The sequence below is a fragment of the Zosterops lateralis genome (genome assembly GCF_965231275.1).
Source record: "Zosterops lateralis genome assembly, chromosome: 6".
NCBI classification, from domain to species: Eukaryota; Metazoa; Chordata; class Aves; order Passeriformes; family Zosteropidae; genus Zosterops; species Zosterops lateralis.
Genome location: NC_139761.1, coordinates 13,737,981 through 13,810,069, shown reverse-complemented (window position 1 = coordinate 13,810,069; position 72,089 = coordinate 13,737,981).

Genomic DNA, 72,089 nt, shown 5'->3' with positions numbered 1-72,089 from the left:
ATGAGAAAAAGGTACCTGAAGGCTGGGAAGGGCTGTGGTCCATTATGCGGGGCTGGGCTGAGTGTGGGCACTGCCAGCTGGATCAGTCATCTGGAAATAGAGTTTCAGAGGCCCCGAGCCTGGGAGAGTAACCAGTGGCTCATCACCCCCACCCTGCTGTCGCCCTGTCCGTGGGGTGAAGCATTTGAGGGGTGTGGGTTGGGTTCAGCAGTGAGCGGGCTGAGCAAGTGCCATGGGAGGGCAGCATTGCTCAGACACACAGCCCCGCGCCTTTCAGCCCTGTCCTGCACACATCCGTGGAAGGGTTCTCCTCTGAGAGCCCCTGCACATCCCGATCCATGGGAGCTGCTGCCCGGCCGCCAGCCCGGGACACTGCAGAGAGCCAGGCTCATGGGGACCATGGCCAGCCTTGGCTGCTCACCTGTCCCTCGGCTGTTCTTGAGCTAGTTTGGTGAGTTTTTTCCTTTTGTCTTCCAGTGTCTTCAAAAGATAATTACATGGAGCTGGGGCCATTCGCTCAAGTTACTTTTAATTCCCATGGTGGTCGTAATGAAGTGTGTACTGCACATCCATTTTACTAAAGTAGTGTATAAGGACACACTTGACTTGCTTTTCCTCTGCAGTTGAGAAAGGACAGATCATTAAGGAAACAGGACCACTACGTTATTGGAGCCTTCAAAGAGACTCCCTGCCTGACTCCTTTGGAAGAGGTGCAGACTGGGTCTGAGACACACGGAGGCTTTGGTGAAGGGCTTTAAAATGCTTCCTCTCCCCCAGGCTGGTGCTGCTCCCGGCATCACTGCAGGTTTTATATGAAAGCAGATAGGCTTGCTAGTGAACAGAAGTGTCCATTAGAGAAAACAAGGGAGAAACACCCTGCACCAGTGAACAAAACCATTTCTGAAGATTTCCACTTTGTAGTAATGCTGGCAGGTGCCCGTCCCACATATTTCAGTTGGGGGCTGGAGATTTGTGTGTTTAGGTGCTGGCTGGTCTGCCTCATGCTGAGTGCCCAAGGTGGTGTCAGAGAACAGATATTTTCACAATCAAATCCTCCTTTCCCAGTTCTTTACTTCACAGAAGTTGCAGCACATACACAGATGCATGTTCATTTATTATTTCCTGAAAAATTGTCTCCTTGGGGCTGCTCTCTGTAGAAGTGCTATCCTATAGTCTCTCACAGAGGAACTGATGACAGGGATTTAAATCAAGCCCTTCCTGTATGTCAAAAGAGTACATAACTCCCCAGTCAGAGTGCATTTTGAAGCTGAGATTACATTGGATCTTTCAAGCTAGATATATTTTATATATAAAGTAATTGCACAGTCTTGTGTTTAAGATATGCACTCAAGTTTCTGTCTTTGATCTAAGAAATGCTTATTTCCCAAAGTGGAACAGTGTCAATAGGAAATATTCATAATTCAAATATTGCTTCAGGGCTGGGGTGCTGTCCTGGGAGACTGAAAATAGGGCTGTTCTGTTCCAAACGATCTCCCTAAACACTGAAATTTGTGAATAAAAGTCAGAGGTGAAAAAAGGGAAAGTTGATATCAGCAGCTTTGAAACTATTTTGGCTTGCATTTTCTGTAAAAAAAATAAAAATAGAAGTTACACAAATAATTCTTTTCAATCCAAATAAAATGAAAGGGTTTTATTTTTGTCACAGAAAACACAAAAATATTTTTGGACTGGATCAATTTTATATTCTTCTTTTATTTTAGTGCATAATATTCTTAAATTTGCTTGTAAGGGTCTATGCAGAGATTCACTGAGCAGAAACCTGATCATACTTTTACAGTGCTTTGATCACTGGACTTGGGATTGTCTGTCAAAGCTTTGATTAACAGGACAAGATAATGATGAATTTTTGTCCATGGTGAATAATCCAACATCCTTTGCTAGTACAAATGGGGATTATATATATATTTTTTCCTATCTACAGGCAGACAGAGACACCAGGAAAGGATAAAGTAAAATTCCTAATACTTGTTAATAATTTGCCTTTGTATTATCCTGCCATCCTTCATTTCTTCCACCAAGTTTCCTAATGTCAGGATATACTGGAATGAAAGTTTTAGTTTAGAGGTAACTGAGACTGAAGCTCTTGCTTCTAGGATCAGGGACATCACTTTAACATGATGGTGTCCCACCACTGATAAGGTTTTTTTCACTGTTCTGCAATTCAACAGAACTTTGGGTTCCACCTATGTAAAGAACCAATGTAAACTCTGAATGATCACTAAAAAAAATTCATTTGCTATTTATTATTTTATAGCTGAATATTGGTAGCTACTTCAGAGTTGAGAAAAGAGAAGACATCCCTAACTGTCTGTGCAGAGCATTTGCAGACTAAGGGGTCAGGAAGCACTGGTAGGATATTTATAATCATGCAGTGCTCTGCCACATTTTCATAGTAAGGAAAATATATTCTCCTGTAGGAATTACTGTATTCAGTCCTTTGCCCTATGTTAAGCTGATAGTAGATTTTAGGGGTCCTTCATCCCTTAAAAAAATTTAGCTAAATCTACCACTCTGAGTTAAAACATGTCATTTTTGTATTAAAGCATTGGACTGTTTAACAAAAATCCCAAACAACACCTTTTGAACTCTAGATTATAACAAAGACATCCTATAGAAAAGAGAAAACCAGTAATTTTGCAGTGAGAGTAAAACATATTCTTTGAACTCCCCAAGGCAGGTTTTCCTCTGGTGAGGCCTCAGGAGGAATAGTAAGCAGAAAATAATTCCTGTGATTTTTAGGCTTGTGGTTTTGCTGCTTTGCAATGTGACACATACATTGGTGGACAAAAATATTTATTTTCTATTAAGTGTTGCTAATGAAGCACCCATTCTTCTTTGAGAACTTAAAGTGAACTCCAATCCTGCATTGTTATGTGCAGGAGTCAGTGCTGGTTTCTTTGCATTCGTCTAAGGCAGCCTTAAGTATCTTTATTTTGCCATGATGCAAGAATTGGTATTAGTCTATTTTCTTCCCTTTCTCACTGTATCTCAACTTGAATTGAGCTTTTGGTGGGCTCACCCCATGCTTCCCTTAGTATCACATTTAAGGCGTCCAGATGGGGTGACAGAATGGAATAAGACACCAGCCCTCCATCTGTTAAAAAAAAAAGAAGAAAGAGAAAAAAAAGAAATTAAATACAAGGTTTTATTGTTCTTTAAGTAAGAACAGATACAGTCTGTATGTCAAGGCCAAACTATATGCTATTAAATCTATCCTTTGAAGTCTTCCATTGGGCTGACCAAGGACAGATGGTAAACTGTTATCAGCTGATATGGGATTAGGTCAAGTCGAAGTTCAAGATTGAGGGTAACAGTGAGAGTCTCGGTTCAGTTGTGAAATGTATTAGTTTATTTAACAAATACCACATAGTCAGCATCTTTGCTACCATTCTGCTAGTTTAAAAATTGGGAGATTTATTTACCCAAGGATCTCCACACTCTTTAGAAGTTTAATATGGCAAGTGTATCTGTTGTAACTTAGTAGATGAATAGCAGTAAAATCTTTATTCTTTTGGAGGAGAAAAGAGTTTAAGATGTACCAGCCTGAAATATACTGCAATCCTTTTTACTTTTTAGTTTTATTTTTACCTGGCTCATATATTTACATAATTTGCCTTTGTGTTTCTATTTTATTTGCGTATGCACCAACCCCAAAATATTCTTATTGGAGAAACTAGTTACTAGTATCAGATGTAGGGAAGCCTGTAGCAGCATTTCATTTCTTACACTTTATTTTCACACCCAAATAATGAATGAAGACTATTGACCGTGAAGCTGAAATGCTGCATACATGTCAGGCTGTCTATTTTTCAAATTTGGCAGAGGAAATGAACTTGCTTTAAAAACAATCTAACCAAACATGTTTAGAAACAGCTTTTGCAGAACTGGCTGATGTTTGCCATATGACACATGCAATGGACATTCGACATAATTTGGAAGCAAGAAAAGCAGTTAAGCGTATGCCAGTGAACAAGCTGAGACAAAATGAACTTTCAAGATCTGGTCATAATCTTACACAATAATTCTGTGTCATCCTCATGGTTTAGTAATGGGCATGGTTTATATAAGTTAAGGACTGATGGGATGAGCCTTTGCTAGCAAAGCTAGAGCTAAAATCGCTCAAAATAACTTCCTAAAGAACAGCTCTTTATAGTTCTATTTTTTTTTTCTTCCTCATAACTCCTTTAGAAATTCAGTGAAAAGGAAACTCTTCTCTATAAGGTGTGTTCAGGCAGAAAGGAGGAGCAGTAGTCATGAACCTGGATAGTGCTAAGTTCTCTACAGTCACAGGAGGAAAGGTGGCTTATTGCCGCATATTTTTCAGGTATATAAATAATGAAATTAAAACAATCTAAGGTTTTCCTAATACTGTTCAGTATATTGTGGGTACACATTGACTTCTCCATATGACATTTGTTCTTTTATGTACTTATTACATATGTTAATGTGTCATGTGAATAAGTAAATATTGCCAGAGAAACAGGACTTTTGAAGTTGTGACACTTTGTGCTTCATCACTTGACATTCAACAGCTCTTCTTAATTTTTACAGTTGGGATGATGTGTAGCTGACTGTAGCGTTATACTGTGTTAGTAACACATCCAAACTAAAAAAAGAGACAACCCTAGAACTGTTTCTGGTTCACTCTCAGCTCAAAGAGGTTTCTGTCTGAAGGCTCAGGACTCAATTCCCATTTAAACAAAATTTTAAGCTTGGCTGGAGGTGCTGGGAAAATCACTTCATACCATTTTTCCTGTTCCCTGGACTTGGCCTGGCTGAAACTACTGTTGTAATAAGGCTTTGAGCTTCCTCCTGTCAGTCACAAGGAATGCTCCCCAAGTACTGCTCCACTTCAGGGCTCAAATGTGGCTGGTCTGCAGATTCCTTTGCTATGCTCCCTTCTCCCCTTGCTGCCTGCTGTTCCATGCTGAGCTAGCAACCCTTGGGCAGAGTGACAGGCATGTTCCAGTGGCTGGGTGGACAAGGCACAGCACAGCCCTATAGGCCTCCTTCTTCAGAGATCCACAATGTTCTGCAGTGTAGTAGTACATAAATGTTTTAGCTTCAAACTTCAGCTACAAGACTGGTAAATCTGGAAAAAATCATCTATGCAGACTGGACTTTTCCTTACCCACTCTCCCAGGTAGCTGTATCTGATTCAGGGAGCAGGGATGGAGTGAGTGCAGAAAATAGCCATTAGAAACTTATTGAGCATTTCTGTGAGCCTTTGCTCAACTCAGTGTAAGCTTTACACAATTACCATAGACTACAAAGGAAAACTATAACCACCAGGTGGAAAGAGTCTTGGATCTACTTTCCAGACATGTTTCAAAGTCACTCAGGAGAAGAAAAACATTTTCATTTCAGAATGTTGGCCTTTTCCACTTTCTTTTTGATTAGCCATTTGTAGCACTTACCTTAACTAAGACCCATGTCTGTACTTGCTACTTGAACAGGAAAAAGCTTTCCTTAAACTTGGCAACATAAAAGAATGTAAATAATCAAAACCAAACTTCATTTGCTCAGTATATTTTGGTATCCAAACGTGTTCAAAATATGATAGTGTATACATGGGTAGAGGTTCTACAGGTTCCTGCTGCAATTTCATTTTCCCTTTTCCCTATGTTTTCCTCTCTGCTCATTCTTTTGAGAAGGGATTCACACCTTCCTTGGTTTCAAAATTCCCTGGCTACTGCAGCTTCATTTATTTGAGTCCAGTTAGCTCTCCGAGGCTTTGGTTAGTATTGGGTTTTTTGAAGCAAATAGTGAGCAGATTGGACCTCTAGAAGCACTTGGCTTCCCACTTCTATTGTTAATGTTTCTCTTTGAGAATCCACCAGGTCCTACATTCCTGAAGCTGGAAAGTTCTTAGGAGATCTTACCCTTCACTTCTGAGCCCAAGCTGACCAACCCCCGGGTCTGCATATTTGGGCATGTTTCCTGTATCCACTCTGCCTACAACATTTTTCTTGGACATTAATGTGTCTTAAGGACCTGGGCAATTCCTAGAGCCTGATGCACTTCCTGTGATGCAGAGGAAGATATTGTTCCTGTAGGGAGAGGTGTGCAGGTCAGAAAGATGTAGCACAGTTGTGAGTGTCTTTGGGGTGTGTCCCCATACTCTGTTGTACTCACCATGGACTGCTCCTTGTGTGTTTGCTCTGGGACAGGCCTCATGCAAACAACAATGTCAATATATTAAAGCAGATTAGAGTTCATGGGCGCATATTGAAAATTAGGCTTGTTGTAATTTTTCTCCATAAATAGCAGCAGCAATTGCATTATTTTGTAAAAGGCTAGGATATAATAAGTATAAATGGCACACTCTAAAAAATAAAAAAAATCTGTTCTGCAATATCCAGAGGCCATGGCTGTCAAGGGCCAACACAGCCATCAAGAAAGTCTAAAATTAAAACAGACAAGTTGCCAATGCATAAAACTGCCATCATCATGTTCACTTCCCAGTTTGTTTCAATGACCATCCCATCTGTGAAACATATTTCTGTGGGACAGTTAAGGGTTGCAAGCATAAACCAGCCCATTCCAGTGAATGCTACAACCCAGGTGTCGCTCTTGTTTGAAAAATGCCTGGGTGGCCCCACTGCCAAGGATATAACCACAGAAAACACAATCCAGAAATCCCTTTCCAAAGCAGTGAGTAATTGAAATTTATGTACTTGCATAACTCATTTATTGCCACGAGAGCAACGAATCCAAGGTTGTCAGCTCCAGCCATAGGGGTTGTTCCCTGATCCAAGAGGCTTGTGACTTTATTGTTTGAATGGGAGAGCTGAGGCTGGTGACTGGCATTGCTGTTTAGAGGCTGAAATGTATAGCTGGGGACATGCTGGATGAGACGTAAGGGCACAAACTGCTCTCCTTGGCAGGAGGAAGAATACCTCAGCAGGAGTGATTTAAGTGGGTAGGGGTTTGAATCCAAGGCCTGAGGCCAATCTGATAGGCTCTGTTTTCTCAAATGGAAAGTCTCTGATTTGCCTCATTCCTAGCAATGCAGTAGCACCCACAGATTCTCTTCTATTTCAAATCCAAACTTAAAGGCTTTAAGGTCAGCTCTGGTTTTATGCATTATTGTAACTGAGATCTGGGAAGCAAGTTTGGGATATCCAGAGGAATATCATGCTGGAAAAATTCCTTACATCTGGGAGATCTGTTTTCCCTCTTGCTGCTCTCATGGATTCAGCTGAGTTCATAACTACCCTACAACTTCTAGAGGCATATCTGGTAGCAAAATTGAAAGAGTTTTTCTCTGAAGGGCTTGTGAAGCTCTTAAGTGACTGATGCTAAAGAAATACTAAGTATTACTGTGACTAACTAAATGATTTGACACAAAGGTTTGTTTTAACCAGCCTTTGCTGTTGTGTGAGGCATCCAAGTCAGGGACACAATCTCAGTGCCTGGACTCCGGGGCTGATTTTGTTTTCTCTCTTCCAAAGCAGTTGCCTTTTCTTCCATTTTACTGTCTGTCATGATAATTTTTTCCTTTCTTTCAGAGAGATGAAGGAGTTCTGTTTAGAATAAGATGCTCCTAGTGTTGCATAGATGGGACAAAAGGTACAACATATTATCATCAACTTGCTTACTTCAGTGGTAAAATCCGAGCGTAACATTTCAGTTTTGTAAATATTGAGACATCTGACATGTATCCACAAAGTTGCTGGTGTCTCTTCATTTTTTGAAACAAAATGAGACAGCATAGTCTTTTTAGGGGAGAATGGGATGAGACTTTGGTTTTCACATTTAGACAAAAATTAGATTTTTTTTCCTCTTGAGTGGGAGAAAATCACTGAGTGCTATTGCTTATGGTGACAAACTTCTCATACATACATTTGCAATCTGAATTGGGGCTATTCTTAGTCCCAAAAGCTCCGTGTGCTGTACAGATGGTAGACAAATTAAATTTCATGGCAGCCTTTTTTAATCAAGGAAAATGGTGCATGGAAAGGTCAGTAAACCTGCTCTTGACTGTAGGGGGACCATAAGTACTACATACTTCTTGTTATCTGACTTTTTTTTTTCTTTCTGCACAAACAACTGTCCTACATCTTGCCCTGAATCCTGAGTCAAACAGATCTATAGCATGAGGGTTGCAATAAACCCTATAACCACATCTTCTCATCTTCCTTCTCTGGTGGTGAGAAACACTGACCAAGCTGAATATATGACTTCCTATGTCCTTTAAACCACAGGCCTGACCTTCTTCATAAAAGTTTCTATGTTATGATAGTCTTGTCAGGATTTACTGGTTGTGCTTATTATTAATTAAGAGGTACTAAGTTTAAAAAGTCATTAGAAATCAAATCACAAAGGATAAGTAAAAAACCTTTCCGTAAACTTTGACATGCCCCTGTACTACATCTAAACCCACACCAACAAAAAGAGACATTAATAAAATCATTATATATTTGAAGAGCAACACCTAGCCCATGTAAAGTTTATGGCTACAAATGAATATGTGTCAGGGAGCACCATCAAGTCCATTAGGCCAAAGATTTCACTGTTGCTATTCATTTAGAGGGGATAGAACTTGTATGTTGCCATGATGGACAGTAACATAAAAAATTTAAAAGAGGGATAAAAGACCCTTTCTCCTTTTTCAACCTAGCTTTATAAACCATATACACGTCTAGGGAAGTATGAATAAAAACAAAACTTGCTGCCATGATTTACTCATTCATAATTTTTTTTTTCTCTTTTAATCACTGGAAATCTATTCCAGTGCATGTAAAGTCTTAATGAGACCTAGCAACATTATGAGTGCTGGGAGCAATCGCCCTTCAGCCTCATGCCTGCAAACGCTCTCAAGGCATGCATATATCTCATTATGGCCGAACGCCCTGTCATGTGTTATTCCTTACTTAGTGACAATTTGTCATTGTCACCCTTGACATGTCACTCTGCTGCAGAAGGATTTGACTTCAGCGTAAAATGTGACAATCAGATGAGAGGATTTTGTAATCTAAACTGAAATATGGGGCTGAGAGAGACTAATTTTATTCAAAAACAATCCTAATATAACATAAATGGGAAGAAATGTTTGCATTTAAGGATTTTTGTTAAGGTTTCCTTCCTTTGCCTTTTCCCAGCCCCTGCTCCCCCACTTCAATTATTCCTTAGAATAATGCTTTTATTTTTGAAGGATGGAGCCTTATGTTTTAATACCATGCATTTTCAATTAAGTGCACTAAGATCTGTGGATATAACTATTACTTACACTATAAGTGATGGTTACATGTAAAAATTAGGGAAACATATTGTGCTTTAGATAAATTACATTCAGATTACTTCTTATTATAAATGGGGTAGAAAATGGATTTTTAGCTCTGGCTGGCCGAAGAGCCAGCATTTGTATCTACTTCATTTGTTTAAATATATTTCAAGCCAGATTGAAATCCATATTGCCTGACATTAATTGAGTACTGAAGCATCAGTGTACTCAAGTTTCATAAACCACTGATGAGTGAGTTTCTACAGGCTTGATTTAAAAATATACTGTCCCTTTTATATGAAAATTATATTCCATTTATAGTGTAATTCTTAAAGCCCAGCATTAAATGGTATAAATCTTAATAAGATGAATGTAAATATGACATTTGTGCTGTTGAGTTGACATCTTGTTTGCTAAGAAACTTATATTCTGTACTCACTATTTATTAATGTCTTCTTCTGTATAATATTGTAGGCAAACTGGTTTTCTTTTGAAAAACAGGATGGAGGTAAGAATGGGGCGGGCTGCGAGATGGACTGATCCTGAAGGTCACTTACAGGGTTTTGCTTAGGCACCTCATCCTGGACAGGATATTCCATTCCTGGGCATCTTTTGACAATCAATCCTATCAGGTTGCCCAGTAATTTATTGGCTTTGTGGCACTGACAAATAGTCAATCATTCCGGTGGTAGCCTATAGGAAGTAAGGTTTGAGCTCATGTTTCCAGAGGTGAAAGTCTAGGGCAATTTAACCCATTTTTCACACTTGTAATTTTCAGAGAAGCAGACACTATTTGAACAAGATTCTGGATTCTGAATTTCACAAAGAAGGTGCAAGGCTATGATTTTTTCTTCAAGTTTCATCAGATTTTTCTGCATAAGATGAATGAATGAATAAGTTACTAACTAACTAACTAAAGACACCCTCATCAAGCAGCTTTTACTGGCTGAACCAAGTGTCCTATGGCCCTCATCAAGCTGCGCTCTCTCTGAGGTAGGGAGTGACTGCTTTTAAGTGAGCGCATTATGAAGTGCCATCTGCAATGTGCCGTCCTCCTGGATATTTTTATCAGGACTAACATAGCTGTCAGGATGTCATGGAATGAATGTCGGATAATTTGTACACTTGATTTTTTTCTTTTTCATAAAGCTCTTCCATACTATTATTATAATGATAAAGGCAGCTTTCTGCTTGAAGTGCATTTGCAGCTTTCTCAATGCACTTAGCTGAAGTTTTTTTTTCTTTAAAATCTTTAACATTACAAATTTTGTTTAATAATACAAACTTGGTGAAGGAACACAGCATGCATTGAAAAATCAAGACTTCTGAGAGGAGTGTGGTAAGTGTGGATTTTTAATGTAAGTTCTATCATTTATCTCCTTCATTTATTACCTTCAAAACCAGGAACAACTTGTCCTTATTTGTTAAAACCAGAAAACATGGCAGATCTTTATTTCACATTCCAGGAAGACCTGCATTTTTTATTTGAGTACTCTTTGTTTCGATTCACCATCTGCAAGACATGGGAAATCTTAGCTACCTGACAGAGAAGTTAATGGAAATGCACTGAGGTGGCTGCAGGCATTCAGATAAGAGGTGGGTGAGCATGAAAGCACCAGGTGAATCTCTAAACCATGACCAGCAACTTCTGCTTTTTTTGTCACCTCTTTTTTTCATGCTGAGCTGTATACTCCGGTCCTCTCCCATGGACTAGCTTGACAATTGTTCCATATTTTGTTGTGCTAAGTCATCTCTTTATGCAAGGTAAAACCATTTTTCTTCTCATGGTTTGCCCTCTGTTGATTCATCAATTTAGTTGGCTTAGTGGGACCTCCTCCTTTCAATAATTGTGAAGTATAACTTCACCAAAATTTTCACTGGAATTACCTTGAAGTCATTAGAGTTTTTTGTGTCACAAGACTTATCCTCAAGACAATCTGAGCCAAAATATTAGATCAGCATGGTCAAGGAGTGGAGCTTAACTCTCCTGTACCCTAACTCCTAATCTAGCTCAGAACTGCACATGTGTTACTTAGTTTGGGATGGGTTTGGCTCGAGTGTTTGGGTGTTTGAGTTAGTCAGTTTAGCTCACTCAAATACAGAAACTGGGCCAGAAATGAAAACAACAACAAAAAGTAGGTATTTCTCTGCTGAATTGGTGCTCCTCTGGACTCACTCCAACAGGTCCACCTCCTTCTTATGTTGGGGCTCCAGAGATGGAGACAGTACTGCAGAAGAAACCTCAAAAGAGGAGTAGGGGGGGAGAATCAGCTGCTTTGACCTGCTGGTCATGTTTATGTTGCTGCAGCCCAGGATACAACTGGCTTTCTGGGCTCCAAGCACACATTTCTGGGTCATGTCCAGCCTCTCATCCACCAGCACTCTAAAGTCCTTCTCCTCAGGGCTGCTCTCAGTTCCCTGCTGCCCAACCTGTATTTGTGCTTGGGATTGCCCTGACCCAGGTTCAAGACCTTGCACTTGGCCTTGTTGAAGTTCATGAGCTTTGCATGGGCCCAGCTCTCAAAGCCTGTCCTGACACCACACAGCTTGGTGTCATTGGGAAACTTGCTAAAGGTGCATTTGATCCCACTGTCCATGTCACCAACAAAGATGGTAAACAGCATATCTCCTTGCTGGGTTGATGACTTAAATCAGAAAGCTGTAAACATATAGAAAAATGCTACATGACTTGTAGTAGAAGGAGTGGCAAAAGAGAAAGGGCAGTGTTTGTATGTTTGGGCTGCTGTTTTTTAGTTGGGCTTATTTTGAGCAGTGCTCAAACAACAGTTTAGGAAGCAGAACAAAAGTTTAAGAACCAGAACAACATATTCTTAAGATCTTGGAGATGTTGATAACCTTTATCTGGACACTGCTTGTCATGAGGAGGCACTTTCCTGCCATTGGTGATGAGTAACAGTCCATTCTTTATGGTCAGCCTTTCCTTCTCTACAGCAAATTGTACCTCTCTGTGCTCAGCTGGACCTTATTTTTGGAGAAGGACATCAAATTAGCCTTATCATTTATTATAGTTTGGGATGATGAATCAGAACCTGAAAGCTATTGGCTCTAGGGAATTATTTAGTGGAATGTATTTCAGAGATAATCGATTCATAGAAATGTACTAAATCACAGCCCAGAACTAATGTCATTTCTGCTCCCTCTCACCCCCTCCAATATCCACTTCCCTTATCATACTCCTTTAAATTTATACTTTTGTAACAAGAACTACATTTAGATATTTAAGGAAATCAAAGTCTCTGATCCTCATGTTCTTCTAGTAGCTGGTGTTCTTGACATTGGGCTCACACAAAAAACCTGTTTCTCTGAACTGGTATCTCCAGAGACTTAATTCAGTGCCAAGATCACTATGCCTGTCTCTCCCTTGGCAGAGTAGTTGTTTTCTTTTTGCTAAAAGCTTTCTTTCTGGAAACAAATTGCATTCTCAAAGAATAATTTTCACAGATTTTTTTTTGGGTTCTGTTTGTTTGGGTTGGTTTTTATTTAAACTTTCAGTTTTTAAAATTTTACTTTGATTTTTTGAAAGCTCGGGAGAAATTTTTCAGCAGAGGGTAGAGAGAAATCTCATGTGCTGCTGAATGATGGGGTTGTGGATGAAGAATAGACACGCAGTTTGCTTTCATGTCTTTGTTTTGTTCTTTGTAGGTTTTTTCCTCTTCCTCTTTCTTGCAAGAAACCAGATTCTCATTGATATGATTTTCCAGTTGAAATAGAGAATCAGTCACCAAGGAACCATAGTAGGAGAGCCTAAATTTAGGAGCCTAAATCTCAGAAATTCAGGTAAGCAACAAGGGAAAGCTTTCAATTTCCTGTACTAGACATGCAAATATATATCTGTTGCTGAGCCATTTACTTTGTGCCTGCAGACTTTATGTGTTTTATCTCTACTTGCTTCAGTAAATTCAGAGGACCAGCAGCTAAATACACTTCTTTGTGGCTATGTCATCACACCTTTTTGAAACTGAAGTTGGAGGAAGTGTACTAGGAAGCTCAGAAAATATTTTTGAGCATGTAGAAATAATAACTGCTTGCATAAGCTTCCTTACTTAAAACCTACTTTTACCTTGGAAAGTTGGCTTTTTAACATAGTTGTCTGTATTTTTGTGGTTAAATAATTGGTCTTTTGTACGATTTGGCTTGTCACAGGTGTTTCAGAAAGTAGAACTCACTTTCCTCAGAAAAGAATCTTTTCAGCTCCGTCTTTTCACACTGCTGCTGAAATTAGTGAATTTATCATCTTCTTTTTTAAATCCACCCTCCCAATCTCCCAGAAAGAGCTGTTACACAATTTTGTAGTGGCTTAAACTTCACAGGAACTTGTGGTTACTCTTTAAACCTGCAGCTACTTTGAACTCTGAGATACAATCAAGGTTAATTTCAGTATCCTAATGCCTTGAAACTGATACTCATGGATACAGAAATTGGTTCTCCTGGTCACAACAGAGCACAAAGTCAACTATTAGTGTCGCACGCAAGCTGGTCTTTGCATATGGACAGAATTGCATTAGGGGAAAATTAAATACTATCAGTTTAGACCAGGGGCTTTGCAAAGCAGATAGCCTTTAGAGCTATTGTGGTTTTTAAACGGCAGGTTAATTGAGAACTGCTGTATATTTAATAGGGGGGCCTTTGGGATATGACTACAAGGACTCTTTGTTGTTCAGCAGTACATTAGGCAGAAACTGCACTTCTGAAATGGTCATAAAAATCCCAGGAGGCATAACCATTAATGGGACACTAAGCTCCAATTAAGGGCATGGCCCAAAAGACCAAGGTGAAAAACCTGGTCTTCAGCATCTGTCTCAGAGGATCTCTGATCCAGCTGCTTGCTTTCAGCTGCAGAAACACAATTGCAAATAACAAAATATTTACTCTGATAACCACCCCCCCCCTCCCCTTCACCCCCCCATTCTTGTTGCCCGGACTGCAAATAGGAAAAAAAAAAGAGAGAAAAACCGAAGGGTCTTTCAAATTAAATTCTCCAAATTCCCTAAAACAAAACTAGAACTGCATATCACAGTTGTGATCCCTTTTATCTTCATAGGATTTCATAACAGTTGCAGTCCAACCCTCTAGACTTCATCTTAAACATTTTTAATAACAATTTGAGCACCTCCACAAGTTTATATTCATACTTTCCTCTCTGACCCTGTTTAAGTTGTTTAAGTTTTGTTTCTGTTTTGGGTGGGATTTTTTCTTTGCTTGTTTGTTGTGTTTGTTTGTTTTTAATTCTCTGAGTTCCATGAAACACAGCTACCCAGCTAGTCAGTCTGCTGGTAACTTTACAAATGAATTAGTGGGTTTTATGGCCTTCTTCTGGTCAAAGACTGTGTTTCTGCCTCAGATAGGCATGGATTTTCTGGAATGTCATAAATATACATTTTCAGAAAACACTGGGTCCTTAGAGTCCAGCTGAAAATGACTGGCATCTTCTGGAAATTTTAACCTTGGCAATTACATTAGTAAGTAAATTATTTGTGTCTCCATGTGAATATCTTCCACTGTTTTATTCTGCTTATGATACATTTTTTCACTGAAATTGTCCAGAGATAACCTATTCATTTTCCATCTAGACAGACCATCTGAGTGGGATGTTAATTAATATGACACTATGGAATTCAGTTTAGTGAAGTACCACAAAAAAGGAAATTAATTTCAATCATTGACAAACCTGTCAATTTAGCTGTATTGATTTTTTGATACCTCTACAGCACATGGCAAAGTTCATACATTGTAAAATACATCATTATTATTGGCTCACTCTGCTGGATGTAAGTGGACTGCTATTTTTTTTTTTTTTTCCAATAAATTGACATTCTTTAAGTGTATAAAAATGCAAAATTATGTAAGGGGCTTTTATTACTACTTTTGATATAATATCAATTTACTATCTTTAATGATGAACTCTCAGTCAGAGAGAAATTTCCCAGTGCCTAAAAGATATTTGGTCTCAAAGCAACCTGAAAACAACAGTTTCCTGGGTTGGCAAAGTTTAGCAGAAAAAAAAGCTGATGAATTTGGTCATTAGCAACTGTTGACCATGAGCCTCCTGGTGGGATGTGGTATTCTCCAGAGGCTCTGGGTCCTCCTGAGGTTGCAGTGACTGTGGGCCCCTGGGATTAAAGGTGCTGAAGCAGAGAGTGTGAATCCCTCCCCAGTTGTCTCTCCCAGAGCTGTGGTGTCAAAGCCCTCTCTAAAAGAGGGCAGAATAAAAGAGATCAATTGCAGAATTCTCAGTCTCTACGATGTTTTAGAAGTCAGTGTCCAACGCTGTATTTTGCTTTTGTCAGACTTCTGTAATGGAAAATCAAAAAAGCAATTGTTGTTCTGCTGACTCCAGCTCTAGCAAAAATAAGTTGAAGGTGTTCTGATTAAGTTTCTGATTTTGGTCTGTCTCTTCAGAGCACACAGAACTGCAGGAAACCTATGTTTGGCTTGTGCCTGTAAGTTTCCTGGTTTTTAAATGCAATACTCTCATATTCCCACCTGAGGTCATTAGCCACAAGGTAGGTTAAAAAAAAGTTTGAAGGATGGATGTAGCTGCATACAAACCCAGGCAATCTGCACTCATATTTATGCTGATGCTTCTGAAATTCATCGTGTTACTCTGTTAAAACTCAGCTCTACAGAATGTAGTGCTTGTCTAGATTTTCAAATAGAATTTTTATACTGAGAAGTGCCTGTAATAGAGGAGGGAAAGCATGCATTTCTGATGGAATGCAATTGCTTTGCATTTCAGCCTATGAGGCAGATAGTAATATCTGAGGTTTGGTTTTGTTTTGGTGGGTGATTTTTTTATTCCTTAGTGTCCCTAAACATTGTTTCAAAGTCAGTAAAAGACACATGAACTTCTGAGACAGTAATAATATGTGGGGGAGGAAGGAGAAATAATTAAAAAGGCTAAATCCTAAACACTTGAGGCTGAAAAGATTTTTTTCCAGCATTAAGTGTATAGTAATGGAATCAATCTTCCCTATAGGAGAATGTATTTAGTTATTGTCAAGAACTATTTGGTGAATTTTAGTCCTTCAGGCAATTGCAATCTTTCTCCACACAACACAATAATACAAAAAAAAAATTAAAATACACAATTCTGTGGACTTCAATTTCAGAACCTTCTTATTTGGTCAAAATTTAAATTTGTTGACATTTGCCACAGAAATATTAAAGGTTTTCCATTAATAAACTAGGTATTTTTAGCTAAAAATATCAGCAAAGAAATAAACTGTGACAGAATCCCTAAATTAAAATTTGCTTGTCTCAGCTGAAATTATTTTGACCAGTTTTCACAGTAGTAAGTCTGAGGCATGATAATGGAGTTTTCCTTTCCTCCCCAAACATTTATTGACTTCAAGGCTGGAATTTCCAAGCTTCTCTGTGTGACCAGCTTCTCTGTGTTCAGTCCACCAACTCAGGATGGGGTTGAACATTTATTTACTCATTTAAGTCCTATTTTAACAATTCCTTCAATAAAGAGAGAAACTGAGGCAAGAAAGGGCAGTGAATTCCTTCCATCTTCTTGCACATAATGAAAATAGCCTATTACCCATTTTCAGTCACTTACAGTGTTTTTCCAAGATAATGTGCAATGCTATATTTTGTCCTTAATAAGGGAGGATATTTGCTGTCTCATTCCTTAGCGGGGATGTTCAGACTTAGCTGTGACAGGAGGAGCAGCCGTTTCTTTAGTTGGCACAGTTAAATCTGACAGGGATCATGAATCAGAGCCCTGGGGTGACGTAATTTTCCAAGAGGGAAGGACTGCTGGGTGAACACTTCTTTGCCACTGTGTGAATCACTGCTTTTGTGTTAATACAATTAGGTACCTACAATTAGTCAGTCTAAGGACATAATCTATTTATTGACCCAGATAGCAGATTGGGCTGCAGGTCTCAGATGTTACTTCATTACAAGTCTCTAATTACCTCCCTTAGTTTTCCCTTCAGGACAATACAGGTAGGGATATCTGTCAGGAATGTTGTGAGGAGTTTGCAAGGAGCCTTGAAGACAAAATGTGTGAGTATATGGGCCTGGACTGCTGCTGTCTGAGTGCCTGACTGCCACTGAAATGGCTGCTGAGCACACGTATGTCTCTGGGGCTCTCAGCATTAGTATTAGTCACCAGCTGAGGATGGAAAAAGAGAACAATTGGTTCAGCCTGCTCCCCTGGGTCTCTTATATCAGACCTTCAGGTATGATGCAGCTTTCTAGAGAGTCTAGAAGACTAAGGCTTTGTTCCTTTTCTTCAAGAATAGCAGAGGGAGGAGAGAAGAGGACAGCCAGATGAGTTCTCTTCTGTGGTTGCTGATGTGAGACCAGGGCAGAGTTTGGCCTGGAGGATTGAGACACTACTTTTAAAATCTGCCCAACAATTTCATTAGCTAGTTCTGGGGCCATTGTGCTGCAGTGGATATTTAAGCCTGAGAAGGCACCCTGGCAAGCTTTCCAGCTGAAATCCTCATTACTGGATTAGGGACTCATGCAGAGCCAGGGTGAAGTTTATTGTCAGGATCATGGCCAAGACATTATTTAAAAAAACAAGAAAAAAGAGTGTGTGTGAGGGTACAATCAGCTGTTCATGACTGAGATGTATTTCATGATGTGAAGCTGTACTCAGTACTAAGGCATATTTAAAGTGAATGCCAGGTACTGCATTTGGCCTTCCAGCTATTAAACATCACCACAAAACAGTCAGCAGAGCAATGTCATCTAGATCACTTTGACACAATTGCAATCCACAATTAACAGGCAATGAAGGACTTCCTAAAAGCACATGTTTGACACCCTGCTTTGTCATGGGTTTTTGTACTGTTGCAGGGATTAAAAAAAATTAAATTAACTTTGTGCCAGTGCATATCATATTTGGACAAGGGACTAGATGAAATGATTAGAATAATAGCCTTAGAAAAGATCACATTTCCCTACTGTGCCAATGTATTTGACTGCATACGGCAACCCTTTTAGGCCACTGTTCACAGTGAATTGTAACAACTTCCTGCAAAGATCTAAGTTCTGCATCTTTTGAATGGCAAATTATTAGAACTAGGTCAGGTCTAAGAAGAAATAACCATCTTTATTAACCAGAAATAACCAGCTTTATTAATATGAACTTCACTTTTAGGGTAGTTCACATGAATAAAGCTCTGCTAATAAAAAAAATACAAAAGCACCTGATTTTAATTACCATCCCTCAGCAAAGAAGGGATGCATCCTGTATCATTGCTGAGCACTACAGGTAAACTGTCACCTGGCTTAAGGAAATCTCTGAGACATTCTCTGTGAGGTTCATCATTAGTTCTCTACTTTTAAATCAACTGAGCAATGGAAAGTAGAAAATCTTGTACAAAAAGACATTTACCAGTATTTACATAATTTACATTTTCCTAAAAAAGTATTTTGTAGAGTGAGAAGTATCTTTATGACATTCAGAAAAACTAAAGCAGCCAGTAGTATACAAAATATGTAGCTACATTTGCTAGCAAACATCTTTCTTGTTTGACTAACGTATACCTGCATCTCTCCAATGTTTTTTGTAATCTTAAGAATAATGTGCTGTATTTTTGGTCAGAGCTGTTTTATAGGGCAGGATCTCAATGTAAAACTCACATCAGACCATAGAGGCCTATGGTCATCTCATCCTTATTCCCTTTATTACTCCCTTTGCCCCAGCAAATCTTTTCTTTAACTTCCTTTTCATTTGAGCTCCCTGTATGTGCATGTCTTTGTTGAGGCTTTCGTGTCATTTTACTTCAGCTGTACAATGTTTCTGAGCGTCTTGATTTGTTAAAACAGAATGAGTTTTTCAAAAGAACATGAGAAAAATTATAAATTTAGTTGTAGTTTTTTAGGATTAGACTTTCCTTAGAATTCTTTGAAAATTTGGCCCATAGAACTAAACTCATATGATTGGTGTGTTCTGTCTGGAACTCAGATGACTGTGACAAGCCACCCATCACAGACTGATTCCTAGTTAGAGAAATATTTTCTGATACTACTGTTCACTGTTAATTATCTATGTGGTGCATTAGAAGCTCACAGCAGCTTCCATCAGAAAGGTAAGATAAAACACAGGGTACATACATGGGGTGCTTTGGGAAGGCAGTATCATGTCATACTCTAAGACTGACCAAGCTGAACATTTCTGTTAAGACTGCCCATTTCTCCAAGCTGTATGTTCAGGGCATTTAGTCAAAGCATCTGTATAGATAATCTTGAATATATTTTCCAACCTTAATGATTCTATGATATTTTAAAAGAAATCAACTGAAACCAGCAGAATGGTTAGAAAATACTGTTGTATTTGTATAGAATTTCCAGCCAAGGAGAATTTTGAGATTGTACTTGGGTCCAGTAAATGCACACACACTCACAGGCACACACAACAAAAAAGATTTTTGTTTCAAAATAATCTTCATTACATGAGAATTATCATAATTGTCATTTCAATTGACTGATTTTAGTCTTTAAAAGAGGGTATAATAGCATTCACTGTCTGAGACTGAATTACTGTCATTATGTTAAAGGTGCACTTTATCACTTAGCTTTTCTCCATTATAAATGCTCACAGACACACTCCACTTTCTGCTGCTACAAAATCTTCAAAACATAATATGACAAAGTTTTGTATCCAGACACTTTGTTACTAAAACTTCAGAACAAAGGGTTACCAAAGGCAATCTGCCATTGTTAATGCAACCACAATATCAAAAGATAGAGAGGATATTTTAGCAATACAAGTTTCTGAATTTCTGTAGAAGAATGCAAACTGCTCATTGAGACAAAAAAGCATTTTGTGTATCTTTTGCCAGGAGGGAAGATGGAGAGTTGCTCTTCTGCTCAGAGCAAACTTATTAAGGTAAAAGCAGATCAAGCAAATATCAGCCCAAATGAGAGAAATGGCCATGCCATACTATCTCAGACTTGTCAAATTTTTCTCGGTGATGTTTAGATGAAAATCCAGACATTGCCATGATATTAACCTGCCAGTGTATAAATGACATTTATCATTTCTGCAATCTCTTTTGATCTGATATCTTAAGATTCTTCATATGTAGAAGTTTTCAACACATTGCCCTGTCATCTTAATACATATGGGACATCTTTTACTTCTGCAGGCACAGAAGAACCAAGTCTGGATATGTCACTACGGCACAACACATGGGCAGAGCTCTGTTGAAGTAAATGTCACTATGCCTGGAGTGAGAGGCTATAGAGAGGCATGAAGGTATTAACATCAGATCTAGACAGATCAAGGGGGAGAATTTGCCTGAGGAGCAAAGCTTTTTCTTTAGGGGAAGAAGGTAGCCTAAATTCTGAGATGCTCAGAAAGGGACGATTTAAAGAATCTGATTTTCAGAGGCTGTGGTCAGGGTAAGATGGGCTAATTATACAGCGCTACTTGAACAATTAAGTTCCCAAAAATATTTTTAAAAGCTTGGGCTAAGTGCCAGAGCACTAAAGAATCTTGTAAATTTTCTTGTAAGTGGCAGCACTTCAACAGTTCGTCTGACCTGCCCTGGACTGTACAACTCAGGGCTCTGTTTGCTTTATTCAAGCACCCGAGCTTTGGGAACTACATGCCTTTCTCTTGAAAATCAGAATATTGGGGGGTGGGGGGGTAGTTTGAAACTTGTCACCCTAATCACTTCTGAACATTTCAGCCTACATTCTCCCACCCCTTTATGTTTTTTGTTTTTTGTTTTTTTTTCAGTTGTAATGTTTTCTTCCTCCTTCAAAGTGATTATTAACAGATTTTTCTAAAATGCCCAGAGCAGCATACTTAGGTCAGAAAACAGAAGCTAGAGTGTTTTTGTCTGCCAGCTTCCTCCCTTACTTATCTTATAACATTTCCCTTATGTATCCCCGGGTCATGCACAGGTCTGGTTCCAACATTGCTTTGTGAGGCAATGATTAGGTTCTTGCCTAGAAACAGATTTACAGTACAAAGGTTTGAGAGATAGATATTCCCTTATTTAATTTTTTTTTTAATCAAAAGACCTATATAGAAAAAAAATCATGGGCATTTAGAAATATTTATGTCATAAAAAGAGTTTGTGACACTATATGAAATATTCTCTAGTAATTTTTTAAAACGTTGAATAATGGCACTATAAAATATCAACAACAACAAAAATTGGATACCTTAATTGTATTTAAGACACTTAGAGAAATAATATTGGAGTTATTTTGTGTATAAGAAGTTATTTTTCTTTAAATTATATGAATGAAATGAGCAAAAAACAATAAAAAAGCTACCCTTACTTTTTCAAGGTGTTTTATTGTGTGTCACATTTAACTCAGCTTACCTGGTGGCTAAATGAACATTGCATGGTTAAGGGTTTGAATGAAGTCAGAGAAGTGTTCAAATGTTGGCACACTGAACCACACTATGTTGTCTGCACCTGAAAATTTGGGCTGGAAACCTTGCAAGAGGATTTTCCCAGTGAGAGATGCTGCTTATAGACTTTTTTTCACAACCTTTTCAGGTTGTGTGGGCTTTATATATATATTTTAAAAAATAAAAAATTATATATATATTTATTTATTTTAATTGGGAGTAGTGAGAGGATGCATTCCAGGAAATCAGTTACAGGACAGGCAGGTATGGGCAAGACTCAGCTAAGATAAGGCTTGTATGGCTTCAGAAAGACACTAGAATCAAATGTTGTTGCAGGATTTCCAGAGGGAATTTTCCTTTTATCTAAATCATCTACCAAACTACCAATTTTCTGACAACAAATGAATCTTTCTTTCTAGAGGAACAGCCAGACATTCTTGCTTCTGTTTTTCAGAAGTTACTTATTTCTATAATACTGGAACTGACCCTCAAATTTTCTGTAGTTAGCCAGGGAAAAATCACTTAATCTTCAATGACTAATGAGCTGGGACTTTTACTCTAAATGTAGATCTCAGTCTAGTAGGAAAAGTAAGGGAATGCAAAAGCACATCTGGTAATTGGAGAGATGAAAAAAGTAATAATAAAGTGCTCATTTTGAGGCAACAATGATGAAGATAATGGATGATAGCCAAGCAGGCCATATGCACTTGGCTAACAGAATTAATCATGGACTATGCAATGCAAAGCAAGAAAGACAAGTACAATAAAACACTTAAAGACAAGAATGGATTTTAATTTTAGGAGCAGTATAAAACAATATGATAATAGTGATAGCCAAGTTAGTCCTGTGATTGTACAATCCAAACAGGACAAAAATTAAAGCTATAAATAATATTTAATCTGCTATACCAATGTATGTTAAAAAATAATAATGACTAAAAATGATTTGAATTAATGAAATGAGGAGTTCTCTTTCTAGTATATTCAGAAGGGCTAAGGCAATTCTAAAATTGTCAGATATGAAGTCGTGTTTGGAAATGGAAAAGGAATATTACAAGTTTCCAAGACAGTTTAGCAAAAGCAATATCTGAAAATGCAAGCTACTGCTTAAATTTCTATTAGTAAGGGAAGACTTATTATTAGAGCCTTGTGATTAGCAGTGTAAAATTCTCATAAAGCAATTTTGTAAATATCTCATCTTGAAGCCATTTTGCAGCATCATCTGCCACTAAGCCTCCAGCTATGGCACCTAAGGGATCATGTTTTCTGTCGCTTGCTGTTACATTTTTCTGTTACATTTCTATATACTTGTATTTCAAATTGTCCAGACAGTTTGTGTATTACAAGACCTCACCCAAGTACAGGCACTGTCGGTTTAGGAATTTTAGGGGACAGTTTAAGGCTTTCTGGGGGCCAGAAGAGACTGTAATGAGAGGTGGCCTTTCCTCCCACAGAATCACAGTATCCTTTGGCCTTTACTGAGAAGAAACAATAGTCTTACTGATACTAATAAAAAGTACAACAAAATAACCAGTACTCTCTGTTGGTAACACTAAAATAAGAGACTGCTGTACGGTTTTTTTTGAATTGCATGGCAATATTTCTTACGTCTTCAATACAAGCTGCAAAAAATCCCCTTATGGTCACAAATTAGTGGTTATTAATTTGAACAAAATCAGGTATGATTTTTGCTGTGCTCTAAGCAGACAGATGAGTTTAAAAAGGAGAATGAGTAGCTGAATGTAAGAACAAAAAATAGAATAGAATAGAATAGAATAGAATAGAATAGAGTGGAATCATTTAGGTTGGACCCTTCACCAGCTCCATTGCCCTTCTCTGGACACGCTCCAGCACCTAGATTTCCTTCTTGTCCTGTCCTGAGGGGACTAGAGCTGAACACCGGATTCAAGGTGTGGGCTCACCAGTGCCAAGTACAGCAGTATAATCCCTGCCCTGGTCCTGCTGGCCACGCTATTGTTGATCCAGGCCAGGATGCCTTTGACCTTCTTGGCCACCTGGGCAGACCTGGCTCATGTTCAGCTGCTGTCACCAGCACCCCCAGGTCCTTTTCCATCAGGAAGTTTTCCAGCCACTCTGCCCCCAGCCTGTAGATGTGTAGAGGTTTGTTGTTGACCCATGGGCAGGGCGTGGCATTTGTCCTTGTTGAAAAGCACACCATTGGCTTTGGCCCATTGATCCAGCCTGTATAGATCCCTCTGCAGAGCCTTCCTACCCTCCAGCAGAGCAACATTACAGCCCAAGTTGGTGCCATCTGCAAACTGATTGAGGGTGCTCTCAATCTCCTTGTCCAGATTATCAGTAAAGATATGAAGCAGGACTGGGTCCTTGGGAACACCGGTGGTAAGCAGTAACCTTCTGGCCCCATGGACTTGTGTGTGTCTAAGTAGTGTAGCAAGTTACTGACTATTTTTCCTTGCATTTAGGTGCCTCATTCTGCTCCGTATCCCTGTCTTCCAGCTCAGAGAGCTTGGTACCCTCATAACTGGCCTTACCATTAAAGACCAAGACAAAGACTTCATAAAGTACCTGAGCCTTCCCCTCACCTTCACACTTCCCCCCACATTCAATAAAGGATAGTGATTCTTTTTAGCCTTCCTTTTGTTGCTGAGGTATTTATAGAAACATTTTTCATTGTCTTTTATGGCAGTAGCCAGACTAAGGTCTACCTGGGCTTTAGTTCTAATTTTCACTCTGTACAGCTTCACAAGATCCCTGTAGTCCTCCTGAATGGCCTGCCCCTTCTAAAGGAAATAAACTCTCCTGTTTTTCCTGAGCTCCAGACATATCTCTCTGTTCGTTCAGGTTGGTTTTCTCCCCTGCTAGCTGGTCTTTTGGCACAAAGAGGATGGCCTGACCCTGTGCCTTTAGCATTTCCTTCTTGAAGAATGTACAGCCTTTCTGGAGCCTCTGCCCTTCAAGACTGACTCCTAAGGGACTCCCTCAACCAGCCTCCTAAACAGATCAAAGTCTGCCCTCTGGAAGTCCAAGGTAGCAGCTCTGCTGGCCCCCTTCCCTTCTTCTCCAAGAACGAAAAATTCCTTTAATTTTGTGATTGTTACACGCTTCAATCACCACATCACCCACCAGCCCTTCTCTGTTGACAATCCACAGGTCCAGCCAGGAGCCTTCCATAGATGGCAAAGAAAGCCATCCATGAGAATCCTGGAACTTGGGAGTAATTGATGATTTGAATTAAAATAATAGTAAAAAAAAGAAATTACCACAAATGATGAAAGGTGAGGTTGACAGTCAAGTTACATCAATGTGCTGGCATGACAGGCTAACACCATTTCAGATGTAAATAAAAGGATGGAACACAAATGCTTCCAGAAATATTATTTATGTCTCTACAAACAGCATAATTCTTTATCAAATACGATGGTGGAATCCAACAGTACAAAAGGTATTTCTTGGGGCTTTTTATTACTTTCCAATGTTTTGTCTCATCATATTGTGCATGCATTTCTCTAAGACCTAAATTTTTTAGGAGTATAAGTTTTGCAAACATGAAGGCCCATGCTAAACAAAAGTGAGTTCTTACTTCTAACCTAAAGAATCATAATCTGAATTTTGTATGTAATGGTAATACCTTTTTTTTGAATGAAATTTATGTTAGAAGTATGTGTGTTCATGTTTATGCAAGTTTGTGCTTATTCAACTGGTCAAATTGCTTTTTACATCCCTGACTATCTCCTTTGCTTGCTGTGGGCTCTACAGATTATGGTGAGGGCAAAGATGATCAGCTGGAGACAGCTCATAGTTGAACTTGGGCAGGAAGCCAACCATGTTGTCAGCAGATGTTTTGCTGTATGTGGGTCACTAGGAATAATCTAAGTATATTTTCCCCCCTTTTCATCACTGTAAAGACCCTCAAGCTGACAACTAGAAGCACAGCTCTTCTACCCTAAAATATTTGTTATTTAAATACGGTAAATTCTTAGTCTCCTTTGGGATTTGTGTAGCAAGCTGAACAACTGTTGTGTCAGAAAGGTGCACATGGTGTATGTGCAGCTCTGCCACAGTAGCATGCTGACCTGGGTTGAAAACATTTACATTTTGTTGAGAGGCTTGGAGCTGTATAAACCTGAGTGGACCTGGAATCTTTGCTTGCCTTTTTACAATGTCAGTCTCTTCTAGAGGAAAGTAATTTCTCTGATATTTTAGCCAGGTCCTGTTGCAATAGCTTGCAAAAAGCATTTTGAGAAGCCCTCTTCTATCTTGCATGCTCTCCCTTCTTTATGTACACATATCTGTCAGGAACATACATACATATTTACATAAATACACGCATACACAGATATACACACCCCCCCATATATATATATGTATATATATAGATATTTTTCTGGTGTGCTCCGTAGATGTGGCAATTATGGGAAAGAGGATGGGAGTTCTGTGTAAATGGTGCCCCAGCCTCTGCAGAGGATATTTCATAGCCCTTTCCAGTTCACTAAGACTGAAGATTGTAAAGAATCTAAACTGCGCAGTTTTTGTCCACTGATAACAATAATAATAATTTCTATCTTGCACACTTGGATCTCTTCCCCATGCATGTGTATGAAAGTGGAGAAGAGACTGATTTGTACTGAAGTGTTCTGGTAAAACAAGAAACCAGTCTTGAAGGAAATTTTATTTCTTGAAGGCTTTTTCAAAAACTGATACCATATGGGATTATTACTCCTGAGGTTTCATCACCATGAAATGCTGAAACTTACACTGTGGCCATTAGCTGAGAAGAAGGTTTTAGTGTCAACCTGTGCATGATCCTGCTTATCCTATGATCTGAAATAGATGGCAGTTACTTTCATAGCACCATATCTTCAGCTGATGGGATCTGGGTCACTGCCCCAGGGGGCACATGGCTCAGCCCAGAGTGTTAACAATCATCATGAGGGCTGTGACACCACTACTCCTAACTGAGGAATGCTTTGTAGGAACCTTGTCTGGGCACTAGAAGGACTGGAACATCAAACTCCCTCATCCATAGGAGAAAAAGGAAAGTTTTTATTGGTAAGAACTTTAGCAGCTGTCCTGCTTGCTGAGCAGCATGGAGGTAGGCAACCATGTCAGACACAATTACTGCTCGTTTTGTAATAACCCCTTTTTACAGAAAACCAGTGATGTGAATTATCAGTCTGCTAAGCCAGATGTAACTTACTCAGACCAAGGCAACACTTTGCTTTCTGGGTTCCTTCCAGCTCTTGCACCAGGGAGAAACTGCTGGAGAAGTTAGCATTCCATGCTGATGTGCCAGTCACCTCTCTGTAGAGAGAGGCTGAGGAAGAAGACAGAAGGAATATGTGGGGAAAATTCACTTCTCTTACCCACGGTAATGTGAAGGGTGACAGGATGGCAGAAGATATTGGAAGGACCTTTTTGTACTCTCTGTTCATGCCCCTCTTCTCACTCTGAAGTTCCATTCCTCCCCAGGCAAGCTGATCTTCCAGCTGATTAAAAAAATATAGCCAAGTGGTCAGGAGGGGTGTCCTTTCTGTCAGTTGTGAGGCAGTTGTCACCCCATCCTTCCCCTTTCTGAATGTAATGCAGGCTGTGAGAATGAAATTTCAAACATTACAGTGCTGTAGCCACTCTGTATGTGTAGAGAGATTGGAGGATTAAGTGCAAGAATGACTCAGTGGAAGACCCTTGTATAAAAATGACAGATGCCCTGGTTTAAAAGGTGACAATTTGCCTATGCAGTGAAATCGTTCTGTCAAGACATCAGGAAATTTGGGGACTTGAGTGTAGAGAAGGAAGCATTTGAAATGCAGTCTGCCTTGAGCTTCTGAAGTAGCCTCCGAGCTCCAGAACTGATGTTTTGTAATTTTGCCTTATCATCTGCTTGGGTTTATCATGGTGGTAATAGGGATAATGACAGAGAGTCAGTCATTTCCACTTAGATGCCAGTTTTTAAGTAATAATAAGCTCACAGCGGGTTCGATTTGGTCTGTGCTGAGAGTACCTGGGGTTATTTTCCCTTTGCTTTCTCATGGTAAATTATCTCAGCCCACCAGGGCCAAACTGATTTTCTTGCTGTAAAAACAGAGAAGACGAACATGCAGCACTGCACCGTGCTGTACACTTAGCTGCTTCCTCCTTTGTTGTTTTCTTTACGTTATTTAGGAAGCGAAAATTCTCTGAGCCACCCATTATGGTTCAAATCCAGGTCATAAAAAATAGTGTAAACTAATAGTGGACTGTCTCCCCTAGCCCTCTCGCCCCATGCATCTCTCCCCTGTATTGCAATCCCTAATGGGAACATTTAAAACCAGTGCTTATGATAATGCCCTTGTTCCCATGGACACCACAGCGCTGCAGAACCAAGATTAATGGAGGACCATTGAGACTGGTCCTAAAAGATTGTCCCTCTTGTGTATTATGGTCTGTCATGCTGCATCCATTAACAGAGGAGCAGAGGGTCCTCATCGTGTTGGTATCACTGGGACCAAATCGAGCTACTGCAAGATGGCATTTCCATAGCACATCAACAGATCATTTCACCACTGCTTAAGGCATCGTAAATTGGACTTATAGCTCAGCTGCTGGCATAAATAAGTCCCTTTGATAGTTAGTGGAAGACGTTATGACACTCCAGGGTACAGGAGGGGACATTGGCACTGTCATTTTTTTCTCTAGCCCTGGCACCCTGGTGCCTCTGATCTTTCTGAAGATTCAGGGCACGCGCTCTTCATTACGGTTTGGGCACCAGGGACTTGTTTTTTTTGCAAGATTAATGAGCGCCACGGAAATTCTCCAGCGCATCTCGATAATTAAGTCTTTGTTTATCAAAAAACAAGTTATATTAGGAGCAGAAAATTCGCAGTAATTATTCATAATTCTAACAATTCAAGTATAGCTACCTCATTTGCCTGGGTAATTCTGCTTTTTAATTTCTTGCATACATTTGCATATTAATTTTGCCCGTCGGCTGCAGCAGGCTTTGACAGTTTGTTACTATGTGATGGTTTTCACAGGGGTGCGACTCAGTTGGGTGGCATTTCGACTGGGTGCAATGATAAATTATGAATTTTCTAATTTGCTGCATAATGAAGTAACCCCTTCCAACCCAATTAAAAAAAAAAAAAAAAGCAAAGATGGTGTCTTTTAAATAATATTTCCCAGGTATTTCATCTCTCCAGTTTTGTTGTTGTTTTGCAAGCTTTTTTTTTTTTTTTTTCACTTAAAAAGCAGATGACTGCATTTGCAGCCTTTCAGAGTGACTGTGCCTTTCCATACATCAAACATGATTCATGATTCATGTATCCCCAGACTATATTCATGCTGTAAATTGGCCACTCCTCAACCCTCAGGGCAATCACGGATGATAGCAAAGAAGTCCTAGTTTCTTCTCTGATGTCCAATTTGGGCTGTAGTGATCTGTGTGTATGAGTCTGTCTGTCTGTTTGTCAGGGAGCAGGGATTTCAAATGAGGGAAATAAATGATGTGTGTTTGTTTTACATACTTGCTCGAGAGGCTGAACTGTTGTAAATTAACTGCTAAACTACTGTGTGGGTTTCCTTCTAATTTCTTAAAATGGTTGTAGAAATAAATATATATGTATTTATTACTTCAGCATTGTAAAAAAGCATCTGTGGAGTCTTAATTTGTGGGTGAGAGATAAGGGATTTTAGTTCAGTGTTGGTAAGTGTGTTCAGTACATTTGGTAATTTTATGCTCATAATGCAGCACTTAGAAAGCACAAGTATTGCTGGGTAAAATTTGTGGTGTTTCATTATACAACTGCAGACGGGCAAAACAGTTTAGAAATACTGTAGGCCTGATGCCATCCCGACTTTAAAGAATCTGAAATAACCCAGCCAATCTGTTTAGCATGATGCAAATATTGTAATTATACAATTATGCTGCATTTTTAATATAGAACAATTCCTACACATTTTGTTGTCTCTTAAAATTCTGCATTATTAAGAAAAGCCATGATTTTATCCGAGTTCCCACCACAACCACACGGCAGTAGATCATGGAAGATTACGACATTAATACCCCGCAATCAAGCAGCAGAGAACACACAACATTAATGCAAAAAAACACCTCACCAAGTGCAGATTACATAACGAATTCTGCACATCCCCACGAGGCAAGCGAGGAGCCATCCGCGCTGCCCTCGCCCAGCCTGGCACTGCACAAAGCCCCCGCTCCATCCTGCAGGAGCATGACACAACTGCAGAGTGCCCAGTGCTGCCACCCAGCCCTGCCAACATCACTGGGACACGCAGCACACAACGTGAGCCTGGCACAACTGGGCAGCCCAGAGCCCAGTGATATTATAGCACAATCACACTGCTAGATTCATGCCTACGGTACAGAGCGAGCAGCAGTAGTGCTGAGCACAATGCAGCGCTGTCATAACAGATATTAAAAGGCATTTGGCACAGCCACAAAGTGCGGTGGCATGTTCTGTGTTTGTACATAAAAGCAGAGTAGGCTGCACTCAGCACACAGACAGTGCAGTGCTTTCACCACAGCTGTATGCCCACCCTAAACCAGGCATGAGCACCTACAGCCAAACAACCACCGTGCAGGAAGGAGCACCAAAACACAGCTTTCACTCCTCTGGTACAAAACCGACAGCACAAGTTCATAGAAGACCTCAAAGAAGTGCCTGACGTGTACATTCATTTCTTCATGATTTAATTGTGGTGTACACACAGCTGCAAAACACTTTGCCTCATACAGTCCTAAAAGTAATACAACTTTCTTCAAATCTACCAAAGTAATTTGAAAGAGAACACCTTGTTACTTATTTGTATTAATCGTGAGAAAAATTTCTTACATGATCTTTTACTAGTGGAAAGTGCAGCTTTGTCAAAATCAAGCTTTTCCATAGTAATGTCTTGGTTTAATGACATTTTGACAGATGAGGGGGTAGGTTTCTTGTGGTTTTTTCAATGTTAACCAATCAATTAGACTTTTTTTTTTTGCATTTTTGCATACCTTCTTTTCTTTGAATTTTTGTATAAATAAGGTTTTTTAGCACATCAAAATCATCCAAATCAGTATTATTTTAACATTGATGGTTAACCTCTAATTTCCCCCAAATTTAACTTTGTGGTGAATGCAGTTGTTTGATTCTGAATAAGAGCATCATTTTTATTAATACTTTTTATTTAATATGGGAGAGAAGAAGTCCTGCCTCTGTCTTTTTATGAAGGTGAGTGCAAATCCTTGCAAGTGTCTAGGTGAAGCTAATAGTGGTCCAATAAATCATAGAGTTCCTCAACACCACAATTAGTGCAGCAAGGACAAAATGCCAAATACCACACTGTGCTAGCAATGAAATGGTATGGTACATCCTCAATAACAAGTTCCCCCCTCACAGTCTTTGATGGAGAAGTGTCAGTCTGCAGGCTGTCTGTAGCTTGGGCTGCCCCAAGTGGAAGCAGAATGGTGCCCCACAGTGTGAGGCTGGCAGGGTGCAGCACGGGGGAGAGCCAGTGTGAATCCATATGTTGCTGTAAGGTGGTGTCACTGTGCACCAACACTGCCTTGTTTTCTGGTGTCTGCTCGGCAAAACATTACAACTGCGTAAAGGGAAGTGACTGATCATTAAATGTATGCTAATAACATGAGTCTTTGACTGAAAACATCAATATACTCCAGTAAAGTGCACAGTTAGTACACGGCAATTAATATTTATCTAATCTGATTTATACTGGGGCTTTCTATAATGCCCACTGCTGTATCATCTATGCTGTGATCAAATGCACCAGACATACATAAGCGAAGCATCTTCCCAGACTTCAGTCTCCTCCCTTCCCTCGTTCTCTTTCACTTTGTTATTTATTATTATTCAAATTTATACATCACTAAACAAAAGAGCACTCATCCCAAGCCACTGATAAACTCTTAAAAATACATCTCATAAAATGAGCAGACTCCATAATTATCCATGGATAAAAATGCAACAGCAACCATGTGACTACACTAAATTTAATCAAAATTATTAACAAATCACCACCAGAGTTCCTTCCAACCATTTCTTTGCTCATCTTTTGCCAATGAGCTACACAGAAAAGAGTGGTTTTGCACTGACACCTGAAGGTTGTTTTGAATCAAAAATCAGATGTATTCAAAGTGATAGATCCTATCTGGGAAATGCCCTTTCCTTTTAGTACCTGCACTGATTTCTTTGCGAGACAGAAGCAATAGAACAGGTGTATTGAAATAGTTCATGTATCAGTTTGGGTGTAACTTGGCAGTATGGCAATGCTACTCTGTGAGTATGGGTGACTCAAGAAGAACAAATGGAATTTAAAACATTTTAACTCTTGAGTGAAGCCATAGCCTTCAATGGTGATGTAAGATAAGAGAGAAATTTAAAGCCAGCCTCATACACCTTCTTCAGCTGGAGAGTAGAACCTTTCTGATGAAGACTCTGTGTCTGCCCTGCTTTGGTGCTTGGTTGTTTCAACAGCTACAGTAACCCAGGGCTTTCTGGTGACGGAGACATGGAAAGATCAGGGACATTCTGGTCTGGAGAGGGGCACTTGCACAGGCAGACTGACCCCCAAACTGTTGTGGCGGAGATTGTGATTTCTCTTCTATTGAGTATCTTCAGAAGAGACTGATGGACCAGCAAGGACAGGTCTGTATGTGCTTCTGGAGGAGGAGGAACAGTACAACTAACCTGTGTAAAGAGGCTTTTGAGGCAGGAACCTTCCCACAGTGGTTCTGGTGGACTTTGTAGGATAGGAAATGCTGATCTTGAGGAGGTTTTGGACATACTACTCTTTGGGAATGGTCCATTAGGGGATTATCCTGAGATCCAGGCAATGGTTGCTTCCTAAACAGAGAGATGAGGGTCGAAAGCAAAACCCAAAGGTGAAATAATTATCAGTGGATGTGGACTACCAGTTCTTGGGTTCCAGTGCCCAAGAGGACATTCTGAACTTTTCTGAGCTTTTCTTTAGCATTGTAGAGGTACTTGAATTGCCTTAATCCTTTGCTGATTTCATGAATTACTTTTTCTTTTCTTGTGGAGAAGGGTTAGCGGGTTTGACATTCACTTAAACTCATTCCCTACCACTTCCTGACCTGAAATCTGTTTTCAAAATTGGCTGTGAGGTGAGCCTAGTTTAGGGATTTAACTCTGTAGACCAGCCTTTCATGGACCATTTCCTTTCCCTATACCTTAAGCCTCTGTGTTTGACTATTACAAATGCTTCACTGTGTGGCTCACTGTAGGTATTCCCAATAAGCCAGGCTTTTTATAGAAAGTTAAATACATTATATTCCCTTTATATATTCCCATTATTTGGGGAGTGACAGAGATTGTTCTGCTAGTGTTTCTTCCTTCAAGATTCTGTGTTGCACTGCCCTGTTTTTGAGGGGTTGAAGACCAACACCAGGGCACCAGGGCTGCTGGCTTGCAGGCAGTGAGACAGGGATTCTTGTGTATCCTTTCAAGGAAGTCATCTGTTACTCATCTACAAGGTTTTCTTAGTAGTGGGGAATATTTTGCCTGGAAAAAAAATATCCATACAGTATTAATGTAAAAAAAGATTTAGAATGATTTATTACAGAAAACTGACTCTGACTCCTGAATTGTTAATAATAATAAAGAAGATCAGCAGGATGTGTAACCCATCCACTTGTCTTGTTATATTGTTCCTGTATTCAGCTGCAGAGATGTACATATAAAAATTGTTTCCCTAAACAATTTCCCTAAAACCAGCTAGAGAAACTTGTCTCTCCATTATGGAAAGTAGAAGATAATGTATTTAGTACTGCAAGATATAGATTACTGAAAACTTGATGCCTAAATGTATTTCTATAACAATACTGCTTCTTTAAGATAGTTTTTAAACTATTTTATAGTTACTGATTAACTATTCTAATCTAGATTCTAAAAGAAATGTAGATGAGGGATAAAGCCAAGATTTTTTGTTGTTGTAGAAAACCTCAAATTTATTTATTATATCCTTCCTAGTGTCAAAAGTCAGTGACATTTCAAAGAGTTGTTGCCCAAAGAAATGAAACCTTGTATGTTATTCCCCAGGTATTGTCATATCTGTAAAGTTTCAGCCTTGCTTATCACTTCCTTTTGTGTAGGCAACTATTGCTTACTGGTTTTAACTGCTATTCTTCTGGCTATATTAGGCAGGGTGAGTACACAAATGATAGAATGGCCTGGGTTGTAAGGGATATTAAAAATCATCTAGTTCCAACTCCCCGACCCTCCACTAGACCAGTTGCTTGAAGCTCCATCCAGCCTGGCCTTGAACACTTCCAGGGACAAGGCAATTGCAACTTCTCTGAAAAACCTGTTCCAGTGCCTTATCACTCTCAGAGTAAAAAAATTCTTCCTATTATCTGATCTAAACTGTCTTATTTCAGTTTGAAGCCATTTGCTCTTGTCCTGTATTTAGATGCTCTCATAAAGTCTCTGTCTTTCTTGTGGGGTCTCTTTAGGTACTGAAAGGCTGGAATTGGGTCACTCTGAAGCCTTCTCTTCTCCAAGCTGAACAGTCCCAATTCTCTCAGCCTTTCCTCACAGGAGATGTGTGCTATCCCCCTAATCAACTTTGTGACCCTCCTCTGGACTCGCTCTGACTACTGAGTCTTGCTGCTCTGTGTTTCTATTGCTAGGTGTACCACTCATCTGCATGAAATATTTTTATTCCCTATAAATCTTGCCTCAGAATTGTTAAAAATAAAAAGGATAGCAACTACTTACAAAGCTGTGGTAAAAATGTAATTGGCAAATCAGACTGGAGTATTATCTTTCCTCATTTTTGTACAAATAGTTTTAATTTAGCTTTTTTGCTTTCTAAATTGAGCATGTATATTAAAAAAAAAAAAACAACCAAAAATGAAAAAAAAAAGGTTTGAATTGCCAACAGGAACTGTTTAGTTGAAAAATATTTCCATACAAGTGTCTTGAAAGAATAAACCCTTCAACCACATTTATTAGCAAAACAATATTTGTAAATAATTTTAGCATGGCAACAACTGTATGTTAATTATTATCAATAATAATTAACATACAGTTAATAGTAATTATTATATAAAGGACTGAAAACTTTTTAAAATGACGGTCTGAAAAATATGCAAGACAGCAAGTTCAGAACCTAAAGCTATAAATACACAAGGGAATAGTTATTTAACATGTGCTGTAATTTGCACCATTTAAATCTAATATTAGAGCTGTGGCTTTTTTATGTCAAATCTGGAGTGCTTCAGCAACGTTAGATATAAATGGTCATTTCTGCATTTGCTGAAATAGATTGCGCTGTATATTATAAGAATGCCATGTAGATTTAATCCCTGTTAATGGAGATCTTTCTCATTAGATGAGTAGGACAAAGGAAAAAAATGTTTCATGTCCTTACATTCAGCAAAGACAAACTATGTTTAAGTTCCTGTATTTATCTGCAAAGACTGGCAACACACAATGAAGTTTATCAAAAAGGATGATGTGCGTTGACATAACTTTCCCAGTTAATGGGTTCAGTCCAGTCTTTTTTTTGTAACCAGGAGGAAAAATTCAATATAATATTCAATATTATATTATTCAATATAATTTTGTGTCATTTAGGGGAACCATGAATGTAGAATCAAGGGAAGGAAAGGGAAATAATAATAACTATTCAAATAATTTTAGCCTGAGAAGCAAATAGATTTGACTGCAGTGCCCAACCCCCCCCCCCAACTGTATTTGTGTACACTGTTCAGAGTTTAAGATTCAGATAACACTCAGTATTCAAATTTGTCATAAGCCATATGTGCAGGTGAGAAATTGCAACGTTTTGAACTGTTTAAAATTCATTTTATTTGAAACTATGCTTCAAAACCAGAACAGTCCTGCTAACATTCTAAACATCAGTTGACTCTTTAATAGTATTTCTAGGGATATTTTGAGCAGAGCTAATTTAAAGTACAGGTAGTTAGCTAGAGTTTAGACCCCTTATCAGCTAAAAACTTGTGTCACGTTTACATCAAACTTGATTATGATATTTGTTTTTAGTAGGAAATCGTGTTAATATCAGTGCTTCATTTTATTTTGCTAATAATTAGGATGGCACACACAGCACTCAAAAAGAGAAGAAAGTGCAACATTTTAAGTGTGTGCTTCTGTAACAGTGCTTTGTATTGATGTATTAGTGTATAAAAAGAATTGAGTACAGGGTAGGACAGTACTAGTCTGCTGTTTTTATATAAGATATAAACCTAAGCCCATATTTCAGCACCCTGGGGTTTGCTTATTTCACTTTCTCATATTCTTGATGGCCAATTCTGAAGACAGTTGTGAGCCAAGAAAGTTTTGTGCTGAGGTTAGGTCTCAATGGGAAGCAGGGCTGCTGGGGTCTAGACAATCCCCTTCCTGTCTATCTTATCTTCAGCGTATTATCTTCTTTTACCACCCAGCTTGCTAAAAGTTTTACAAGCCTATTGTTTCCTAGCCAATGATGTACTTTGGAATAACCTTTAATTTAGCAGCCTGTCTTTATCAGCCCACAGTGCTTTTTGTTCTCCACAAAAGCAAACTAGTGTTCACTAACCCAAAAGCTGTGGCAACACTGAGGAGAGAAACTAAGAAAAACAAAACTGATTAGGACAAGATTTGCTTTCAGAGAACCTATTTCTGTCACAAGGGGATGGATAAATAAAATAATGTTTCAATAATTTATGCAGCGCACAGAGGGAAAACATTGGAAATGTGAAATAAAAACGACATGTAAAGAACAACTGAAGTTGATAACCGCTTTAATCAGCTCAGGTGATAATTCTAAAATAAATGGAAATACAACTCCTGTTTTCAGCCCATGAATGGCAAAATACTTTTGGTTATGTATCTCCCTCCCAGAAGTTCACCGCAGTCTTGTTCTTCTCAATGCAATGTGGGACCAGATGAGGTGTGGCCATGACCTAGATATGAACTCTGTCCTTATCCCCAAGGGGCAGCATGAAGCCCCTTGCAAGGTTGTCAGCCTAAAGCTGGAGGAAACAGGCACCTGGCATTCAGCACTTAGCTCAAGATGCATTTTGGAAACACAGATTGCTCAGTGCCTCACTTCCTCCATGCCTCAGTTTACCTGTCTGTAAGTGAAGGGGTTTATCTGCTCCCTTGGGAATTATGAAGTATAAAGTATACAGAGATCATGCTCTGGCAACTTTTAAACCATTACTCTCCCTGCTGAGTGATGAGCACCTCTGCCTCCTTTTCTCTCCTTGAGCTCTGCACATCCTCTTGGCCACAACATTCGCCTTCAGATTATGTCAGCTCAATATGAAAAGAGAAGTTGCTATGGCATCAGCTTAGTGCTCACAGAGAAGGCAGAGAAAAGCAAGGCGGGCTGCCTGGGGCCCTGGAGATGGTGGGGCTGGGGCGGGAAGGCGGCCAGGAGGGCTGGGGGTGACCCTGGGGACGAGCACCTGCAGTCATGCAGCCACTCTGTGCAGGGGTCGGGGTCTGACAGTCCCTCAATACAAACCCCAGAGCAGGGCTCTTGCAGGATTTTTTGTGGAGGCATGCTATTGTTTTGCAAGAGCTCTTTGTGCTGGCTGCTTGCTTTTGTTGGCCCGCTGGAGGCAGGGGCAGGTCACTGGTGTCACAACCCCGGCACAGCGTGGAGGTGGGCGAGGGAGGTGGCAGCGTGGGAGACTGGGGGCCCCAGTCTCTGCTCAGAAAGGTCGGGTCCCAAATGGCTGGGACAGGGAAGATGCTGGCATGTCACTGGGTGAGGCTGCTGAAGAAGTTGAAGCCTCTTTCTCTCTCTCCTTCTGCTTCTCTTTCCCCTCCATTTCTGCCTGCCCACCTCCCCCGCTCCCCCCCACCAGCCCTTTGTCGACACTTGATCATTTACATCAAGTTGACATTCGCAGAGTTTACTCAGGGGTCTGTAATTGTATTCTTTCACCGGTTCTGCATTACCAACCATGAAAATGGAATCTTATCATCCTTGACCAATTTTTAATGTACAAAATGATTTGGCCGAGGTTCAAAGGGAGTCACAATTGAAATCAGGTGAATGATACATGTAGGGTTTTTTTTTTTTTTTCAGTTTCTCCGTGCCTTGATTTGATTTTTCTCTTAGGCATACAGGGAGATGTAGCTTATTTTTATATGTGTGTGTGTGTGTACAAGCCATATAAATGCATGTATATACTCTGCACATATATTGAAGCACTATCCACCTATCTATATTTTGTGTACATATCACTCAAATTTACCTATTTGCAATGCAATGGATGACAATGAAGTTTGCTCTAATCCCTAAAAAGCAATCAAAGAATTGGAGCAGGGTTAAAGCCTGCTGATAGTGCACTGCGATTAATAGGACATTATTAAATAGCCCCCCCTCCTTCAGCTCCTCTTCCCTCCACCCCCCTCCCCCACCATCTTGCCAGATGAAAAGAGGCCTGGGAGACAAAATAAATAAATAAATGAGGTTACATTTACATTATAAAGAATAGGGAAGAAAACAATAGGGAATCCTCCTCACTGAAAAGCATACCATTTCCAAAGGGACAGAGTCCTCAAAGTATGAGGGGGCGAAGGGGAGTTCCTGCTCTCAAATATCATTAGAATGTTTTTTATTTTTTGGCAGTTTCGTATTGTGAATAATACGGACATTTATAACTCAGTCAAGCTGCTTCTTTCAAGAGTACAGTTGCTTAAGATCAAGGAATCTATCAACTTACACAGCTCCCTTAGCTATCTTATCTAAGTGCCTCACAAACAGGAATGTGTCTGTCCTCACAATCCCTGGGCAGAAGGAAAATATTCTTGTCTCCATTTTATAGATTAAAGAGAATGACAAAGAGATTTGGGGCCTCAAAACTGGTTTTGGAGGGCCTGGCTTGAGGCACCCAGGACTTTTTACCTTTCCTCTTCTGTAGGAGCTGTTCCCTGTTTTCCTGCCCAGATGGTAGACACCTGATCTGTATTGCTGAATTAAATTAATGGTTTCTGAAAACTATACTGAAGAGTTTCACATTCCTGAGGCAATGGCTATTTTTTAGGACAAGTGACTTCTTTGAGGTCACTTGAGAGAGCAGGTGGCTATCCTGGGAACTGCATCTGGCCTTTTCCAATCACAAGATGCTGTTTCCTAAGACTTTTGGCAGGAGAGGGAATCTATACTTGGAATATTGAAAGAATCAACAGGAGGGACTTTTTGGTAAATGCTCAGGATGGACAAATGGTCTTCTAATTGGTTTATCCATAACAAGTCTGTTGTGGGAATAGGAAAGATCTAGTGTGTTGTCACTGAGATATGTGTATGGCTTCCACACAGGCAAATTGTTAATGACAATAGAGACAAAGTGGATCCAAGAGCTCCTAGGGTTAATATTTGGCCATGGGATAATGACATAACTGGTAAGAAAGTATAGCTTTGGTGGTGATTTGTAGTGTTGAAGTTACTGGTAAAACATTCAGCATTCCAGATTGTTGGCCTGGTGATGTCCAAGTCAAATGTCAGCTCTGGGAAAAAGATATAACCTGGAAGTGTGCTGTGTGCTATGAAATAAACCTCGTGGCTGAATTCTCATAAGATTAAATGTGCTGTGTGCAATATCCATTTGTCTTAATTGGCAAGCTGAGTTATTTGATGTTCTTAAATAGATTTGCAATTTTAATCATATTTGGATTCTAGAGAAACTTGTCCTGAAATATTTGACCACCATTAAAAAAAATGATGCCTTTAAGCAATCATCAATTTCTCTAAGTTTTGGTTAAACTCCAGAACTGGGAAGATTTCTGAAGTCACTGTCCTCATGCCCCTTTCTTTTTTGCTGTGGAATAAGAAGTGTAAAACCTGTGCTTCTAAAAGTAGCTTTGATTTAAACTGTGATCTTCTGATTAAAATGTTACGGGAAAAATTAAAAGTTTCCCTGTAAACTGTGTGTCTGTTAATGGTGATTTTAATGGCAAATTATGAATAACTCTAAAACACTCACACTCATTGAAGTGGTTATTGCTCTTTGCATACGCTATTTCTCATCTCACTTATGTAGCTGTGAGTTTATATTAAAGACTAGAGATTAGCCTGACCAGAACAAAATTATTGTTCATCTCCCAGATGTATTCAGATAGTGTTTTGATGTTTTATGGCGAACAGTGTTACTAAAAAGGATTTGCATACCCCCTTTGGAGTTGTTCTGGCAGGGTGGTTTTCCAGTCTGGAGTCAACACATTGCACACACAACAACTCGGAAAATGCAGCTATTTCTGAACTTCAGAAGTATCCAGTGACAGATCTAAAAATGTGATGATGGTTAAGCACTGGCTCAAAGATGACAAAAATCAAAGAAAACCCTTCTATGCAAAGCTTTGTTTTCATAGTCTGTGTTCTTGGAAAAGTGCATGTTAGTGACAGAAGTAGTAGGCTAAGCTACTCCTCTCATATATAAACCTTGTAATGAGAGAAATCAACAGAGCTGCAATTGTAAATAAGAGTTTCCTTGATGCAAAGAGAAAGGCAATGTTTTCTAAGGAATGGGAGACAAAATAACGAGTAATTCCTCCTTTGCACTCTGGACAATGCTTGACATGATTGGTGATTGTCCTGAGAAACACCTGTTTAGGAACAGCTCTCTTTTTCAAAGGAAAGCTTTGGACCTTGTTTATTTGTGGTAGGTGGAAAGGATATAGAAACATGATGGTGCAGCTATGTTAATGTAATTTTCATGAAACTAAAATAATGTAATTTCTGCCCAGCAAAAAGAGTACAAGAAAACAAAGACAGATACACCGAGATACTGGGAAGGTGAGAAGTGTTCATGTCTGTATTCCTTAGCCTGGCACTATGTGTGCTATGTGAGCTCATGATGTCCATGTGTGCTGAAGTTTTGTTGAGCAGATTACAGACAAGAGACAAACTTTACACATCGGCAACTTGGCTGCGACTGACTTCAACAAAATCATTGCCAGTAACCTGGGAAACTGAAAAGACAGTGCTGCTGGTGGCTGTCTGGATGATAATGGCTCTGATTCTGGCAAAGCTAAGGCAGGTTCCAGATTGCTGAGGTATTTGTAAAAATATTGAGTTAATTGGCTCTTAAATTCAGATATTTAATGATCTAAGTAGGATTAAAGACTTTAGCTTTCTTTTGTCTTTGCTGTGGTACAAATCCTTGCAATGATATAAGAAATATTAACACTGATTTCATTGTTTTAGGCATGATTTCAATATAATAACTTCTTCATTTAGCTTTACTGTAAAAATGATTATGTATATAGCATATCATAACTCAAGATGGTCTTCTGGTTTTGGTCACAGGTGATATAGAGGATAGTAATATATAGCCTTTGTTAAATAAGAATGAGATGAAAATTTATAACAGGCCATAAGTATCATAATGAATACAATAAAGTCTGCTTTTAGCTGTTGATTTTTATTATTGCAGGATCACCTGTATCACAGGAGCATTCCTGACATTTGCCAGAGTTAGAAAGATTTATCCTTGGGCTAAGAGGAAATGCCACAGGCAGAAAGTGTGATAAATTGTGAGAGTTTTTCACAGTAGATTATTTAGAATTAATACTAAAAGAAAGGCAACAGAACCACTACAGCCTCAAACAAATCAGTTCTGGAATCAAAACATCGTGACTACTTACTTAACTACTTTTATTTTAGTTTGGAGAAGCTGTGACTGAAAAAGAAGAGCTTGTTAATGAAATATATATAAAAAAAAAAAAAAAAAAAAAAAAAGAAATAAAAACGAAAAAAAAAGGCAGAATTGCAGGTAATTAAATTAACTCCTTTGGGATACTATAATTTCACAAGAGATGTGTTAATCTTTGAAGAAAAGGAAGCATGAGAGTTATCCAGAAAGAAGTAATAAAACTCAAAGTAAAAGCTGGTGCAAACATTCTGATTCAGCTGATGGAAAACAAACAATTTCACAAAAATTGTTCTGCATGTAAACTTAAATTTTTTGAAAGCCATTCAGCAATTCATTATGGGGAGGTATCCAGAAACCAAAATGGATAAAAAATTGAGTTTTGTTCTAACAAAAGATATATTAGCATAAGAATAACAAAACATAGAAGTATTGGGGAAATAAAACTTTCAGGAATGTTATCTTTGCAAAAGGTAGAGTGTTTGACTTTTATATTTTCAATTATATCATCATTAAACTGCAATTAGAATTCCAGTTTGGATGTGAGATGGCTCAGTCAGCTCCATATATTGGGTTCATAACTGAGTTTCAGTTTCTCTCATGCAGCTGCTTGGGGCTGTGCATATTTGCTGTAGGGTTTTTGTGGAAGGGTAAAAAAAAGGTAGTTCTAGTTCTGTTCCAACTTCTTGCCTAAATCAGAATTGGTGCATAGATTGACTACAAAGGCATGAAAGCAAAGCAGCCCAACAAAATCTATTCAGGATAGGGAGTTAAATCTTACTTTTCTGTTTCTACAATGGAAAAGATACCTACCCTTTTGGGAAAAAATACAGTAAATTTAAAGAACATTTTGAGTGTTGAAAAATTGCAGACCATATGTGGTTAATGCCAGAAATTCTGCTATTCTTATCCATGGTCAAGTATAAAGTGTGTGTTTCCTCTCATCTTTTTGAGGTTCTTCTGGTTGTGTATGGAAGCAGCCAGGACCTCAGGGAGGTTGTCCTTTTCATGCAGGGCTGCATTCCTAGGGCAGCTGTACTTTACGCAGTGGAGTAGGCAATTTGTTGCCGAGTTGAACCACACATATGTTCCTTGCTATTGTCCATGCATAACTTTGGGAAAGATGTTGTAAATCCATCCATTTCCTAATTCTTCCTTTTTCCTTCTTTCATTCTTTTTGCACTGAGACTGTATAATGCTATCATATATGGAATTCTCTTTGTCTAGGCTTGCATAACATATCTCTTATTGGAATTTCTAGTATCTAGACAAATATATATTTGGGCAAATATTAGAATAATTTATAGTTTAAAATTTGGGATTTGGAAGTATTAATAAATAAACTGAGAAGCAGTTGAGTATGTGCGAAATGGGAAGCAATTATCTGGAGAGTTGTATTAAAGAAAGGCTGTGGGCCCACCCCCAAAACTCTTTACAGAAAAAAAATAAATCTGATTAAGCCCCTTTTAAGTAAGTTCTTGGATTTTGGCTTTTTATTGTCTCTCAGAGCCTTTTATCAAATAGGCACATTTCTTAAATTAAATGACTTGCCCATGCCCAGAGCACTGGAGACCTGTCCCATTTCCTCTGAGAACCAAGCTAAGTTATTTTCTGGCCCTTGTAAAGTCTAAAATTTGCAGGGTTTAGTTATCTCTGTGCAAATCCTCTGCCACCAGAAATCAATGCAGCAGACACTGGATTTTTTTACTTCTGCGAAGTAGAAATTACAGTAGCTACATGCAGTGAGTAGTGTGCACTTACTGGCTTTTCTGAGTAGAACCATGTCTGAAACACCCAAGAGGCCACAGTTATGTGGAAGGGAAGCACCTCTCTCTTTCCAACTTCCAGTCAAGCAAAGGACTACTGCTTATAAGGAGATGCACAAAGCCATCTCCAATTTTATTGAATACCACAAGTCAATTATTTTGAATGTTGGGAGGGTTTATAGACAGGGCAGAGTGCTTTATGCTCTCCCTGTTCTTGTCTCTATAAACTGCCTGTGTTTATCCAGAAAACGCAGACCTCTGTGGACGGTTCTTTGTTTGGAATTTTAACACTCTTAAATAAACTCTTCCTATTAGTAGATCTCAGTGACATAAGACTGTTGTACCATGTTTAATTGAAAGTGGCAAGCAAACACTGTACAACTGCTTCTAAAATGCCTGGGAGCTATTTGAAAGCTTTAGCATGTTAGAGGGAGAAATGGCCTGGTTCTATCTCCCTTCTTGAGGGAGGGGAGTAGGTGTTGAGAGGGAGAGAAAATTAACCTTCCTGAGCTCCAAAACTGCTTGTCTATGTGTCCTTAGCCTTTGGTATACTACTAATTTTTGGAGTGATTGGATTTCTGTGGATACCCTTTCTGGAATGTGATTATCAAAACAACCAACTAATTGCTAACTGACAGTGAGTTTGGTCAGGTCCTATTTATTTTTAATTGGTTTTAAGAGGGTTTGGCTGTGCTAGTGCACTTGTTTGTGCTATAAAATCATTGCCTACGTGTGAGAGAGACCAAGAGACCAAGGTAGCAGTCTTAGACACTTAAACAAATTTAGGAAAGGGCAATCCCTTTTCTCTGTACTGAGAACTAAATGGCAGCCTGGTGCCAGCAGTAAGGAGTGACATTTACAGCATCTAACAGTTAGAAAACCTCCAGATAAGCTACCCTTGCATTTCCTGGTAGAAGGCAAGGAAGATCACCTTTAGTAGGTTAAGAAACTATTTTTTTCAGTCTTTAATATAAAAGGAAGCATGAGTTTTGTCACTTTTAATTACTTTTAATTTATGTTTAAATGCTTTATTTAGAATAGTGTTGGGGGATGCATGTAATAAATCAGTGGAGTTTTTTTTCACCAAGAAAAAAGGCTGTTGACTAGAATTGTAGCCTGCTCAAATTCATTGATCTCTTTTTTCACCACATCTATTTCTTTCAGGGTTTACCCTATAGTTGATTAAATCTATTAGAGACCTGCTCTTGCTTAGTTGCCTAAGTATTGTGGTTTTAGAATTTTGTGATAAGTCTGTAATTAATCCTGTGGCTCAGCTTTGACAGTTTTCCATACATCATTCCAAATGGCAAAAGGTAGCAAGTTTACTTTTTGGGACCATGGCTATTTAAGCACTTCTTAGCATCTTGATACTGCAGGACTTATAACGTCATTTCATACAGAAATGATGGACTTAAATATTCCTTTACCCTTACTGATATCAGATTAAATAGCCTTTTTTTTTTTTTCCCCAGGAGATAATTGGTTGATACCCCCAGTGAAGTTCTCATTTATTTTGTGAGAGAAGCCTATAATGGGACATTGTTCCCATCTAATACCAAGCACAAGTGGGTTTTTTTTGTTGTTCCAGCAGTAAATGCCTCTTCTCAAAGTAAAGTTGCTCATATCGTTGAGTAGCCTTTAATTTCTATTTAATATGTGGTTTTCTGTGGCCTGTGTGTGCAAAGCACTCCTTCACGGTCCAGAGGTGAAGCCACAACTGCTACACCACAAACCATCCTGGGACTGCAGTGTATGACCTCAGAGGTCATTAAGTGAATAATAGAGATGGAAAGGGGAAGATGGAGGCAATCACTTGTAAAGTAAAAGGAGTAAAATATCTGGAAGGATCTGGAGAGTGTAGGCAATGAGACAAGAGAATAACTGTCTGGCATATTCCAAAGGGAGTATATTGGGTATATGGACAGTTTCTGGTAATGGAGGGCTTCAGGGTTGGCTTCTGTGGGAAGCTGTGAGCTGCTTCCCCCGTGTCCAGGGCAGCCAGTACCAGCTGAACCCACTGCCTGAGCCCACCAGTTGATGCTGGCCGTTCCTCTCAGATAACATATTTAAGAAGAGGAGGAGCTGCAACTTCAGCTATAGAGAAGAGTGAGAGTGTGTGAGAGAAAGAGCTTTGCAGACACTCAGGTCAGTGCAGAAAGAGAGGGAAGAGGTGCTCTGGACAAGGTGAAGACCATGCTGAGGCAGCTTTGCCCCTGCAGCCCCTGGAGGACCACAGATCAACCAGCCAATGGTGCAGCAGCCCCTGGAGGACCACAGGGGAGCAGAGATCAACCAGCAGTCCTTGGAGGAGCCCACACTGGAGCAGGTGGGTGCCCAAAGGAGGCTGTGACCCTGTAGGTAGGAAGCCTGTGCTGGATCAGGGTCTCTGTCCTAATCTTGATCAAGGAAACCTCTGTCCAGCTGAGGAGGGCAGTGAGACACCAGCTTTGGTTGCCACCTGGCATCCAGCCAGGGTCAACCCACTGCAGAGGGATTATCAGGACTGATTGCAGTTTAGCAAAGTTGAATCTACTGAAAGACATATTCCATTGTTGAACCCTATTGTGCTTATAACTCTTTATTCAGCTGAACTATCCCACTGTCAGCAGATGGACTACTTCTTTGAAAAGATTTCTTTACATAGTGTTCTGTGTAGGCCTCTTAGACTGCAAAATTCTCTGGCAAGAAAAGAAAATGAGATTCCAGTCGGGAAAATATTTAGTAATGGTTTGGATGAAGCTCTGAGTAATTAACTCTGGAAGCAGAATTAACTTAATTTCTTTAGAAGGCAGAAGTCTTTCATGGGTCCCTTTCTTAAACAGGAGATCTGATGTTAGGACTAAACTAAAGGAATTGAAATTGTCCTAATACTGTGAAACCTCAGCCATGTTCTGACTCGGTATTATGGCAAGAAATAATTGTACCTTTTCTCCCTCCTGCATTGCAGCTTCAATTGCCAAGGAAATGTGAACCACAGGGGAAAAGTGGGCTCCAGGCAAGGTCTGGATCTGGATGCAAGGGGCAGCAAGGGCCTGGCATGGGGCACAGTTCACATAGCCCATAATACTACCAAGAAGGAATAGAAATAGAGACATGCCTGATTCTCTAATCAAATTACTGTGTGTTAGATATTTATATTTCTGTGAATGGTTTACTGACTGTGCAGTATTCTGAACTTGTGAAATAAGGTGTGACAATTCTTAACAATAAAAGTCTTTTGAAGACTTAAAGGCTGAGTTCATTTGGGTTATTTTTTTCTTCTTTTTTCCACCCTCTTTTCTCACCCCAATGCCGCACCCCCCCTTAGTGAGCAAGAATCAAAACTTTTACTTTTCCTGGATTCACTTTGGAATAAATTCTTTAAAAAGGTAAGTTTTGTGAAAAATAAAGTACAAAGAATACCCAGGTAACTGAGTTTTGGTTTATTTTGGGTTTTTATAGATCAGATTTGAATGGGACACATGGTGTGTCTCATTCTGATTCTCTCAGTCATCTTGTCCACATCATTAAACTGTCCAAAGATTTGCTTTTATGTGTTATTGAAAAGCCATGGGCTTAAATATAGTTGCAGTTTTGTTTTGGGACTGGAAAGCATTACTGGAGCTATATTCAGAAACCTCTCTCTCTCTCTTTAGCCAGTGCAATCATTCTCTCAGAGACCTGTGTCTGGGATTAATATTTTATGCATGAAATGTTTCGTGTACAGTAGTGACATAATAAGAAGAGGCATTGTATTAGTTTGTGCATGAAGAAGAATTGATTACAGAAACAGGAAGTGTGTAAGGACTTGCCTTAAGATGCCATTTTTATTAACACCTAAGTTCATAATTTTAAGACAAACATGATTCATGCTTTTTAGATTTTTTTTAAATTTTCCAGGTCCTGTCTAAAGAGGTAGCACCCCATTTATTTTGTTCTTCATGCATATCTTGCACAGAAAACAGCCCATGTGGAAAGACAGCAAACAGATAGCTGCAGCTGTTGCCACTTATGCTCCACAGCACAATTTTAGAAATTAATGGTTTCTAATCCCAAAAATAATATAGATACAAAATGATGTTACATTCTGAACTGCCAGGCTGAAGTCCCTTGCTCCTATTTCATAAATATGTTTATAAGAGTCTGGATTAATCTCTCAACTGGAAGAAAGTCTTTAGAAATCAGTTGGGTTTTAAAGCTAAAGTTATTGACCTTTGGCAAATCATTGGTAGCCAGGAAAATACACTGAGGTATCTCTTTGTTGAAATATTTAAGACAATTGTAAGGCGTCAGAGCTATTGTTAGATAAAGCTCCTTCTGGTCTTGCCATCTACTTCACTGGCTGAAGATAAATGCAAATGCTTTTGGCACTTTTGGGCTATTGTTAAAGTGCAGGAATAAAACATGCTTGTCTGACAATTGCAGGTTATTAAAGACTATTATATTGGTAATCCCTGGGAAATAGAGGTAAATCTCTCTTCAGTAGCAGCAACAGAATAACTTCTGTCTAATATTTTGATTATTATTATTACTTTGTGGTTTAGTAAAGCAATCTGCAAATTGTTCCTGACCTCAGATTTTCAAAAATCATGAGTCAAATCTCTTTACTCCTAAGATATGAAGCAAAATATTGTCCTATCTGTTTTCAAAGACTGTATTTTCAAACTCTTTTTTCCAGCTGGAGAGTTTGTGCTATCTGAAAAATTATAGCAGCCTTATTATTAGCATATGTATTTACTATATAAATATTTTATTTTAACAGATTCTAAAATTCATCTCAAATGGATAAAGTTATTGACAACAAATGTTTAAGTTATGGGAGAAAAAAAAGCAATAAATGACAACTTTTTTTTCAGCACTTCTGATCTGCCTGACTTCCAGATGAAAATGAAGAGACATGGTGGTGCATGGTGTTTTTGAAAATCACACTGCTGTTCATATTTCACCTTATTACCAAAGCAGGGTGACAGTGACGATGTATTGACAAATAAGATGCCTTCTATTCCATCCTTCTCTTCATGCTACATTAGTTTTACTCTCATCAGTAAATGTGTTATTAAAATAAGTGATATCCAAGATGACAGAGAAAGAGCTAATATAGGAAGCTTGACGTTGCCAGGGTCATACCAGTCCACTTGTTATTGAAGACATATATCCATCTTCCTAGTTTTACCTCTTTAGAGTCTTTTTTGTTGTTGTTAACCTTTAAAAGTAAATGTGTTGCCTTTTCCATGTGCAGAAAGTTTGGCTAAGCTTTTATTATCTCAGCTCTCCTTTCTCTCTCATCACAGCTGCTGGCCATTGGCAATATAAGTCATTTTCCCCCTCCAACCCCTTAGTTCTCAACAGTAGCCAAAGCCTTGCTCTGTACCATCCTGGGAACTGGGAAGGAGAGAATAAAGACGTGTGAGAAAGCATCCCGGAGCTTGAGACATAGTGCTGCAGTAAGGGATATTGCCCTGCAGGCAGCAGAGCACACAGAGGTTGTCTTGTTCATTTAATATAGGACTTAGAGAAGACTTGGACTTCTGCTGCCTTCTAGTTCTCCTTGGATCACATGAATAAGTCACATGGAGCAGTCTGAGCAATGGGGCTTCAAACTTGCTTGAATTTTCAGACAAAAGGCAAAAAATTAATGGAAACATTAGGGAAACATTACATGCTCCATTCACTTTCAATCCTGACATGATTATTCAGTTTTTTGTGGCAAGTTAGGGGATTGTTGTCTCCCAGCTCAGGCTATGCAACACATGGAGTTTAAACATTCGTGTGTAATCTGGACATAGCAGCATGGAGGGCTGAGTGGAGTAATGCAAACTGTCTTAAGATCTGTCAGTGTGCTCCGGCAATCTGTGATGCATTTCAAAATTGGGAAATGCTTAAAGTCCATGGATATTTTTTTAGTTTTAGGGTGTTTTTTAATAAAGCACTTTGTGACTAAGAGCAGATGCAGATGGTAAGTATTTGTGAAGGAGATAGATAGACTTCCAAGAAAAACTTTCAGTCTAAACACATTGAAGTGTCTCAGGCATTATGCTGTCCCATCAAAACAGATGTGAGAGAAACTTTAGAAAATAACCAGATTCATAGGCTGTAATGAAATTCATTGTGTCGGTTCTTACATGCAGGTGAACCAGGAATTCAGATAACAGAAGGAGTAAAGTCGTGTTTTTGTTCTGACTGGCTGGGACAAATTTAGTATAATCCTAAGGAGCTTGGCCAGTTTGCGAGGGAAAACACATGGTTGCATAATGTAAGATTTTTGAACATACCAAGCTGGAAAAGTAAAAAAAAAAACATGTAGAAAACATCATAATGGTCCTAAGAAAAGGTGATGAAGGCAAAATCAGTTGGATCTACAATACAGAGCTGAAGTGGAATAAAGAAAACCAGAAGGTTGGGAAGAAATATAGTAACAAAATGGGGAGTGTGTGGCATCATGTGGAACAACAGAAGTATGGAGAATTGAATTGCAGAGTACAAGAAAAAAAATCAATCCATGACTACGATGAAGTTCCTGGAAAAGAAATAGATTAGTATCTATGAATATCTATCAGATGAAGGGATGTAAATGATGTGTGGATGAGGAGAGCAGGAAGTCATAGCAGAACGCAGAATTTGCCTCAGAGAAGGGTGGAGAAAATCCCAAACACTGGCTGGAACTCAGGCATAAAATGGTCCCACTGCATTCACTTGACATAGTGACAGAAGGTTTTTACAGATCGTCATCTTGTCTCTCACTTACTGTAGCTCTAGTGTTCAGCTCTGGGAGTGACTTGGGAAATTTGTCCTAGTGATGCTCTTGTCAGTGTTGCCTCCTCCTTGCAGAGCTTCTATTTGCCTGGAGTTTAATTGTCATCATTCAGTGTGATGAAAATGAATTGCATGAAGATACGACTTGTCGAAGCTAATGCAGGTTCTTGGGAGGCACATCTCAACACATCATCAAACCAAGGTTCAGCACTGATTTCTGCTATTGTCCTTTGCTTTGTCTGCCATGTGTTTTCCAGTTTGGATTGTTTTATGAGCATGACAGTTGCTTTAATAACCTGGACATACCTTGGCAGGTAGCTGTTAGGGCTTTTTAAGTATTATTAAAACCTCACCTGAAGAAATATTTTAAATCATATCATATTATAATTGGCATGCACGTTGTGTTTGTGCACTATCTTCATATGCTCTTGCATCAGTTAATCTGAAAATACTTTTTTCAACTTGTGTTTCACCCTGGAGGTCACTTTTTCTGTCCAGATTTTGCCTTACCTCATGCATTTTCACAGATTTTTGTGACCAGGCAATAGCTTTTTGTAACTCTCAGAAATGTGTTAGGTCATTCTCCCACAGAATAACCATCAAGTGGAGAGAGGAGGATGTGATAATTGATATCTGTGATAATTCCAAATTCCTAAAGAATTTAAGTCTAGGAGGGACTGTTGTGATAACTTAGTCTAGCATCCTACTGGGTCATACATAGTACGAGTTGCAGAACTTTATTGGATGATTCCTGAGTCAAAGAATATCCTTCAGCAAAACTGGTTAAACTTGTTTTGAGGATTATCATGATGAGACCTTGTAATGAAGTAGGATGCTTCAATATTCAATTGCTTTCAAAATTTGTGTCTTATTTGTCTTTTGCATTTATCAGTGTATATACATATTCTGCCTGCTGTCTGATACCATTTTTTGTCTTCTGATTTAGGCTACTTCTACAATCAGAAGAACTATTTTTCCTTTATGCATACCTATAATTTGACTGAAGATCTCTATTATCCTTCTCCTTGCTAAACTCAGTACTCATATTTCAGCTCTGGCAGTAACACATGATTCTTTTTCCAGCCTTTTAAACTATCAACTTTTTACATTTTGGCCACCAAGACATGTCATCAGAACTCTTTCTTGTCTATTCTAAGAGGAATTTTGTTCATTTAAAATTATTCTTTCCGTCAGTGTGATGAACTCTCAAAGTTTTACTAGTAAGGTTTTTTGTTTCTTTGTTCGTGGTTTTGTTTGTTTTTGTTTTCAACTTTGAGGAACTAGTCAAGGGAAAAAAATCTAAGTAGTCATAGAGAATTGTTTTTCTTTTTGGAAAAGGAAAACCAGGCCTGTGGATAATATATAATCAGCTACAGTAAGGTGTATGCATTCCACATGTGGCAACAACATTTCATCTTTTGCAGATGAAAGAAAATACAATTAGAGAGTAATTAAACAACATCAATTTTTACCTCAGAGGTCAGTGCTCTTCACAGTTGTAAAAGAACACTGTTCCAGCACAAGGTTTTGCACCTTCCCCTAGCATCTAGGGACCTCTGTCAGATGAATGGAACCTGATTTGGGAAGAAAAGCTTTATTTATTTGATAGAGTAAATGTTTCAGTGACTGCAGGAACTGTTGAGGACAGCAGTATCCAAAAGAGTTCTCAGGCCTAAACTGGAGCATTTAAACAGGCCTAAACTGATCAATAAAACATAGATTATGTTGTAATGATATAGACAGCTTCTTTTTTTCTTCTACAAAATCCTTTTGGAAGCAAAGTAATGAAGCTTTTATTGAAAGAGGAACCACTGATGTTGTCTGTGGTGTTGATTTTGCCTATGTAGTGTTTTAAAAAGAAACTTGTTTCATGCCTTGGTGAGAGTGTTGCTGAAGTTTGTTAGTTGTCTTGTGATGAAATCAACTATTTTGGCAGTGAAGGCAAGGGTGCAGTCTTTTACATCTTCCTAATTGCTAGAAGGAGGGGAGGTGAGAGAGCCTGTGGATTCCCTGGATTGCAGTCCAAGTTACTTCCCTGTCAACAGAGATGCAGAAGATATTTTTTCTGGTCCTGCAGAGGTAACTATCTATTACAATTTCTAATTTTCATTTTTCATGGAACTGTTGATGTCTTTAAAAACCCCTCTGCCCCAGGCCCATATACTTCACTTTCTGTCGTGGCATTAGTGTTATGGAAGAAACTGTACAGTCCCATTGAATTATAACAGCCAAATACAGAACTCCAATCCTACTGTTATCTCCCTGTTGTCCTACCAGAAATATTTCAGCATACAGAGAGGTCTTAAACCTAGTGAGATTGTTAATTTCCTTACAATAACCTTTTAATGCCCAGAATTATATTTGGAATTTGGGCAGGGAAACCTACTCTCAATTAAATTGGGAGGGGACATGTCACATGAACGAAGAGGAAGAAGAGGCCCTTGAAGTGTGTCACTGAGTTCCTTATAGTTTATCTGACAGAGTTGGAGTCTGTTGATCTAAAACTTACCCTTTTCTACACTCTGGAGGATGACAGATGTTCAGAGGGACCTAACATGATTATCTTCTTTGCTCTGGGAGGCAGAAGATGTTATGATTTACTTATATTGCTGATTCAGTGTGCTTTGTTCAGAAGTTTGTAGCAAATGCTGCAGTTGCTTTTCTGAACTAATGCCTGAATTTTATGTGCCTTTTTCCCACATCCCCCCCACAGCAGCAGTGGTTTATTTTGGCTGAGTCTGAAGGTTTCACACCTCTGCTCCAAGGCTATGCCTCCAGATCATATTGCTACCATTGGGATTGCTTTTTTCACTGTCATTTATCTGTACTTCAGACAGTCATCTAGGACCGGCCTTGTACTTAAAAAAGCTCTGACTTGTTATTTTCTATAATGATGCACAAGGCAGAGAACTTTATGGGGGCAGTAGAAATATAAATATCTTACCAATACAGGGCAGTTAGGTCTTTTGGTTCCATAGTAATTGTCTGAGGAGCAACTTGAATTTCAAGTAGGTTTTGTATTTCATTGTGAATATTTCACATTCTTCTAAGAGACAGCCAGAATCCATAAAGGTCATGTACTGTTGCTGATTCTGTGTCATTTGTCACAAAACAGCCAGCTGCTAAGATCCCCCTATGACCAACATTACCTGGCAGCTCAGATAGTTTTGGGAGAGCCATGTAAAAAGCAATGGAGGATCAAGACAGAGATGACACTGAGGCTGGCAGAGTGTCAAAAGGCCTGTTCAGACACATTGCCATTGTCTCTGCTCTCCACAGCACCAGTCTGCAGCTCATATATAGGAAACCATTGCATGATAGAAAAATTCTTGTTCCACAGGTCTGCAGCCTGGATACCCCTATTCCATCAACTCCAACCATCTGCTAAGCTAAAACATCTACTTTCCTTTGTCTCCTGTGTAAATTTACTTTTTTCCTCTGCTGGAAATGTTTTTAAGTTTGAAGCAGTAGAAAGAAAAAATTATCATCATACTCAACAACTTACAAATAAATGAAAACACTCAAGAAATGATGGGAAAATAAAAATAAATTGAAACAAATCCAGTAAGCTCTGCTTAAGGTAGAATATACTGCCAAAAATGCTCTCGACACTGTAATTCCTGTATATGTTACAATAAGAAGATGCTCTTTACCTTGGAGGCAACATAAATTCAGTGTGTTAATACACAGGCTGCCGAGGCTAACGCTGCTTCTATTTAAATATTGTCCTGAGCACAACATACAGCCACTGTACGTTAATGGCATGTAAATCATTGCTGTGCCATAGCTGCCTCAACCCATTTCTTATATTTCTTTTCTAACATTGTCAAACTTTTATTTCATTTCTCCTCTTCTCTTGAATAAATGCTGTTTCCAGTGCACAGCTCCAAGCTACCTCTTTATTGCCAGTTCCAGACCTATGGTACCTGGAGTTAATCACCCTTCAGCTACATATTGTTAACTGTGATGTGCCTGGTACCTATAAAGAAAAAAAAGGCTTCTTTTTTATACTAGAAAATAAGATATATTCTACCGAATTGCTGGGGTGGGGGGAAGCCTTTGTTGAAAGAATGGGACTACAGCTATTTTTATTAGTATTATAAAGAAATCCATGCTCCATTGAGAGCACATGCTGCAATGTTAAATTGAGGGGAATGTAACATTTCCTGTGCTATCAAGACATTATTTGCAGCTTGTTTAATGAACTCAATTTCATTTTTATCTCTACTTTGTATTTAGATAAAGAAACAAATAAAGGAACAAAAATAAGAGATTTCTCCAGCAACATTTTTGGGAAAGGGGAAAAATGATATAGCAGTCTCGACAACAGATATCTTGGTCACATTGTCAGGATGGACAGCACAGTCTGTCATTCATTGCCCATGATGGTGAACTGGGACACGAGCTGTTGATATGACACTAAACAGAGAATTACATTTTTCTGCACTGTATGGAAAACATAGATGTATTCTTGTTCTCTGTGCCTCTGAACAGGAGAACAATGCTGATAGGAGCCCACCACTTTAAATCGTTGTTGGCTATTCAAAGCATTGATAATAGAAGACAGTTGTGAACTGGCGAAAAAAAGAGAAAAGAATCCTACTGGAAATGACAGGAAACCATTTGGCATGCGGTGAACAGAAAGCAGGCTGGTTTGATTCAAACAGTGGTTGAATTCCTAAGGACCTGTCAAGTTTGCTTTGGGACTTGGAGTGTTTGTGGGGTGTCCTATTCTCTTTCCCCCCAGTTTGATTCAGTTCTTTGGATACCAGAGCAATAAACTGAAAACTCCGAGTTATATTTAGAAAAACAATAACTGCTGAGTATTATCCTTCAAAGAGACAGAAACTCCTAACAAAGGTCCTGCCTCTGCACTGGGAATGGACATTTAGAGATATGTGTGTGGGGGGGAGAGGTGGTTTGTTTGGTTTTTATTTCTTTGTTTCAAGTAAACCCCATAAAAGAGTTAACACTTGAGATTCTTCCTTAATGCGTATGTAACCTCCAGGTGTGGAAGGAGGTGATGGTCCCCACCAGTTCAGAAATTCAGTGAAGTTTTTCTGTGTTTACTGTGGTAAATATGAATTTTCAAAGTACTGTTATGCCTATTTAGAAATAATCATCTGGAAAGTTTAAAACATTTGTATATTTAGCTTCAACTCTCTGGACTATATAGGAGGATGCTCTACCTCTTTATTTAAGCCTTAGCTTCTTCAATCTGCTGTTATTTATTTATTTATTTATTTATTTATTTATTTATTTATGCTCCCTTTAGCCTTTTAGACTATTTTTTTCTCTCACCACCACACTTTCCCTCTCAGTTGTTCAGTGGAGAAATCTTGTGGGGAGCTCAGGCATATTGGAGCATTGTATTAATGTGGTTGCTGGCTGCAGTGAGGCTTGGCATGACCAAATGTTTATCCATGTTTTCCTTGCTGTAATTCCACAAGTCCTGTAATATTCCATGATCTTAGGAGATGAGGAAGAAAATTGGAAAGACTACAGCAAGGAAAAATTCCCCTTCTGATTTTAGAGATAGGGAGGGGGAAGAACCAGATCTTGTGACCCTTTGGCTACAGTTCTCTGGAGACACAGGCGATGTGGAACATTCCATTTGGCATTCAGTAGACTGGAGTTGTTGGAAGTAGCTTCCAGGTTGATATCCAGGACTGTGGGTAGATAACCACAAAATGGACACCTTCCACAGAGATTTACCACAGTCAGAGAAATGTGGTTTGACATGCTGTTAGTGGCCATCTACCCTGCACACTTAGTAATTTTTTTGTTGCAGATAGATTTAACTTAAAGACAGAGCCACTGCCTGTGTCAAAATTAGGGTGAAACAATATGAGGGACTTAATTTTGTTATTGGAGGGTTTTTTCACTTGGGAGTCCTGAGGCAGAGCCTGTAGCCTCCTGAGGGCCATGCGTGGTAAGGGTTCCCTTCCCTCAGTAAGTATTTTTTCCCCCTCATCTGAATTCTTGAGACAGGACTGGTGACTTTATCACCCTGCCCTCATGCAACCACACTTGCTGAAACCTAGGAGCTAAGTTTGGGTCTAGATGCTTTGGCCCTGTGGCAAGAGAGGAACTGCTTTGCTGACTTTTGTGCAGTAGAAAACTTGTGGAGGAGACTGAGATGAATGGCTGGAGATGCATTTTCTTGGAGAGAGGGAAGCAGGTATTTTTTAGTGTTGTTGTGTGCTGAGTGACCCTATGCTCATGGGATATAGGGGAGATCTATGTGTTCTGCCTGCACAGACAGTGCATGTCTTCCCAGCAGTGATTTACTGAAAACTGGGGAACAGACAGCTAGGAAAATGGATTATTCTACACTTGTTAAAAATCTGGCAAAAGAAAGAGGAACCTCTAGTGATATCTGTATAAGCAAGTAATGTGACCTTAAACAAAGCAAAGGTACTATCTATTAAACCTGTCCTGTAAAGTCTGCCCTTACAATACAGCTGTGCTGCTCAGCTTCTGGTCTGTATTATCCAGAAAGCTCCTGGAAAACATTGTGCCATCAGAGAATGAAACATGTACATTTTAATTTCCTGCACGTCTAACAAGAAACTGACTTTTTGGTCTTTGAGAGTGCAGGAGTTCTACTGCTCATTTGCAAGGCAGAAGCAGAGCTCACTATTATGTTTTTATTCACTCTTTCCTGGGTCAATGCTGGTAACAAAGCTGACCAAGACATGCTCAGTCTATTGCATCTGTACTCCTGATGGCATTTAGAAGCTTTCAGGTATCTATAAATTGTACTGTCATGCCAAGGATTAAACAAATCATGCAGTTTGGAACTGGGGAGGAGGCTCTTTTTGAGGATGAGATTGGCAGATCTGTTGCACGTTTCTTTTTCTTACTGTGATGTGGTCCATTATATATCAATCCTCTAAAAGCTGTGGTAAAGTTAGTTAAGTAGGGATTTTTCTGGGATGGAACTGTGAGATTCATATTTTCAGTTTTCATTAGTATTTTCAGAGTCATGGCGCAACTTCAGACAATTTTTGTATTTCTGCAGCTGCAGTGGGAATACTTTGGAAAACTTCAAAGTTGTTGCAAGACATGAAACCTCTTTACTGTGCTACTGTTTCCCTATCTAGAGGTTCTTGAGTCTCATGAAGGTGTTAAGAACAGAAAGAACAAGCTACAGAGAGTGTACGTGTAGTCCCATACACACAGGAAGAAGTGTCATAAATACTTTGAGTGTAAGTATACTTTCAGTCCTGGGGAAAGGATGGAAAAGTTTTTAATACAGAAATACAGATTATTTTCCTTCATTGGAAAAAACCCCCAAATTCTGAACAGAAGTCCAAATATTTATTTGAGCAAAATGTAATGTGGAAAAAGATTCTGAGAAACTTCTTCCAGACATTACATCTAGATATCAGTCTGTCACTCATAGTCCAGGTAGTGTGGGATTTGAGACATTTAGGATAATTCTACAAGTCCTTATAAGTGGTATGTATGTTAAATGACTGGAGGTGATATCCTCTCTGAAGTTTGAATCAAGTCCAAATTCTCCCCTGCTGATGGGAGCAGCAGTTGGACAGGCAAATTAGGAAGTCACAGCATCTGAATTTAGGAAGATTAATTTATTGCTTCTCTTTTTACAATTACAGAAAGTAGACATGGACAGAAATGACAAAAAATATTTTGCAAAAGAAGATATCAAAAGGTATTTTTCTGATCCTCTGGGGGAAAGAGAAGGAAATAGCATTTTCAGTGGAATTCTTTTCTGGACCAGACAGTTTATTAGAAATCTTTCATGTTCAATAGTTTTGTGAATACTCCTGTAAACATAATTGCAGCTGGTTGTGTCAATTTATTGTATTACTTGTGGGGAGAAAAGGAGTGTGGGAGTAAACATCTTGAAAATTAAATAATATCTTTTATTCAAATATTCTTTGAAAAGGGGACAAAGGTAACAATGGCCATATTCAATTACTACTTTCATAAATTTGGGGATAATCCAATTTGGTTACAAATTTTGACTGCTCCTTGACTTCTTCACAACTGCATTATTGGCATTAAGTAGAATTTGCCAGTTCTTGTCAGTCCTTGGAACAGCTCCTATAATGAAGGGGATATAGCTGGAGATAACAGTGAAAAGTTATAATACTTTGAAGTCTGTTTGGCAGGGCTTTGTTCTTTTCTTTGGTGGGGACTGGAGGAAGCAAATGCGTGTTCAGGCTTTTTATTTTTTTTAATGCAGTCTAATTGTGCTATGGTATTAAGACAGTACATCTTTAAATTTTCATATGAAAGTATAAGCTTTGGTATGACAAAATATCAAAGTGAAAATTAATGTCCGCCACTTGTATATTGCCTAGACGTTACTTTAGAGAGAAAACAACAGGAGCGAGACGAAGCCATACATATGTTAAATTCACATCAGTAATAAAGATTAAGTAGAAGTTAATAGCATCCCAGTCATGCTTGTGGAGGTAATCTCCTTTCTGAAAATTCAAAATTAGATTTGGAGGATCGAAGCAAACAGGGGGTGAGACTTTGGCGTAATATTTTAATCAAATTGTCATGAATGAGTGGATACAATTAAGAATTCTGTCAGTCACAGTGCTGAGCCCCTTTTGTTAGTCAGCTGTTGTGAGGGATGCACTAGGGCATCGTGGGTAGAGATTAAACTTGACCTTTCCCAGGATCTTCATTTTTGACCCTCTGGCTAGGCTTTGCTTGTCAGATGGCTATTTTTTTTCACTTTTTATTTAATTATTTATTTTAAAGAGATGGTAGTAAGAGCTGGGGACACACAAAGATGGTCCCTCTGTTTCGGTTGGGTTTTTTTCCCCCCTTTTGCTAAATGCAGCAGACAAGGCTCAATAACAGCTCCCCGTCAGCTGCAAAGTGCCCATCTAAGCCTCTTTCCTTCATTACTCCTCTGATGTGTACTGTATGTCATTCCTTGGACAAATTTGCTGCTGAAGAGTTTCTGCCAAAGGCAATACAACTTAACGTGCAGAGAAATGTTTTCTATTCAATAAGATGTGCTCTAACATTGCTCCAGCAGGGTTGCTTGGCTTTTCAAGTCCTTTAGATAACTTGGGCTTCTCTCTAGAAATTTTAACTATATTTCTCAGGGGGATTTCTAAGAGTGCTTTTGGACAATCTTCTGTTACCAAGGAATTTTGTCTTGTGTGCAGTCCTCTCGCGATTAAGGCAGATTTAACTCTGAGATTAAAAATAAAATACTTTTTCTTTTCCAGTTAAATTAAATAATACATATTTTAATTGCTGTTTATGTAAAAATATGCTGAGGTATGGAACTTTATGCACTAATTCAGAATGGAAATATATTTTATTGAGAGAGTTTCTGTGAATTCATATTCTGTAGGAGCAGACTAATAGGTGTTTGTCTAGTGGCCTATTGTAACAATTTGTTCTGTGGAATGCTTCGTGGCTCCAACTGAGACCTGACTCTGCTGCATTAGTCATGTTAGGCATACCATTGGAGACAGTTTCTCTTCTCTGCTTTGGGATCTGTGCAACTGCTAGTCTTTAGCTGTGGAACCACCAACACCAAAACTTGCCTGCGAAGAGACAGTTTCAAACAAGCAAGCAAGCAAGCAAACAAAAACCCCAACATCAAATCAATAAAAATGTGCATTCTGAATTTAGTCTGACTAGCCCTCTTGTTGTTGAAAACCTCTATCACAATGTGACTTGGAAAAGATAAAGTGGGTGATTGAAAAGTCACATTTAATGTCTCTTCCCAGTGGCTTTAATAGTGTTCAAACATTGAAATAGTCTGTATCTGCCACTGGAAAAACTGGGAAAAGAAAATAAAAATTGTGTTATTTCAACACTATGAATGGCTCCCCAAGGCATTAAAGTATATAAACACAACTACAAGAAATGCAAATATTAGAACCAGAGCTCACCACTCATTTATAAATGAAGATAAATCAGTTGTATGCAATAAACCGAGATTAACTTGATGCCTGAAGCATGTTCTCTATTAGAGGTTTCCACAAGCTCATACATAGGTGGGTTGTCATTTTTTCTTTTATTTTCTTCTTTTGCTGTTAAATAAAAAATGAATTTATTATTTTAAGCTGATCCCAGATGATTCTTTTATTTTTCTAGCTTCTTTTTTCTTTTCCTTCCCTGCATTTTTATACAGTGTTTAGTAAATAGAGAAGTGCTTTTGACATTGGGTGACAGTATGTAATCTACATTCCCTCTGTTTGTTTTACCTTTTGTTGCAGAAAGAATAAAGTCTGGGAAACTTGTGCTAGTACATCAGTTTCTTTGCACTCCTCTGTACTGTAAGACCTAATTATATTTTAACACTGCATTTACTTCATTTGCCGGGAGAATTATTTCAAATAAACTGACAGACCTATTGTGTTGCGACATCATAGTGACTATTTTTTGTTGTTGTTTTGGATCTTTCTTTGTCCTTTTGTTGTTGGGTCTTTTTGAGGGTTGTTTTTTGAAAAAAAAAAAACAAAACCACAAAAAAAACCCAACAAAAAAACCCCAACCAAAACCACAGAAAACAAGCTCTTCTGTGAATTCAGCAATAGCACAAGAAATTGCATTAACAACATTTAAGCAAGGTGTTGAAAACAGACCGAAATAAACGCTAGAGCACTTCAGGGGTTGATAGGAATATGCATCAAAATGCTTGGCATTTAATTTTTTTTTTCTTTCTTCGGGAATTTAGCCAGTGAAATATAGCTGCCAGTGTCTCAGGCCTGCGTGTGTTCTTCTGCAATATGCTCTCGATCAATCAGATTTGCATAACTAAACTGTCGGCAAGCCCGCTCGGCTGCCCAGGTGCAGGGCCATTTGCATATAGAACAGTGAGGAGGTCCCAAGAGTCACTTCAGACTCCAGTGACTGCTGAGCCCGCAGTCCACACCGCACTGGAAATGAAATTGGAATGACAAAAAAATGGTTGTGCTAGTCTGCAAGGGTGAAATATGCACTTGTGTTTCAAAGGTTATGTAGAGATCACAAGACAGCATTCAGGCACGAGAATATGCACAAGCCTCCAGGAAAGTAAATGCTGTTGTATGTGTTTTGTTTCCCTTCCCCCAACCACAATGATACATATTTATTTATTTATATATATATGTGTGAGTAGATATATATGTATACAGAAAACTATTTATTTTTTCCTTTAAAGTTGTGTACTATATTTCACACATTCTGCAATGCTTACGTATGGAGGAGGCAAAGAGTGCAGGGGTGTTTTAACTATATACTTCATTCCAATTAAATCTCCTGGGGGACAAAATATAGATAAGAGACCTTTCCCTTGAGTTTATTTCTCTCTGGACTGTGCATCCACTTTTTCAACATGTTTGCCCAGAAGTCTATCTCCTGCTTCCTGGACTATTTATTACTCAATTAGAAGAGCTAAATGGTGAATAATTACCATAGTATCGATACAGCTGGAAATAGAACAAGAAAAAAAATGGATTACAATACTGATTACTGAAAGCTCTTTATCTGAGGCTTGCCATAGGTACAGTTATCCCCATTTTACATGCAGGAAACGGAAATGCAGAGTGCTGAAGTGATTTTCCTCTAGGAAGGCAGTGATCTGTTAGCACTCTGAAAAGAACAGATCTGGTGGTAGATCCTCTGTTCTAGCCATTAAGAAAGGGGGCCTCCTCTTCCCCTTTTCACATCTCAGAAAGCACTGAAAGCAAAGGATACTTTTAGCTGTAGTGTCAGGTGCTGTTTTACCAAGGCAGTTTTTGGGGTCCAGTGGTGCCATGTAGGTCTGGAACCAACTGCACCTCCTCCTCATAGCAGAACACATCCCAGCCCTGCCAAAGGAGAAACACTGCAGATCTGGCCCCCGCTGTTACACAGTGTTTTGGTGGGGGAGGGCAGGAGACAAGGTGTCCCTCCTGGTTTGAATGTCAGTTGTTGTCAAGTTGGCATCCTGAGCTGTTTCCATGACAACAGCTTTTTGTGCTGGGGGACGAGGTCATGCACCTGTGATCTCGATGAAAAGGACAATGAGAGAATGTACATTATTTAAAGCTTTTATCTTCCAGTACGTGTTTGAGTATAACCTTGAAATTGTGTGAATAAAGGGCAAAGTATATTTCTATGCATAGGAGTGAGGCAAACTAAATTGGTTAGAAAGAGGTGTGAGGATGATTGGGGGTGTTTCATAGCATGGACACTTCTCTAACTTTTCATGGATGGGTCCAGCTGTCTCATCAACTTCCCATCCTGTATATCAGCAAAAGTTTCCCTGAAGTGAAAGGAGTCCATCATTCTTGTGAGACTGAAAAGAAGGGTGAACAATAGGCTTTCACTTGGTATTTTCCTAAAAGAAGCTTGGATTAAGTTAGCCATTATGATTCTGCTTTGGTTGCCCACCATAGCTCCTGTTGTGTGACGCACTGGTTGAACACTGAATGAAAAAATAATTGTTGACCCAAAAAGCTTCCAGTCAGAGTGATTATGTGTCACTCTGCACCTTCATTTGTTAAGAATGCCTAAAAACTTTCAAAGCTTCACTTAAGGTTTCAGTTAGATGAGACCTGCTAGAAATAAAAATTGTATATTTCAGAAAACAAGCTGGTTACTCTTTACATTTTCCAAAATGAAATGGAAGTTCTGCAAGACAATATTAACACCCACCAGAGGTAGCTGGATTTTTGGTTAGAGATTTCTTATTCTGTCACTGTTCTTGGTGTTGTCAACTTAATACAATCATAATGAGTTTGGCTAGTTACAATTTTCTTTCTTTCAGAAATCCTGGAAAACATTGTTGAAGTATTTTCTCTCATGTAGAGTGAAATATATGGGTGGCTCAATGTGAATGAAAAAGAAACCAGAAAGGCAATTCTGGAAGAGAATACTTAAATAATGAAATCAAATGAACTAACCTAAAATAAGGAAAAAATTAAAACCTCAGCTAACTCAAATAAAAACACAAATTATATTATTACAGTCATAAAACATGTTTATATTTTTATATGTGTGTATATTCTATATAGGTAAATCAACATGTTGACATTTTTACTTCAAATACTTGTATTTTTTGTCTGTGAGAGTCATCTCCTGCAAACATATTGAAAGAAAACCCACAGACCATCCCAAAAAAGCAGGTGGTGCAATGAGAACAATTGAACAATTTTTTCTTTGGCTATTAAATCATAAACTTCATAGAAGATTTGGATTAGAATTTTTGCAGCTCATATACATCAAGAATTTCTTTAAAATCAAAGCATTCAGGGTGGCTTTCAAATTTTTGCTGTTATAGAGATGAAAAGGACTGCACCAAGGGAGTAGAAATAAAACATCACAGAATGAGAAGAATCATTAGGACAGTAGATAGTCTGAGGAATGGTTACAATTGTTAGAAAAGGCCATTAAGGTTAGGTGGTGAAGCAGGGATGACTGCAGCCCAGATCTATCTTTCCTTCCTTTGTACTCTAGGACGGAAAGCTCTTCACTGCTATCCCAATGGATGACAGAGATTCCCTGCCCTGTGCACTGACTGCCTTTTTCCCAATATGGAACTGCTAGAATCCGTGGGATGTCAGGAGCAGGTTTGTGAGGCTGACATAAGAAGTGCATGCATAAGGATGCACAGGGCATCACACTGATCCCCAGTCACCAGGGCTATGAGGTGTGTCCTGGAGGACAAACCAACCTCTGCCAGGCTAAAAAGAGGACAGGCCAAAGTAGAGGTTTCTCAGTGATTGCACCAGCACAGTGATGACTCCAGGCTTTGGTAGTTACACATTTAAACTCTCCCGTCCTCTCTTGATTTGTGAGAGGAGACACTCAGTGGCTCCCTCCCTCCCTCCCTCCCACCTCGGTGTAAGTCAGCTGCTGTCCTTTGTGCCACTGGGCTTGGGGATAGCTGAGCAGGGAAAACCATGCACAGTCACTGTTACTGGTGATGTATGAGGGAGACAGAGATCACTGTCACAGTATATCTGCTATTTTCAATTTAATTAGTAGTCAGAACTTCATTTGTCAACTTAATCATTGCAGGCAGACACTGCAGAGGTGGGAAGTAGGGGAAAAAATTAAGAAAACAAACAAAAGAAGGCCTATTTGTGCTCTGTGCATATTTTATTTGTTTCTTAGCTCAGTTTATTTCAATATTTCATATATGCCAAAGCTTAGATTAAAAAAAATGATAGATGATTGTAGTCTTGTCATTAAGTATTGGTTGCAGAGAAAGTGGTTTTGTCAAGTTCTTTCAATAAAATTGTGCCTGCGAAACTACTCAGCTTCTAAGTGTTTCCAGTTTCTTTATGTGTTAAATAGATAAACATTTGTTCTTGTTTCAGATGAGGGAAACAGTAGATTTTGTCATTTGGATGCTGCTAGCTATTGCCAAACTGAAGGAAATTTTGCACAAAATAAGGAGAGACTCCATCTGGTTCATACAACATACAAGTCTACCATGGATGTAGGTGTTTGGGAGTCTGTCTCTGGATGATGTTGCTCCTCATCTCATGCAGTGGTAGTAAATGGTGGCAGTGGTAGTGTCAGATTGATGCTGAGAAGTCCCAGTAGACCCTATGGATTATGTAACCTAAATAGATTGCACAACTCAAAGGCTGGGGAAGGAAGGGTGATTGTCATGAAATGTTGTGACCAAACTCATTAGAGAGGTGGTGGCGGAGCTGGGACAGAAGCTCTTTTCCTGTACTCTACTGCCTCAGTGAGAAAACTTTGCTGTAAGATCCTGACTGTGGCTGTGACTCTTCCAGACAGTGTAGTCTGCCTTGTCACCACCTGCTGAACTCTGGCCTCAAAAGGCAAGGCTTATCATGTGTTTATGTGGGTTTGCTCTTTGAAAACACAATGGTCCACATATTAATTCAGGTCTTACCAAATATGTGCTGATGAGCTCTGGACTGTTCTTTTTTTTCCATAAATATATGGTTCATAACTTTTTATTTTTGCCAGGTATTTTTGGAACTGAACATTTGTTTTGTGAATATGTAATGAAAAAGAATGTAAGAGGGCATGCAACCATTGTCAGAGCACATTCTTAAAGAGGGTGTGAATGTGTGTGCATGACCTTCTAACCAGATGGGTTGGAAGACCAAACTGCCTGGCTTCTGCTGTGGTGTGATGATTCATGAGTCACACAAGCTCCCTCTGTGCCTCACCTCTTTCTTCCCTTTTGTCCACCTCAAATATGGCTCTCCAGCAACGTTTTCTTTACAGCCTTATGTGACCTGAATCATAGCTTCATGCCAAAGTGGTCTTGTAGCACAAGTCATAAGTACAACTTTGCATAAATATTATATTTAATTTATAACATGATCTCTTATGCAGGATTCATAGAGATTTTAGGTAATATTGTCCTGGTTTCTTAATTCAGCTTTACTGTCATTTGCAGAGCTTCTCTGATGCTTCTTTGTTTTAAATATTTCTGATGTGTCTGAAGTATTTTGGTACATGGTATTTAAATACAATAGGAATAATTAACAAAAATAGAATACTGATTCTGACAATGGCACTCTCACTCTCTTTCTCATTCAGTCAGTTTTCTAGTCATTTTTCAAAGAATTTTCTGCTTTTATATCTAAACCAAACCTGCTATCACAGAAAACTGTTGGTCAGGACTAATGAAAATGAGTTACTTAAATGAAATGTCACTTAAATGAAATGTTACTTAAATGAAAATGAATTACTTAATAATTTCCCACTATGAATTCTTTGTATCTGGAAGGAACCCTTCATTAGGAGAGCTCACAGCTTTTGAAAGAGCAATGAATTTGTATGTCATTGCAACAGCCTGTTGAATTAAATGATTATGATGTCCATTTTACTGATGAGCAAACTGAGCGACAGAGAGAAGCAACTTGCCTGGGGCTATGTGGTAAATAAGGATTTAAACATGCCTGACTTCTGGCTTCATCCACATACAGTATTTTCTCTTTTTTTCTACAGTATTTTCTTTTTTCCTTTGTGTGTGTACATCTTACTTACTTAACATTTTTAGTTTTTTCACAAGTCCTTTTCCTTGAAAATGAGTATAAATTGAGCAATCATTCTCATCATTAGTACTGTCTAAGGTTCATTTTATATATATCTATATATGTAAAAATCCACATTCGAAATGCTGGAGCTACAATGGGAATGTAAAGATTCAGCCCAAGCTGATGTTTGGACTGAATTTTCTTGTTAGTTATATGTTGTGACTCAAGGAAAAAGTGACTGTTTACTTGGCATGTTCCAGCAATCTAATTGGAAAAGTGGAATTACCACTTAGAAGATGTGCAAGAATGATGGAGAGAGCGGATCTTTAACTCATGAAGCTAAAACGAACTGAAGTTATATGTTGGAAAGTGCTGCCGTTGCTGCTGTGGAGAGAAGCTTTATTTGAAATTACAAAATGAAAATCACCGATCAATGCAGCCAGAATGGAATGATTGATACCTCAATTGCGCTTCTAGAAAATGTAACATAGCATAAAGATACACTATTTACTTTCTTTTCAATTCCAAGTTTTTGCACATTATAATGACATATATAAGTGCACAAATGGGCATTTCCAGACGGTGCAGTTGGGAGGAGAGATAAAAAGAGCTACAGTATGTATTGAACTTCAGGCAGAACTCAGCTGCAGTAATATTTACTTCTGGGAAAATGGTGAAAACAATGGTCTCCTATGGCTGCAGTTGTGTTTTCCTCCACTGTATGAGACTATGGAACTAAGGGTCAAGAAAGAACTGCACCTGATGCTGTGTTCATGTGCAATGGCAAGGTGCAGAATGACTGCTCAAAGTGTAGGATGCATTAATGCTTTTCTATTCCTATAGCACTTCCTGGAAAATACCTAAAACTTCACAAGTTCACAGCTTAGTTCTTTCACCATTACAAACCTTAGTTCATCTGCCCCTATATCTCAGTATGTTTGTGCAGCTGCCAGAAGTGGAATTCCTACGATATATATTTTCTAACAATGACCTAAGGAAAATAATACTTACTCCCACCTTTTTGATGGATATGTTCATGGATGAAGTACAGAGTTTACATTGTAGATATGAAGTGCTTTGCCTTTTTTTGTTTAGTATTTAAACCCAGAATATAAATAAATACCCATTCTAAATCTTGGGCCAGGTCTCCACCTTTGTATTATGTTCCTGCTTATTATTTATGATTTCCAGCTATAGCTAAGGCTGAACACATGTTTAAGAAATGGGTAATACTTATTTGCTTAAAAATATCCAGCACAAAACTGCAAAAAACTTAAAGAATCTTTATAAGAGTCAAAAAATTATTTTGACTTCTGGAGAAGCCTTGTTTGTATAATGTCTACACCTTTGGCTATATTTGACCTGCTGCTACTTCAAGGAAAGAAGCTACCTGAGAGATTGGGCAAAAATGTTATTTGAGAAACAGCCTGTTCACTTTTTTCAGTTGCTGTAGGTGTCTCTTTATAGACAGGTTAAAATATTTATATAAATATTGTGATTTTCAGGAATGTTTAGCTCACTGTATTTTTGTATTCAAAAGAAAAGGTCAAGTCCTGTGTGTGCTTACGTAAGAGCAATAGCTCAATTCAGTTTTCTTTTATAGACTTCTAATAAATTTTCACTGCTTTAGTGTAAGATGGAGTTTGGCCTTTTAATATCATTATACCCTATTTATTGCCCTTCCCAGAAACTCTAATATTCTATGACATCATAAGTGGTTGCTAGGGATATGATTGCTGTGACACAAACATGAGTAGTGATTACATCAGACAAAAAAATGGTATGTGAAGATGAGGAGTTGTGGTCTGTTTTTATGCAAATGTGCCCAGTATAAAGTGGAGGATGAGAAATGCAGAAAATAGAATAAATAACTAGAATTGCCTCTAAATGAAATGTTTTACCAAGTTTTCCCTGAAGCGTCAGCAGCTCTTTAAACATGCTGGTGATGGCCCATCACAAAGCCAGATGTTACCATTTATCAAGTAAAGTAAAGAGCTCCTCCTGCTTCCACAAATACAAACTGAATATGAAATCAAATGGGTAACTGCTGCACTAAAACTGGAGAAAATATAATGTAACTTTTAAGCTATCGACAGGCTTGAGAATAAAAGAAGTATCTGAAAGGAAAGTGTTGGCAGCATTACTTGATTCATCTTTCAAAGGCAGACCTGCAGTTGTGTATATAGACTTAAATCACTTGATGGGTGTCCTAAGGTTATGATTGCCTTCTCCCCTCTCACTGTCAACTTCTCTTCCTGTTCCATACACGCATCATGTGCTTCTTAGGGAAAAAACCTAGGAAGCAGGCCTTTAGCAAGCTTCCTGGAGCCCAGACTAGTAAATGGGGACTCAGAGGTAGCAGATGTAAACACTTTCTTGCAAGCATACTTTATTTTCCATGTCAGTCTTAAACCTGGTGAGAAAAAAAAACCACCACCAGCATCAATCCTCATGTTTTGTGAAATGATGTAAAGCAGGGAAATTCTGCTCACCCCAACACTGGCTTATATGGTCAGGAAACAGCAGAAGTAAAAGTATCCTTTTCTCATGGTGTTTTACCTAGAAATGTATCATTTCCACTCAGATGAGGACCTGATAATATAGGATGTAGTAACTATTGTAATGATGGACTGATGTAAGTCACTGACTTTAGGATTAAACATAGAGTCATTCAAAGGCTCCAGATCTTAAAAAAGGCATGCACAAAATGACAGAAGATTAGTGTATGTAGGTGTAACAGTCCTCCAAAATACCTCCAAATTGGTTTGGAGGGAGAGGTGTGGGAAAACTGATAAAGTTGGAAAAAACAGATATACTTTCGTGAATGTAGGTGCTTTTACAAATCTGAAGGTTAAGCAGAAAACTTGAAAGTACATATTGGGGGTAATTTTTTGGCTAACTTAATTAGGTTAACTCCAATTAGACAATTTAGAAGAAGGGCAGTTGGGAACTGTAGTGCAAGAGGTGATATTAGCAAGAGAGAGGTCATGAGATTGTTGGGTGAATGGATTTTTTTTTTTAATGTATTGAATTTTGAGGAGTTAGCTGGGACAGCAAATTAGAAAGATTATAAATGTCAGAAAACCAGCACAGCTTCCAAATTCATGATTTTTAGCACTGTATTGGATTATATTTTAAGTTAACAGGCTCTTTTCTTTTGAAGCAATTTGTAGTTTTCCTTTACATACAAAGCCTGAGAGATCAGGGTCTGAAAAGCTGGACTGTAAAAAATGTTATCTCACTGGAAATTATTGTTTCTATGCTTTGTGTGTTTCAGTGTTCGGTCTGGTGCATAGTGATGAAGTCTATTATATTCTGGGATGAATAAAGGACAGTTTTGTTGTGCAGTGTTAACTGTGGTGGCTGCAGTGGTACCTTTGCATTTCTGGTTGTGCTGTGGCATTAGCTGGCTCCTTTCAGCATTTAGCTTAGTACCCTAACACAGACTATAGGGGTCATTTTTGTAACTACAGTACAGCTGGTTTGTGCTGGGTTGGGTGTGCTGGTGGATGCACTGCTGAAGTGGGTGAAATGGGTGCCCAGTTTACCCCAGCTACACCAGGATATAACCACTGTGAGGTGTACACAGAAGCCATTCTGTCCCAGTGCTGCCACTAGCAGTGCTTTCTCCTCTGGAAACAGGACTGAGGTCCACCCCATCTGCAGCAGCTCCCATGCAAAATCTGCAAGAGGTCCCATGCACAATTTCTGTCTCTCACAGCTTCCCCTCACTCTGGTGCCTGTTGTACAATTTCAGACCAATATGTTTCAGGAGGTTGTGGAAGTGGGGGAGGGGTCGCTAAATTATGGTTGCTGTGGGAACCATAACTTTGAATTTCTTGACATCTGTCCAATGACAATCTCAACATTAACGTTGCATTAACATAGTTTTTTTGCATTTAATTAAAAAAGATGATGGCCTGGAATCTGTTAAGGAATTTAAAGCCAACATTTAAACTGTTTGCTGGGAGCAGATATGTCAAAGCCTCTGCTCTGGAAATGCTCACAAAACAGTCTGACAATGTACAATAGCCACAGAGATGAGAAATGAAAGTAAAAAAAAACACCATTCCTTGTGTCCTTCTGGTGGCTTTGCCCATAATTCTTTTCTGAAGGAAACTGCTCTGACTGAGTTTAAAATAGCTTGGAAATGAAAAAACTGTTTGCAGTTCCTCTGTACGCCATCCTCACTGCTGACCACTGACTCACTTGTGTGTGCAGGCTGAGTTTTCTGGGGTTTGCTTCTCCAGCCTACGCTGCCATCCTGAAGCTTCCTAAGAGATTCAGCAGAAGCTCTTGCATGTATCAAAGGATACATGACAGGACAGTACTGAATGACTGCAGCATTCATCCCAATTTCTGAATTCTTAAAAATGTGTCTGGGTTTCCCATGTAAAATTCCAGTGCACGCGCTAATTGGTTTTGATTTTGAAGGTTATGCAAAAAAAAAAGTGTTTACGACTGACGGGTGTCTCACCTTGAAAGGTTTGGGGACACTAAGCTTTGGAGCCCTCTTTTGTAACCTCATGTTATTTCAATAAGTTCAACTATCAGACAAATAGACATATGGACTATGCTAAAGTTAGGTGCTGTAGATGGGAGAAAGATGTTCATATGGCACCAGTGTTATTTAGCCTTCTCTCATAACAGAATACCATACTGTTAAAAATTGTCTATTTTTATGTAATTCTTCCACTTATATTGGGATAAAAAAATTATTAGTCTAAGGTTGGCTCACATCATCAGAGCTTCTAAATGTTGGCAACTTCCCTACAGTCTGTTACAGGCAATAACTGCCAGGGAAGTTGCTTGAACACAAGCAAAAATAGGTCTTCCTGCTGAGCCACCAGCCCAGCAATGTAAGGAAGTATTTAATACCATGGCCTTAAGAAAGTTTCTGTGTTCTTCACAGACAGTCGTGCCTTCAGTAAGGTGACGGAGGGAGAATATAAAATCCCAGAGTTACTGCAAGCCTTGAAAAAGTTGTGAAAGAAGACTTGGCAGTTAGTATCTTTATGTAAAAGATTTTTGCATATAAATTGCATACGCATATGACATTTTAGCTCCAACTTTACATGTGTTTTGGAGGTTGGATGCAATCTTGTCCCTGCCTGTCTGTTTGCTTTTGCCATAGCTGCATCAATATTAATCCTGTTGGTTTTTCCCTCTGGCTTTTTTCTTAATTTCCCTCTCTTTCAGTTTTGATTTAAAAACTAGTTGGTTCCTTTTATTCTAGGAAAAAACCTAGGCACCTCTTTTCTATTTTTTTTAATAAATTATTGTATATAAAACATGTATATTTCTTTTTTGTCTTTTGTAGTAGACAGTCTAGTATTCATCTGGTGACAAGAAATGGCTAGAGAGTTGATAAAATGAAGAGATATTCCTTTCCAGGAGACATTTTCTCTTCTTTAAAGGTAAAGAAACATTCCTTAAGTATTATTACTATTCTATCTCCCTCTGCCCACCTTCTTCCCCCTCCCTTCATTATCATCAGAGAATCACAGGCTTTGCCTTACCAACTGTCTGCACAATGTATTTAAGAAATATCACTATTCTGAGCTCAGATTTGGATGGACTGTTTAAAATGACTCATAAATTAACTCCTTTTCTTGTTTGGAAATTGTCAGTGAACAGTCTAGTCTCCCTCTATTTTTGTCTCTTTATTAATAGCCTCCTGGTGAATGTATTTCATTTTGGGCGTTTCTTCTTAACTGTTTTGAAAAACACAACTGGCTTATCTTTGTAGGACATGTTTGTAAGATGCCATGACATGGGACAGGTGCCCCTCATTGCCTGCATGACTGAGGTGGTTGTGGGCAGACACCTCTGAACAATCTATAGTTCTTCAGCTTCATGAAACGTAATCAGAGCTATGAAATTATCACTCTCATCCCAAGTAGAAATTGCAGGTTTCCCCAATACTAGCTGATGAAATAAGCAACCCCTCCTTCCCTTCAGTTCCAGCAGCAGTGACTCATTTCAGTCAAGAAACTCTGACTTACCTTGTTCCTACAGAATCAAGGCACTCTAGGAAATGGTAGTACATGAACTACATCTGTAGTGGAATGGAGTTTTTATGCCAGAAGTCTGTCAAAAAATGATTTGCAGAACTGCACCTCATTGCAGAACTTTACCTCTAATATTTTTTGATTATTTGAAATAGTTTGAATTTTTTGTTTGGTCGGATTTTTTTTTTCCACTGAAGTTTCCCACACTACTGATTTGTTGTGACTGTTTTAATGAAATGAAATTCGGAGAATATTTGAGAGCAAGGCATTGTCCTTAAAATCTAATACTTTCTAGCACACACAAAAGTATTCTCTGAATTTTTTCAAGTCAAAAAATCTGATTTCTCACAATCATTCTCATTAATTTCCTGAGGTGGACACATGATATAATTAATAACATGCACCTGTGGTCCAAAATAAAT